This window comes from Cervus canadensis, chromosome 19 (assembly GCF_019320065.1).
Source record: "Cervus canadensis isolate Bull #8, Minnesota chromosome 19, ASM1932006v1, whole genome shotgun sequence".
Taxonomy (NCBI): Eukaryota; Metazoa; Chordata; class Mammalia; order Artiodactyla; family Cervidae; genus Cervus; species Cervus canadensis.
The window spans coordinates 38,540,932-38,613,020 of NC_057404.1; the positions used below are offsets into that span (position 1 = coordinate 38,540,932).

Consider the following 72,089-nt stretch of genomic DNA (forward strand, 5'->3'; position numbering starts at 1 on the left):
TTCATTTGTTTCCTGCTTGTTCTACTTTTTCAATGATTTCTGCTTCCATCCTCTTGTCTCCACTCCAGTACAGGTACTCTATTTAATTATTTATCCCTCAGACTACTATAATAGATTAACAATGTGTCTTGTATTATTGGCCACTTCTCATTCCAATCATCTTTCTCTCTGTTGCCAGTTTAATTTTCTCAAGACATACATTCAATTATATCCTTCTACCACGAGCCTTGTAAGCCCAGCTTCCAACAACATTCTGACATAAAAAGGGGGAAAAGTCCTTCAAGTGATTCCCACTGAATGCATTTATTTATTCATTCTGTTTTTTCTCTTGCTCTTTTAAAAGATGCAATATCCAGTAAATCCCAGGGGTATACATAAAGACTAACGCAATGAACTGAACCATCATATATCTGTTAGTTGGACTAAGAAATGAACTGAAGTTATGACAAATCTAGACAGTGTTTTAGAAAGCAGAGACATCACTTTGCTGACAAAGGTCCATACAGTCAAAGCTATGATCTTTCCAGTAGTCATGTAGGGATGAGAGAGTTGGACCATAAAGAAGAATGAGGGCTGCAGAACTGATGCTTTCAAATTGTGGTACTGGAGAAGATCTGAGAGTCACTTCAGCTTCAAGGAGATCAAACCAGTCAATCCTAAAGGAAATCAACCTGGAATATTCATTGGAAGTTCTGATGCTGAAGCTGAAGTGCCAATATTTTGGCCACATGATGTGAAGGGCCAATTCATTGGAAAAGACCCTGGTGCTGGGAAGAATTGAAGGCAAAAGGAGAAGAGGGCAGCAGAGGATGAGATGGTTAGATAGCATCACTGACTAAATGGACATGAGTTTGAGCAAACACTGGCAGACAGTGAAGGACAGGGAAGCCTGGTGTGCTGCCGTCCATGGGGTTGCAAAAAGTCAGACACAACTTAATTACTGAAGAACAGGAACAACATACCTCATTTCATTGCACTTTGCTTTATTGAGCTTTGCAGATATTGCGTTTTTCACAGATTGAAGGTTTGTGGCAATCTTGTAGCTGAGCTAGATTATAAGTGATATTTTTCCAGCAGCATTTGCTTACTTTATATCTCTGTCACATTTTGGTAATTCTTGCAATATGTCAAAGTTTTTCATTATTATTACAATTGTTATGATAATCTGTGATCAATGATCTTTGATGTTATTATTGCAAAAATGTTAAGACTTGCTGAAGGCTCAGATGATGATTTCCATTTTTTAGCAATAAAGTATTTTTTAAAAAAGGTATTGTACATTTTTTAGCCATATGCTATTATATACTTAATAGACTAAAATATAATGTAAACATAACTTTTATATGTACTTGGAAGCCAAAAAATTTCTGTGATTTACTTTATTAGTATTCTCTGGAACCAGACCTTCAATATCTCTGAAGTATGCTTGTAATTTATTTTTTCTCAGTAAATCATTAATCAGCAAGTGTTTCAAACATGTTTTCATAAAAAATTTACTTTGCATTTTCTTGTAATGGAAAGAAAATGTCTATCTTTGGTTAGTTTTCTTTCTTACTCCTAATCCTGTATGGGTGTAATTTTGTTTTCTCTCTTTTTCTTGATTATGCTTTGCTCAAGGTCACTGAGGGTGGTATAGGCCCTGGTGAAAACTGCTTTTCAGACAATCTAGAAAGAGCAAACTGGCTTGAAATCTTTACATGGGATCTCTGTGGATATTCTATACAGTCAGGCCTGAGGCTCTGGCCTGGTAATTTGTGTAAGTGCCCTTTCCTTATCTCAACCTAGATCTTGCCAGTTTCTTCTATGTTATTATGTAGTCTAAATGTATACCACGCAGGTAGGGAGGAGTATGTGTGGCACTCCTGTGATCCACTTGAGTATCTCCCAATATTCCATTGCCCAGTTGTAACTGCGAAAAGACACATGCAGCAACCATAGCTCAGGAATGCTATGATTCCTCAACCCATTTATGAACCTGCTTGAAAGCATGTGTGCTTTCTTTAGAAAGCCTCATGATGTTAGTAATTAACCTTTTCATACCCTCTTGGCCTCATCGGTGACATGTGACGTGATCAGTGACATATGTGACATCATCAGTGCACATTTGAAGAGATTTTAAGTGAGAGATCCACATTTCTAAAACCAGATTGTTCACTAGGACTTGTAGGACTTTACAAAGAACTTTGCTCTTGCTGCTGCCTATGGCTCTGTCACCAACAAAGATCCTGTTTCTCACTTTTAGGGGAAAATACCTATGGCACATTAAGCCGGGGGTTAGCACTACAGAGCCAGCATTGCTGTAGAGGAGGCCCTAAACCCTGGCAATGCTGATAGGAGAATCTCTGGTGGAAGAAACTAAATACAAATAGAGTAGAGAGGATTTCCTCCAAGTGTGGCTAGTAACTACCCTAAAAATACAACTATTTGACCCAGCTATAAATACAAAACTACTGAAACCTTTATAAAATAGAAAAACAAACAAAAGAAGTTTTTGTGTTTCTATAATGTAGGTTATAAATTAATATCTGCTGAGATACAACAATTGACAAACTTTCATGAACTTAATATTAGGACTCAGGGTATAGTTATAATTGGGGATCCTACTACAAAAAAGCAAGAGAGTTCCAGAAAAACATCTATTTCTGCTTTATTGACTATGCCAAAGCCTTCGACTGCATGGATCACAATAAACTGTGGAAAATTCTGAAAGAGATGGGAATACCAGACCACCTGACCTGCCTCTTGAGAAACTTATATGCAAGTCAGGGAGCAACAGTTAGAACTGGACATGGAACAACAGACTGGTTCCAAATAGGAAAAGGAGTATGTCAAGGCTGCATATTGTCACCCTGCTTATTTAACTTATATGCAGAGTACATCATGAGAAACGCTGGACTGGATGAAACACAAACTGGAATCAAGATTGCTGGGAGAAATATCAATAACCTCAGATATGCAGACAATACCACCCTTATGGCAGAAAGTGAAGAGGAACTAAAAAGCCTCTTGATGAAAGTGAAAGAGGAGAGTGAAAAAGTTGGCTTAAAGCTCAACATTCAGAAAACTAAGATCATGGCAACCGGTCCCATCACCTCATGGGAAATAGATGGGGAGACATGGAAACAGTGTCAGACTTTATTTTTTGGGGGCTCCAAAATCACTGCAGATGGTGACTGCAGCCATGAAATGAAAAGATGCTTACTCCTTGGAAGGAAAGTTATGACCAACCTAGATAGTGTATTAAAAAGCAAAGACATTACTTTGCCAACAAAGGTCCATCTAGTCAAGGTTATGGTTTTTCTAGTGGTCATGTATGGATGTGAGAGTTGGACTGTGAAGAAAGCTGAGCGCCGAAGAATTGATGCTTTTGAACTGTGGTGTTGGAGAAGACTCTTGAGAGTCCCTTGGACTGCAAGGAGATCCAACCAGTCCATCCTAAAGGAGATCAATCCTGGGTGTTCATTGGAAGGACTGATGCTGAAGCTGAAACTCCAATACTTTGTCCACCTCATGCGAAGAGTTGACTTATTGGAAAAGACCCTGATGCTGGGAGGGATTGGGGGCAGGAGGAGAAGGGGACGACAGAGGATGAGATGGGTGGATGGCATCACCGACTTGATGGGCATGAGTTTGAGTAAACTCTGGGAGTTGGTGATGGACAGGGAGGCCTGGCGTGCTGCGATTCATGGGGTCGCAAAGAGTCAGACACGACTGAGCAACTGAACTGAACTGAACTATGTTTAAACCAGGAGATGTGACTAAATTTAAGTAAAAGGCTCTCTATACTCTTAGGGGAGTGACCAAATATGAAACAAAGGAAAATTAGGTATTCCTTATCTTAATGATCAGAACTATTGCCTTGCTTAAATTTCCCATGGTCATATAGCATCCTTGTCCTAAAATATCTCCTAGTGGTTATGCACACTCTGGCCCAACAAGTAATAAGATAAATCTCTGGCACTTAAAATTGGCTTTCAAAAATAACCCCTCACCCCCAGTTAAAATAGTTGATACAGCATAATATAAATTAAAATAGGACTTTTAAGGATTGAAACCCATTATTCACTACCTAATTAAAGAAGGGATGGTTATCTCCACTCTCTCTCCATTTAACAACCCAATTTGGCCTGTTCTCAAATCTGGGAAGAATGATTGGCTCCTAATGATGGCCCACCACAACTTTAATGTTGTGGGTATACTGTTAAGGACCCTGAAAGTGAAAGTATTAGCCACTCAGTCATGTCCAACTCTTTGGGACCCCATGGACTGTAGCCTGCCAGGCTTCTCTTTCCATGGAATTCTCCAGGCAAGAATATTGGAATGGCGTCCCTGACCCAGGGATCAGACCTGAGTCTCAGGCACTGCCGGCAGCTTCCTTACCATTTGAGCCATTAGAGAATCCCCACTGAGGCCCCTATACCAATATTATTGAAATTAATTATTATTTTCTGCAAACAGTTTTTGTAGTTACAGCTCTTATATTTAGGTCCTTGATCCATTTTGATTCAGAATGGATCATATGGGGTGAGATAGGGAACCAACTTTATTTTTTTGCATGTGAGTATCATCATGTCAGCATTATTTGTTGAAAACAAATTCTTTACCAACTGAATGGTCCTGGCACCCTTGTCAAAAATCAATTCATCACAAATGTATGGATCATAGACAATAAACTAGGGCAATTAATTGTAGGGCTCAATTCTTCTGTTTCCTTTCACTCCAAATACCCTTTCATTGCCTAATGTTCTGTGTCTTAAAACCATTGTCATATACAGATGTGAAAGATATATACATTATATACATAATACATGTATATGTATATATTATACACATTTATATTTTATATACAAATATCATACATGCATTTTTTTCAGTTTTTTTCAGATGGGAGGGTAAATCTCATTTTAGTTACTCATTCTTGACTAGAAGTGGAAGTCTAGGATTAATTCATACTTTTTCCAAATGATTATTTTTTTAATATATGGAAAAAATGACATAAGATCTGTCCTCTTAGTAACTGTTGAAGTGTACCACACATTGTTGTTAACAGGCACAATATTGTACAGACTTCTAGATCCTTTTCATCTTTCTTAATTGAAACTTTATACCCATTGAACAGCAACTCCCTGTTTCCCCTTTCCATAGTCCCTGGCAACTGCTATTCCATTTTCTGCTTCTATGAGTTTGACTACCTTAGATACCTCATAAAAGGGGAATCATGCAGTTGTCTGTGACTGACTTATTTCCACTTAGAATAATGTCCTTCAGGTTTATCCAAGTTATCACATATGACAAGATTTCCTTCCTTTATAAGATTTCTTAGTATTCCATTGAATGCATATACCAGATTTCTTTATTTCAAACATTCTAGTGTAACAATGAGGAGGGGATTAATGTTTTTTTCCCTTATATTTTATATGATTGATTGTTGTTGTTGTTGTTTAGCCACTAAGTCACATCTGGCTGTTCTGCAAACCCATGGACTGTAGCCTACCAGGATCCTCTGTCTATGGGCAAGAATACTGGAGTGGGTTGTCATTTCCTCATGCAGGAGATCTTCCTGACCAGAGACTGAACCTGCATCTCCAGTATTGGCAGGTAGATTCTTTACCACTGAGCCACCAGCGAAGACCCATATGACTGATTACTGATGATAAAAAGAAAAATGCTACTCTTAAGTGAAATTTCAGATCTTGTATAGTAGAGGGGAAAATGTAATAAAGGAGAAATAAAAGTTTTGCATTAAAAAACCCATTGGTTGTTAAGGAGTGTGTTTCTAATTTCCATAGATTTGTGCTTTTTCCAGCTTTCCTTGTGTTATTGATTTCTAGTTTCAATACTGTTGTGATTACAAAAGATACTATATATGATTTCAGAAATCTTTTAAAATTTGTTAATATTTGTTTTGTGACAGAGAATATGATATATCCTGGAGAACTTCCATGTGCACTTGACTTGAGAGAAGTGTATATTCTGCTGCCATTTGATGGAAAATTCTGTGTATGTCTACTTGGTCTAAGTTGTTCAAGACCATTATTTCCATATTGATTTTCTATCTGGTTGGTCTGTCTATGGTTCAATGTGAAGTATTGAAATTCCCTATATTGCATTGCTGCCTATTTCTGCTCAGCTCTGTTAAAATTTGCTTAATATATTTAGCATCCTTTGATGTTCAGTTCAGTTCAGTTCAGTCACTCAGTTGTGTCCGACTCTTTGCGACCCCATGAATCGCAGCACGCCAGGCCTCCCTGCCCAACACCAACTCCCGGAGTTTACTCAAACCCATGTCCATCGAGTCGGTGATGCCATCCAGCCCATCTCATCCTCTGTCGTCCCCTTCTCCTCCTGCCTGCAATCCCTCCCAGCATCAGGGTCTTTTCCAATGAGTCAACTCTTCACATAAGGTGGCCAAAGTTTTGGAGTTTCAGCTTCAGCATTAGTCCTTTGATGTTAGGTTCATGTATATTTACAATTGTTATATCCTCTTGATGAATTGACCCCTTCATATAATGATCTTCTTTTTCTCCTGTCACATTTTTTGACTTAAAGTCTATTTCGTCTAATATAGATAGCTACTTTTCTTCTCTTTTGCTTTCTATTTTCATGGAATATCTTTCCCCACACCTGTACTTTCAGCCGCTGTGTGTCCTTGGAGCTAAAGTGAGTCTCTTGTAGACAGCATATAGTTGGGTCTTGCCCTTTTTTTTTTTCCTTTTAAAATCCATTGTCAAGTCTATATCTTTTTGTTGGAGAATATAATCCATTTATATTTAATTATTGATAGGTGAGGATTTACTATAGTCATTGTTTTCTGGCTGTTTTGTAACTCCTAGTTCCTTTCTTTCTGTCTTTTCTTCCTTTCTTATTTGATAATTTTCTGCAGTTATGTGCTTTGATTGTTTTCTCTTGTGTACTTATTATAGGTTTTTGCTTTGTGGTTACCATGAATATTACATAAAATACATTTTGTTTTAAATAAAAGACAACATTTCTACCTCTTTCTTTCCCCTACTGCCATGTTTCATTTTCAATGTCTCTTTTTATATTGCACATTCATTAATAAATTATTATAGCTAGATTCATTTTTAGTGCTTTTTTCTTTTAATCTTTGTATTAAAGTGATTTACACACCACTTTTATGGTATTAGAATATTCTCAACTTGACTATATACTTACCTTTATGAATTTGTTTTATATTTTCAAAAGTTTTTATGTTATTAATTAGCATCATTTCATTTCAGCTTGAAGAACTTTAGTTTTTCTTGTAAGCCTGGTCTAGTGATGATTAAACTCCCTCAGATCTTTTATGTCTTTATCTCTTTATTTCTTCTTCATTTCAGAAGGACAGTTTTTCTAGGCAAAGTATTCTTGGTTGGCCAATTTTTCAGAATTGAGCACTATGAATATACCATTCTATTCTCTCTTGACCTGCAAGGTTTCTGTTGATAGCCTTATAAGGATTTCACATATGAGATGAATTTTTTCTCTCTTTTTTAAAATTTCAAAATTCTTTGATTTTTGATATTTTATTGTAGTGTGTCTCAATGAAATCCTCTTTTTAAAAATTATTTTTTAATTAAAAAATTTTGTTTATATATTTTGGCCACATTGCAAAACATGTGGGATCTTTGTTCCCTGACCAAGCATTGAACCCATGCTCCCTGCTTTGGAAGCACAGAGTCTTAACCACTGGACCTCCAGGGACGTCCAAATGAAATCTTCTTTTGATTGAATTTGTTTGGGGACCTTCAGGTATACGGATGTCCATATCTCTCTTCAGATTTGGGAATTTTTTAGCCATTATTTCTTTAATTATACTTTCTTCCTCTTTCTTTCTCTGTTCTCTTTATGATATTATCATAATGAAATACTATTTTGCCTGATGGTGTCCCATAATTCACATGAGCTTTCTTCACTCTTTTGAGTTGGATTGAATTATCTCTAACTGTGTTCCCTTATAACTCGCTGAGCTTCCTTCAAATAATAAGTTTTTTGTTAGGCAATTTGCATATCTCCATTTCTTTGAGGTTCTCTACTAAAATATTATTGTGCTCCTTTGGTAATGTCATGTTTTCTTGGTTTTTCATGTTCTTCAAAGTCTTGTATTGCTGTTTTCACATTTGAAGAAGCAGTAACCTCCTCCACTCTTTACAAGCAGGTTTTGGATTCACCTGTTAGTCCAGCTAGGGATTCTGAGGCTTTCTCAGACCTCTCTATAGATGCACCTGCTACGCACTTCTTGTTCCCTACTGGGAGAGGGGCATTCTTAAGATTGTATCCCTTCTCTCAATCCTGCAAAACCAGACCAGGTGTGAAGGGCCCCTCATTTGTTTCCCAAGGACAGTGCCCCAAACTGCTCGTGTTTCTGAGCCTCAATCCATCTTGCAGAGTTAGGGCGGCTTTCTGCACTTGCTCATTAGCTGTCTGCAGAGGCTTGCTCTTTCTGGCCATGGATGGACAGAGCAGGGAAAGGGCCTCAGTGAGGAATCTGGAGTGTTGGGGATGACAGTGGGTCAGCTGGGGTTCATAGATGAGGCATCCCGTGGCTCATCAGTAGAATTCCTGACGGAGTCCATGAAACGGTTAGTAGAAAGAACAGTGAAGTGTTTAGTAGAGTTTCTTTGATGACCTCAGCCCTGGCTGCTGTGTTCCATCCTCTCCCAGTCCTTCCACTTTGCAGACTACTTCAGTAATCTGGGTTAGGTGAGAGAGAACTGGGCCTCTTGGGAACTGTCTCACATGTTGGGGAAACTGGACAGACACTCACTCCCACGCTCTCACTTTCCCCTTTAAGAGAAGTTGTCTGTCACAGGGTCTCTCCTAGCAGCAAACCGTGCTGCCTCAAGGGAAGAGTAATGCAGACAAAGTGAAATGTTCTATTTCCCCTCTTCAACGTGTCTGTTCTTAGGATTTTTTGCTCCAAAAATGTGCTGGAACTTCTTTGCTGGACTCAGACTACCACAAAGGTAGTCTCAACCCTGAGTGGCCACCAAAACCAGTGTTCTGTGGGAGGATGATGGTTAAAATGTTCTATTCTAACTGATGTCATCTAACTGATGTCACTCCCAGACAAATCTCTTTTCTGAGCTTAACAGTCCTACTTATTTTTTTAGTAGTTGCCCTAGTGTTCGCAATATACATTTACAGCTAATACAAATCCATTTAAAAATGACATTATACTGATTCATGGGTAGTGAGTACCTTGTAATAACCAAATGATCCTAATTCTTCCCTCGTTTCCCTTGTATCATTGCTGTCATGTATTTCTCTTATACATAAGCATACAATATATATATACAAACACACATAATTGAATACATTTTTTCTACTATTGTTTTGAACAAACTATTATCTGCTATTTCATTTTAGAAAAAGTAAAATGAAAGCTTTTACTTTTCCTTTACTTCTTCATTCTCTTTTGCTGTTTTCTTTATACAGATCTGAGCTAGACCTATATAATTTTCCTTCTTTCAGAAGAATTTCTTTTAGCATGTCCTGCAAGGCAGGTGTCCTGGCAATAAATTCCATCAGTTTTTTGTTTATCTGAGAAAGTTTTTATTTTCCTTCAAGCCTTTTCTGTGGATGTGTTTTCTTTGAACTTGTGTATGTAAAGTGCTAATTAGATGGATTTTCCAGTTTCTTTTTTCAGGAGCTTGTTGTATCTTGTTTCCTCTGTTGTCTGTGTAGCTCTGCAGGTTCTCTGATTCTGCAGTAGCAAGCCACTGTGTTCTCCCTGGTCCACCAGGCAGCTCCCCTATCAGGGCCCTGAATCAGGCCAGAGAGATTACAGTTGTGGACCCTCCTCTGAAATGCCTACTCCTGGATGCACACTCTGTTCCTCACCTTCTCTCTCACTCTGAGTGAGAAGAGACAAAAATTGGTCCATCTGGCAGGCTACTCTCAGAAAAGTTGGTATGAGGGTGGCACACTCCACTCCTTTCCCTTCCTCCTGAGGGAGAAGTTTCTGGTTGAGCACCTTCTCTCCATTGAGCAAAGTTGTGAAATCAAAGTGTTAGTCACTCAATTGTGTCTGACCCTTTGTGACCCTATGGACTGTAGCCCGCCAAGCTCTTCTGTCCATTGAATTCTCCACACAAGAATACTGGAGTGGGTTGTCATTCCCTTCTCCAGGGGATCTTCCCAACCCAGGGACTGAACCTGGGTCTCCTGCATTGCAGGCAGATTCTTTACGATCTAAGCCACCAGGGAAGCCTGAACAAAGTTATACTGATGCTTTAAGCTGCCTGCCACCCAGACCCCTAGATCGACACATTGTGCTGATTCATCTGCCCCCTGATTGAGAGGTGAGGAGAGACAGAAATTAGTCCTTCAGGCAGCTCTCAGAAAATCGAAAATGTAGGAGGCATGTTCCTCTCATCTCTTTCCCTCCCTCCCAGAGAAGTCTCAGGGTGAGATGTTTATCCCAGAGAGGCAAAACTGTACCAACTAGGCCTTCCAATTTTCTGTTGTGCTCAGCTGCCTCTGGGCCTCCAACCTATGGTGGTTCTGCCTACAGCTCTGCCAACAGTGAAAAGTGGGGCAAGACAGAAACCAGGGCTCTGAAAATGTGGTGTTGACTCTGAAAAGAAGGGTTCACTCTCTCTTTTCTACCAAAACAAAAGTTGCAGGTTGGGGCCTTTCTCCCTTGATACTGAGCTATGTTAGCTTGGGGGTGGAGCTGATACAGGTAAAGTGATGTTACTTTTCTTACCATTTTCAGTGCAGCTGTTCTTGGTTTTGTGTTTGCTTGTGGTACTGCAACTTCTTAACTGGAAACTTGAATTCACATAAAGATGTTTGGGTTTATGTGAAAGTGCAAGTGTTAGTTGTGTCCGACCCCAGGGATTATAGCCCAACAGGCTCTTCTGTCCATGGAATTCTCCAGGAAGGAATACTGGAGTGGGTTGCCATTTCCTTCTTCAGGGTATCTTCCCGACCCACGAATTGAACCCAGGTCTCCTGCATTGCAAGCAGATTCTTTACCATCTCAGCTACCAGGTTATATCATTACTAAATTGGTGTTTCTGCAGGGAAAGGAGGACTAAGACTTCCTATTCAGCCATCTTGCTGGTCTTACTCTCTGGGATTAGTTTTTCATTGGTAATCCCAGGGTTTATTTTCAGTTTTATGTTGCAGGTAATATGTAATTAGGTAGAATGATCTTCAGATTTTGCCTTGGTGTCTAATAAGATACTTTTACATAGCTAATATCTGAGATGTTATAGAAAATGTGTTAGTGATTTAAAATACTAGTTTTTAATGTATAAAACTCAATTTTTGCTGTTTGGATGGTTACATAGGAGACATTATAAGAAGCACTTGATAAAGTTCTTATAAATAGTGTTCAAAAAGAGCATTCATATTTTAAAAATATATAGCTACATAAAACTAATTCAATGTGTAGTCACACTTGATATCTGGTACCCTTCCTCTGTTTCTTTTTTTTTTTTTGCAACTTTTTTTCTTTTTCTTTTGCAATTACAGAGTGGTATTCAGTTAACAGAACAACAATTATTCGTATAAGCTGCATCAGAGACAACTGAAGATGAAAAAACTACCATCCCCATATATAACTAATTTGTGCTGTGCACCAACAAGAACCTGCTTTAAATTTCCATGCCAATTTACAACCCCCATACTGTACCAGGCAAGGTTAGTGGCTATTGAAAATACCACCAGGACAGGGCTATCTAAAGACACATTCGGTAGTGTGTTAACTATACAAAAAAAGACACTGTACAGTTTAAAAACAAATCTTACACAGCCTTACATTTCAATTTTTTTTCTTTAAAAGGAGTGAGTTGTGTACAGGGGGGTTAAATGCTTTATAGACAAGAAAAAAAAAAAAAACTGCGCTAGAACCAACTTATTCATCATCATCATCTTCTTCCTCCTCCTCATCCTCTTCATCTTCTTCCTCCTCCTCATCCTCTTCATCTTCCTCGTCTTCCTCCTCTTCCTTCTTTTTCTTGCTTTTTTCGGCCTTAACAACTCCCTTTTTTGCTGCATCAGGCTTCCCTTTAGCTCGGTATGCAGCAATATCCTTTTCATACTTTTCCTTCAGCTTAGCAGCCTTCTTCTCATAAGGCTGCTTGTCATCGGCAGCAGTGTTATTCCACATCTCTCCCAGTTTCTTTGCAACATCACCAATGGACAGGCCAGGATGTTCGCCTTTGATTTTTGGACGATACTCAGAACAAAACAAGAAAAAGGCCGAAGGAGGCCTCTTGGGTGCATTGGGATCCTTGAACTTCTTTTTTGTTTCCCCTTTAGGAGGGATATAAGTTTTCATTTCTCTTTCATAACGGGCCTTGTCCGCCTTTGCCATGTCTTCAAATTTTCCTTTCTCTTTAGCAGACATGGTCTTCCACCTCTCTGAGCACTTCTTAGAAAACTCTGAGAAGTTGACTGAAGCATCCGGGTGCTTCTTCTTGTGCTCCTCCCGGCAAGTTTGCACAAAGAATGCATATGATGACATTTTGCCTCTCGGCTTCTTAGGATCTCCTTTGCCCATGTTTAATTATTTATCCCTTCCCGCCACCGGGGCCCCCCTACTCCCGCTCGCCCGCCAACTTCGGGGCCGCGCGCGGGGAGGCCGCCCCCCCCCCCCCCCCCGAGGGGGGGGGTGGCGACCGGGCCTCCAGGCCCGGCTCCCCGTGCGCGGGGCCCGCCACGTGCGCCCGCGCCCCGCGCAGGCCCGCCGGCCTCTCCTTCCTCTGTTTCTAAAACCAACAGTCAGTAGCATTGAATAGTTTGGTTGCCTGAAATGCAAAACCAGTGCCCAAACTAATCTTCTCCACCAGCCTCTGATGAATGAGAATTTGAAGTTCAGAGGCTTGAGCCAATCCTTCTCCTGGGAAATTTTCTCCTCGTTGATTTCAGGTGCTGATGAGCCCAGTGGAAGCACGAGGTGCTCTGAACTTGAAGATGTTGGCTGGGCACATCCCCCCATGTTCACTGGTGTACACGTGGAACATGTGACCCGAGCACTCAGAAGTTACGTTGTCCAAATTGTTTTGCTGGATGAACCTGTATCATCAGCAAAACCACGACCACTTGGACTGACCTGGCATTGTCAGTTCATTGTATAGAGAATGAAACACTGAAGCACTCAGGCACGCGCAACAATAGCTCTGCAGTGTGCGGACAATTCACCATTTTTATGCCTGTACTTTCCTGTCAGGGAATACATACTGTGAACATTCTTGTGCCTCAAAAATGTTAAAAGTCTTCCTCTGAAAATAAATCAACTACTTCCATCCAATCTATCTACCAAAAGGGAATTTGTTTTTCTGCAATAACATGTAAGCATACAGTAACATACCTGAAAAGAAGGTATACTCTCTCTACCATCAAAGAGGAAGCATGAGAATATTGTTAGTTGAGCAAGAAGAGGAAATGAAAGGTGATTATAAGTTTGAATTGATTCATAAGATTAATAAAATTATTTAAATACCACAATTCCATATAGTCAATCCATCCATTAGCTTTTAAGGTTATAGTGGCACATGATCACACAGCCATCTCTGCTATTTTAAAGTTAATCTTGGCAAATAGATTTCAGTAGAAATAAAATTTGTAAGTATTAAAAAGTTGATCTTTATGTAAATTTTCTTCTTGAAGATCATGGAAGACTATACCCAAGAGTGACACCAGTATCCAAGGCATGGGATAGGCAGCACAGTTTTGTCTGCTCTATCCTCTATATCTATTTGAGTGTGTGTATACACACACACACACACACACACACACATAACACCTATGTGAGCACAGGTGCATGCATGCTCAGTTGCTCAGTCACGTCCAACTCTTTGTGACCCTGTGGACTGGCGCCCACCAGGCTTCTCTGTCCATGGTATTTTCCAGACAAGAATACTGGAGTGGGTATTTAGCACATAGAAGGTGCTGCATTCATATGCTGAATAAATGAATGTATGCTGTAGTGATGTTTTCTATTGGCAATCTAGTTTAATGCTAGAAGCACAGACTTGGGAAGCGGAAAGACCTGAGTTTGCAACCCATTTCTGCTGTTAACTAATTGCTGACCTTGAACAGTATTTAATTTTCCAGAGCTTCTGTTTGTTCACATGTAGAAAAAGGAAAACTTACATAATAAGGCTCTTGTCAGGATAACTGTAGGGGCCTATAAAGCACTTAGCATACTGTCTGAAACCTCAAAGCATCCAATACGGGGAAGCTACTATAAATATTGAATGAAGCTCTTCTGTAGATAGTACATGCTTCTAGAGACTTAGAAATTTATTAAATTTTTTTGTAGAGAAAAGACTTCCTAATCATACAGATTGGAGGTGGGGAAGTAGGATGATTTGAGTTACTGTTATAAGTTCCCTCTATTTTTCAGAGAATAGTAAAGGTAGTTTATAAGTACTTATATTAAAATGTTTAGTATAACTTCTAAACTAGTAGACAAAAGGAAATGGCGTGAGGTATTCAAAAAGAAGAAAGGGAATAGCATAGAGAACACAACAAAGAAAGAAAGCATAGAAATGAGGAAGAAATAAAATCAGGTATATCAGTAATTATAGTAAGTATAGATTTAATTGTCAGTAATTCAGTCAGACCTTTCTTGTAGCTTGCTGTACCAGGCATGTGCGAGGCCCAGTGTGTAGAATGGTAAGTAAAAGCAATGTGATGAGGATGCAACCTCTCTGCATCTCTTGTATTGCCTTTCCTGTGTATTCATTTCATTCTTAGCTCAGTTGTTTTTGCTTCCTGGAGCTGCTCAGAAGTGTTCTACCAACTTAGCAACCCTGGCAGAAATAGCTGAGCTCTCTCTCAGAGCTCCAGTGGAATTCCTCCAACAGAGTCTCAGGAGCCTGGCTAATGCCAGAAATCAGACTGGCATGAAAAAGAATCTAAAAGAGTGGAAAAGAATCTGAAAGAGTGGGTATACGCATATGTATATCTGATTCATCAGATTTGGAGAGGGGCATGTTACTTCAGATGTCCACTGACGGATGAATGGATAGAGAAGATGTGGCACATATAGACAATGGATTGTTACCCAGCCAGAAGAAAGAATGAAATAATGGCATTTGCAGTGACATGGATGGACCTAGAGACTATCATACGGAGTGAAGCGAGTCAGACAGAAACAAATATTGTATGATATCCCTTATATGGAGAATCTAAAAAAAATGGTACAAATGAGTTTATTTAAAAAAACTGAAAAAGAGTCACATATGTAGAAAACAAGCTAATGGTTACCAAGGAGGAAAGGGGGAGAGGGATAAACAGACACACTGCTATACAGAGGGGCTTCCCTGGTGGCTCAGAGGGTAAAGCATCTGCCTGCAATGGGGGAGACTCAGGTTCAATCCCTGGGTCAGGAAGATCCCCTGGAGAAGGAAATGGCAACCCATTCCAGTACTCTTGCCTGAAAAATTCCATGGACAGAGGAGCCTGGTAGGCAACAGTCCATGGGGTTGCAAAGAGTTGGACACAACTGAGCAACTTCACTTTCACTATATATAAAATAGATAACAAGAACCTACTGTGTAGCAGAGGGAACTACTCAATACTCAGTGATGACTCATATGGGAAAAGAATCTGAAACAGTGGGTATACATATATATCCGATTCAATCTAAAAGAGTGGATATATGTATATGTATACCTGATTAACTTTTCTGTATAGTAGAAGCTAGCACAACATTGTAAAAACTATACTCCGATAAAGATTAATTAAAAAATAAAGACCAACTGGTGCTTTTGCCAATTTGAATGATAGGTATATCCCAGATTGGCTCAAACTTCAAACATCTGCAACACTTGCATTCTAATTAATATCTGCTAATATGATAAGTAGTGAAGTAAAATTTGATAATTTCTGTGGTGGTTGCTGTTGTTCAGTCGGTAACTCATGTCTGACTCTTTGTGACCCCATAGACTGTGGCGTGCCAGGCTTCCCTGATAATTTCTAAATTTAACTTCAAAAGAGAAAAAGAGAAGTTAAACATTAGGTATGTACTGTGGACATCTGTAGTGCCTGAATCCTCAGTAATAGGTTCTTTAGCACAGGATCCACTTTCTGGATCTCTAGACCTCTTCCAGACTTCTATACTCTCTCCAATCTTGATATAGCTGGATTTAGAAAATAGGTTCAGAATAGTTTCCATTATAATTTTGAAGTCATTGTTAATATTTTCATATCACTAATGAAGCTGATGAGAGGTATGAAGTCATTCTGATTTAAAATTTTTATTTATTTACTTATGAATTTATTGTCATAATGTGCTTTTTTCTGAAATATTTTTTAAGAAAATCTTTCTGCTTTGATGTTCTGAAATGTCACAATAATTCATTTGTGAGTATTTTTTCATTAATTGTTTTTGGTACTTGATGAGGGATTTTTTTTAGTGTGCAAAGAGAAGTATTCTATATTTCAAGATCTTGGAAATTTTCTATTACTTTCATAATTTCCTATTTGCTTCATCCCTGTTTAAATTTCAAGTAGTCATATGTTTGATATTATGTTTTTCTCCTCCTAGCTTTTTTTCCTGTTATCATTTCTGTGGGGTGTTTTTGTCTTCTCTTTTTTTTTGAAAGCTTTTCTTCTTAATGCCTTAATTATTTTTATTAAAATTTTTTTTAATCTTTGTTATCTTCTAATTACGATAAACCTATTGACTTTCAATAATACTGGATTTTTTTTTAATTTTAAATTTAATACTTAAAAGGAAGTGATAAAAAGAACACAAATATAGGCTTCTAGACATCCAAATGAGATACGTTTGTTGCTGTTTAGTTGCTCAGTCTTGCCCAACTCTTTTGTGACCCCATGGGCTGTAGCCCGCCAGTCTTCTCTGGCCTTGTAATTTCCCAGGCAAGAAAACTGGAGTGGGTTGCCACTTCTTTCCTCAGGGGAATTTTCCTGACCCAGGGATCAAATCTACGTCTCCTGAAATGTCAGGCAAATTCTTTACTACTGAGCCAAATGAAACACATAGAGTTTGTAAAATGTCTAATTTTTACCAATCTATGCATTAGAAAAATTAGTTAGAATAACTGGTTTTCTAGTTTAAAATATTGTCAAGTTGTTCTGAGGGCTAACTACCTACGTACTCAACATGACATTATCTTCTTTGCAAAAAGAGTCAAACTATGTGTGACCTTGGGCAAGTCACCTAATGTCCCTGTGTCTCTTATTTTTCTCATTTGAAAAAGGGAGCTAGTAACACCCTCCTCTTTATGTCCTTATTGTGGTTTAAATATGACCAATTAAGTTGACAGCTGCATCTTTTTGTGTGTGTATGTAACAAAATAAAGAGAAAACCTCACAGATGCAGTGGCTTAAAACAACACCCACTTATTAGTTGACAGCAATGTGGGTCAGAAGTCTAGGCAGGCTCAACTGGGTCCTCGAAGGCCAGCATCAAGGTGATTGGCTGGGCTGGGCTCTTAATCTTTAGACTCTGGGAAAGAATCTTCTTCTAAGCTCATTCTGTTTATTGGCAGAATTAATTTCCTTGTAAATGTAGGACTAAGGCCTCATTTCCTTGATGGCTGCCACCCAGGGTTCACTCTTGGTTCTCAGAGGTTAGCTACAGCCCTTGCACATGGCACCTCCATCTTCAAGCCAGCATCAGTGCATTGAATCCTTATGTTTCAAATCTCTCAGATTTCTCCCTCTGTTTTTAAGTGCTCTTGTAATTAGATCAAGCCAATTTAGATAGTCTCCTTTGGCCAGGTTAACATAAAGAAAGAAAGTGAAGTTTCTCAGTTGTGTCCAACTCTTTGCGACCCCATGGACTGTGTAGCCCACCAGGTTCCTCTGTCCTTGGAATTTTCCAGGCAAGAATACTGGAGTGAGCTGCCATTTCCTTCTCCAGGGGGTCTCCCTGACCCAGGGATAGAACCCGGGACTCCCGCATTGCAGGCAGATGCTTTACCATCTGAGCCACTAGGGAAGCCCCTAGTTATTCATGTAACATAATCATGGAGATAATAGTCATCTAATTCACAGGAAATCTTGGTTGAGTATGGAAGATGTTTTGGAATTCTGCCTGCCACAACTCCATTTACCAGTGTGCCTGGATATATATTACAAATAACTGCTTTCTCCTTACCCCTTCTCCATCCTTGCATTCACAGCACGTCTACCTGATTGACAGTTAAAGCAGCTATATCAAGTCATTTATTGTAGGTAATCCAGTGTGGTTCATCTCACTTTTTCTGTGCCTGTTTTGTGCTAAGTACTTCAAAACCACCAAAAGGAAACTGACAAAAGTAAATTCTTTTTAGGAAGCAGTTCTACAAATGATTTGATTTTTTTCTTTTTTAATATTTGAACATTTTATTTTTCATCTATAGTGTAACTTTATTTATCTTTTCACCTTATTTGCATTTTATAGTGAAGTAGATTTACAATGTTGTGTTAGTTTTAGGTGTACAGCAAAGTGATTCAGTTACACATACACACATATCCATTCTTCTTCAGATTCTTTTCTCATATAGGTTATTACAGAATATTGAGTAGAGTTCTCTGTGCTGTGCACTAGGTCCTTGTTAATTATCTATTTTATGTATAGTAGTGTGTGTATGTTAACTCCAAACTCCTAATTTATCCCTCCCCTAGTCTTTCTCCTTTTGTAACCATTATAAATGCTTCAATTTTAATAAAGAGAATATATTTCTGAACTGGAAGTAAAAAGGTCTGAACTGTGTTGTACAGACTCACTTTGAATTAAATTTTCCTGTTATAAAGGGTTCTTAACTTTCCAGACTTCAGTCTTCTTGTCCTTGAAATGAGGACATTGGACTGTAGTATCTCCTTTAACTTCCAGTTCTAAAAATTCTATGCTTCTATGTGGTTTTTTGGTACAAGATTTTCAGTTATTAGACCCAGAATCCTGAATGTGTTCGTATTCATTCTTCCCACACATACACTGATCACCCAATCAAGAATATTTTTCTCAGATATTCTCTGGTACATCACCCTCTTTTATTTTCTTTATAACTCCCTTCATAACCTGTTCATTTATTTATTCACTTGTTCATTCTGTCACTCCCCATATACCTGGAAAATAAAACTTGGGATCTTATTTTCCTTGTTGATCACCATGTCTCCAGTTCAAGAACAATGTGGCATATGTATTTATTAGGCATATGGCAGATAAAAAAACAGAATAAAAGATAGATTTGGGAAATATCTGAGTTACTAGTATTGGTTTATTGTTTAAAAACCACTTTTTTCTATGAAAATTTATGTTCTGTTTTAATAATTGAAAACATGGTAATAGTTCACCTATGACCGGACTTCAGATATTGTCCCTCCACTTCAGAAAAAGTGGCCTCCTCATGTCCATGGATTTGTTAATTCATTATTGTAAATAACAGTTGATCCTCTACTGTGAACAAGATTCTGAGAGAATCACTCAGATAACTGAGATATCTCAGATAACTGAGATAGTTATTTAAAAGGCAAACAAGATAAGCAAGTTTCCTATTCATTACAGGCACATCCCCAGGTTTTTTAAAATTGGGAACTTGAGCCAATATTAGTATAACATGTTGAACATTGGCTTTAGTTACTTGTATCATTTAAAGCTATGCTTTGTGGGGTATATGAGCTCCACTGGTTAATGAAATCAACGCATGTTCAGGTCCCTTCCATTTAGAATACTTCACAATTTTTATTTTTTAACAAAGCTACATTTGACTATTCAATTTTCTTTTGTTTTATGTCTGAAACTTTCAAAAGTCAATGTTATATTTAGCAGAGTCTCATAACCTAAAGATATTATTTAGCTGTGGTTCAAGGCCAGTTCATGTACTGTTGAAGCCTGGCTTGGAGAATTTTGAGCTTTACTTTGCTAGCATGTGAGATGAGTGCAATTGTGAGGTAGTTTGAGCATTCTTTGGCATTGTCTTTCTTTGGGATTGGAATGCAAACTGACTTTTCCAGTCCTGTGGCCACTGTGGAGTTTCCCAAATTTGCTGGCATATTCAGCGCAGCACTTTCACAGCATCACCTTTCAGGAGTTAGATTTCAAGGCCATGTATATTTTGAAAATCCATGTACTCACTTGTGTTTTTACCTCACTTCTGTATATTTCAGTTATGCATGCTTATACTAAAAATTCATATTAGTACATAAGAAGTAAAGTGAAAGGTAAAATATCTTCATCGTTCTTACAACCCAGATTAGAGGAATGAAAAATAGTTTTGTGAGATATTAGCTAGCTGGGGGGCTTCCCAAGAGGTACTGGTGGTAAAGAATCTGCCTGCCAGTGCCGGAAACTCAGGAGACATGGGTTTGATCCCCATATTGGCAAGATCCCTGGAGAAGAAAATGGCAACCCACTCCAATATTCTTACCTGGGAAATCCCGTGGACAGAGGAATTGGTGGGCTACAGTCCATGGAGTTGCAAAGAGTTGGACACAACTGAGCACACACATAGAGATATTAGACAGCCAGTTTATGGTGCAGCTGAAAACACCAAGAATTAACAGTACTTCACAGGTTTACTATAGTCATAGAATATATTGACAAGGAGAGAGGAGGCAAATCTGATTAAAGTCATATATACTGTTTTCTTTTCACCTCTATTCAATCTCTATATCAATTGTGAGAAGTAAGAAATGAAAGTTAGCTAGTTGGGTCTCACTTGTGGTTTTCTGTCCTGTGAGCTTGGGAAGAATGCCTGGACAGTCAGGAGTCCCATATCCATATACATATCTGCATCTATGTCCATATCCATATGTACTTAGGTTGCATTTTAAAAGCAGAGCTGCTGAAACATCAAGCCTCAGTTCTTTCCTTTTTTTAAACTCACAGCATGAAAAAGAATCCCTGACTGCCTGTTCCTTCCATTCTCTACTGTCCCATTTCCTTCACAGTCTGAAATGAATTCAGTCTATCTTTTCACGGTCTACTCAGTTTTTGGAGCTTTTGTGTCACAAGATCATATCCATTGTGCTTTTCTCATAGCAATTTATTTATACCACAAATATAGAAATAATAATAATAATAATAATAATTGGGCTTCCCTGGTGGCTCAGATGGTAAAGAATCTGCTTGCAATGCAGGACACCAGGTTCCAACCTTGGGTCAGGAAGATCTCCTGGAGAAGGAAATGGCAACCCACTCCAGCATTCTTGCCTGAAAAATCCCATGGACAGAGGACCTGGTGGGCTACAGTCCATGGGGCCACAAAGAGTTGGACACAACTGAGTGACAAACACTTTTACTTTCACAATAATAAATATTAAGTAGCCTTATTATTTATGAACTCCTTGCTAAATGGTAATAAAGAAAAATGACTTAGAGCACAGCCTTTATATTGCTTAGACTTCAGTCTTTGTTTTGTCACATAGCTTTCATAGTGAGCAAATTAATCAGTCTCTCTGTATATTAGTTACTTCATCTGTGAAATGGAGATAATATTCCCGAACACATAGAGCCAAGATGAAGATTATATGATGATCGTGAAGTACTTAGCACAGTGGCTGGTATTTAGTAAGTACTCAGTTATACTCTGGTGGCTTATTTAGGAAGTTTATATAACTCTCTGACCTTCTAGCATCCATTGTATATAGTGGATAAAAATTGAAATCATCAGAAAGGCAGCGGTTAATCTTTACCTTTAAACATAACAGTGGACACAAATTCTCATCCATTTTAGCTTTGTTCTATCATCTCTTCTTCCTACATCTTCATTATTCTGAGGCTTTCTGAATTGGAGGTTCTCAGAGAATTATTCTCCTTTCCTTCTGCTTCTCTGCCTTCTTTATTTCTGAAAATAATCTTTGTTTTAGCCTAAAGCATTGAGCAAAACTTCTTAACTTTTCATGGATTTTTTGTGATTTATTCTTCCAAAAAAATTCATTGAGCACTTACTTTGTACCAGATACAGGGAATACAGATATGATTTGCCCTAAACAGTAAACCAGGAGATACTCTTAATAAAGTGTGATGGTGCTATTGTGATCTCACAAGAGAAATAATGACCCCCTAGCACTCTGACTTCTTGAAATCTGAGAAAGATGCCATGAAATTAATAATTCTTTGTCCATTTTATTTCAAAAGCAAACAAAATATAAAACCCACTCAACTGTCCTGGGGGGATAGAGCATGAGACAACTGGCTACAAAAAAAGCAGAAGTGAATGTGTGAAATAATGTTTTCACAAAAATAACTGGAGACATTTTGAAGACAGTGTCAGAAATAGAAGGAAACACCCTAAAAGCTAGGAGGTAGAAAAGAGATATTATGAAAGCTACAGAAATATGCCTAACTAGGACTCCTTTTATAGAATTGTCCAAAGATCAATCACAGAGGAAAAGACTGGTAAGAGGCAACAAGGACTTTCCTAGTGGTCAGGTGGTTAAGACCTCATGCTCCCAATGCAGAGGACAAGGGTTCCATCCCTGGTTAGGGAACTAAGATCCTGCATGTTGCACCATGCTCCCAACAAAAAGAAACAAAAAAAGAGGCAGCAACAATTTTGATGCAATAGAATCAACATAAGTGTCTCTCTAATAGTGTCTGGGGACAGTGAGGTTCAGGAAAAAGCCTTCCATCTAAGTGCATCTTTCTCCTGGCCCTGCTGTGTGTTTCATGGGGTTTTTGTTTTTGTTTTTCTTTCCAAGCTTCTGTTCAAGTATAGAAGTCTTCCAGCTTGGGGGACAGTTCTTGGTAGCTGGGTATTTCCAACCCCAAGCTTCTGATACAACTCTGGTATCAGCTCTTTTATTTTTCCAGTTGTATTTTGTTAAGAATACATTCTGTTACTAATTTTTTTCCTCATGATTTTAGGTCACATTGATAGCTTTTATCTATGTAACAAAGTAGTTATTTTATTCTTTTGAAACTCAATTTCTCCTAGCCTTGTCTTTCTGTTTTTCAGAATGTTTGAATTCTATAATTTTTATTCTTAAATTCTTGGTTTAAAATTTCTTAATTTCTTTGCCTTATCTTTTCCTTTTTCTTAGATCCCAATTATTCTATTCTTTAAAATTTTATACATGTTTTCATTTTATTTCTTCATTTATACATGTGATCTCCAGTTTTAAAAATCATCTTATAACATTACTCTTCTTTTCCCACTTGACAATGTAGCAGCTGATACTCAGAGAGGGAAGGGTTTGTTAAGGTGACAGAGATAGACTGGCAGGATTATATTTAAAGTATTCACTTAAGAAAAATCTTCATGTGTTTTTTTAAAATTCTTGGACCTTCCCTCATTAAGTCAGCTGGACATTTTGAGCTCAAATCTCAGAAAGCGATATTACAAATGAAACAAGATTATAAAAGAAATTTTCCTTGTGATTTCTTTGTTTCAACAGCAAAAGTTTAAGGAGAATGTAAATGACTGAGGAAACAATTATATTTGTTTAGTGAAGAGAAAAAGACTTGAAAAGGAAGTTATGAGGTCCTAGGTGAGTTTCTCTTAAAGAGTCCTACACATGCTTCCTCGGGGTGCAGGTGGCAAGATTTCCAGATATGCTTGTATGTTTGAAAGCAGATGGGAACTGTGCCTCAGCGTGTCGTGGGCATTGTAGGCATAGGATGGTATGAAGACCCCAGGATAGAAAATGGCTCACTGTGTCCCGAGAGAGCCTTCCAAGAATTTATGAGACCCCATGTGTTGTAGAAACAGCAAAATCATGTAAACCCTGGAGTGGTGTGAAAGATATAGAGAAATCTGTATATTGAGAATAGGAATAAGGGATAACTCAGGGACAGCTTTCGTGGACTAATGACAGAGATCAGTTGGGTTGATGGACATATCACTATTATTATAAATCAAATCCCACCATCCCTTTTTTTAATGTCATAAAATGAATTGTATAACATCTGTTCTCTAAGAGGTTATTTTATTATAATTAAATTCAAGGTGCACTTGTTTCATTTTTACAATCAGACTGCATTTCCATATTTTTGCTGCTCTTTTCACTGCACTGGAACAATCAGGGAGGTGAAACAGGAAAGGAATAAACTCCCAAGGATATCCTTGCACCTTTCATTATTTGGGATCTCAGAACAGCAGAACACAGCGGATCCTGAAACATAAAAGTGTAATAATAAAGCAACTGAATTCCTTGAGAAACAGTGATATCAGCAAAGCAATTATGCACTGTATTGAAAGACTTAGTTGCCTATCCCCACCCCACTCCACCTTCATCTAGTTTACCTATAAGAAATATAGGATGGGGTGAAAGCAGGATCCCAAATCAGCTATAACAGGAAGACCCCAACTTTGAGCACCATTCCTTCTGGCTACTTAATCACAAAGACATCCAAACCCTTTGCTACAGCTTCTGATCAGCTCCCATCAATCTTAGAATCTAATACCATGTCTAAAAGGATCCCTTAGATCCTTTCTGTTTGTAGTGTGTCTACTATCTGCTAGATCCATTCCCCTCCTCTATTATTTGTTTCTAAAATTTTAGATGAGTTTTCTTGGCTCTTCATTCTTGATTTAAATGGGCTGACATGCTAGGTCTAAACCAACAAGGTATATAGCAGGCTAAAATTTAAATTCCTATCTTAAAATAAAAAGAAATCATAAAACAAACAAAAGATATAGGTAGAGAAGTGGGGAGAGAATAGGAAAGAGAGATGTTCTTAAGAACCAGAATTAGAAAGTCAAAGAATTCATCACAGAAGTAATTTCTCATTTACTCCTTGTTACTTGCTCCCCACTGTCCCCAGAACTCAGGACAGTCCTGGCAAAGAGTGTACCATCACTCAACATGCATTGAGTGCATACATGAACACAGTGAGTAAACACTTCATCCCTAAAAGTATGCTAGCTGGAGCAGACTGACATTTGTCAGGAAATTATGTAGAAAGGCTTTGTGCCCTAGGTAGAGTCTGAACCTTTGCCTTGAAGGTCCTTGTAAGATTTTATGATGCCAGTAACATCAGCTTATTTATTCTAGATTATTTCTCTAATCAGAAAAATAATGCATAATTGACTGATGTGGAGTAGACTGCCTCCTCAAACATTTCTTTGAGATAAGTTAATACAGGTCTTTCCCGAAGAGGAACTTGCAGATAAAACCTTTTCTTATCCTTGTGACAACAGGAAATAGGATAGAGTATATGAAAGATATTGAAGGTCTTCAGGTAGTCATCTTTTTTTCACAAAACCACTTAGGAATGTTTGAGAAGTCATTTTTTCTGTGAGTTCAGGGTACAGAAATTCATCAAAGAAAACACTCACGTTTTTCCAGCATGATACACCTCGAAAGCTTTGTGGAGTTGGTCAAAAGGCAACTGATGGGTTATTAATGGATCTATATTAATTTTATTTTGTAGGTAAGCAGTCACTAGTTGGGGAAAACAGTCTCTGGTTTTATAATCTGCAAAATAAAAATAAGTAATAAGATTTGAGAAATATCAAACTAACCAAAAGAAAAATCAGTATGTTGTGGAGATGGGTAAACTATTCTGAAAATTTGCCATTGATGAGTTCATTTGTACATCAGAAGTTGTTGGCTTTTGTTGCTAAGTGTGGCTGCTACAGACAGTTCTGTTACCTAGAACACCTTTGGAAAAAAATTGGGTCAATATTCACATGTTATTGGGTTAAAAACTAATTAAAAATAAAGTAGCAGTCTCCAGCCCACCTCCTGGGTTTAACATTATACAACTATTTCCTCATCTCTCTATTCACACACATTGAGATGGCATGGGAACTTTTGATCAGAGCAATGGATGGAGATGGAAATATTAATTTAGTAAAGCTATTAGTCAGTACTGCTCAGAAATAAGGGCTCCTATGGGAAGACAAATATCAGTGCCAAATACCAAGTTGGTACATGTAATTATTCAGAAAGCCTTGCTGTTAAAATAGCACAACAAACTTTGAGTCCACCAGTGCAGAACTGAACTTAGCTGAATTATTCCAAACACTGGGAAAACCCAGAAACTATTTTGTAGGAGATAAAAAATTTTATTTAAATGTAAAAAAAAAAACCTATTTAATTAAATTGGCTAAAATTGATCTGCAAAATATACCAATTCATTGGAGGGGAAGTCTTTGAAAACTTATACCATTATAGGTCTGTTTCCCCAAGGAGGAAAATTTTGAATTACATGTTTCTACAAAGTTGAAAGTGAAAGAGGAGAGTGAAAAAGTTGGCTTAAAGCTCAACATTCAGAAAACTAAGACCATGGCATCTGGTCCCATCACCTCATGGGAAATAGATAGGGAGACAGTGGAAACCGTGTCAGACTTTATTTTTTGGGGCTCCAAAATCACTGCAGATGGTGACTGCAGCCATGAAATTAAAAGACGCTTACTCCTTGGAAGGAAAGTTATGACCAACCTAGATAGCATATTAAAAAGCAGAGACATTATTTGCCAACAAAGGTCCATCTGGTCAAGGCTATGGTTTTTCCAGTGGTCATGTATGGATGTGAGAGTTGGACTGTGAAGAAAGCTGAGCACTGAAAAATTGATGGTTTTGAACTGTGGTGTTGGAGAAGACTCTTGAGAGTCCCTTGGACTGCAAGGAGATCCAACCAGTCCATCCTAAAGGAGATCAGTCCTGGGTGTTCATTGGAAGGACTGATGCTGAAGCTGAAACTCCAATACTTTGTCCACCTCATGCGAAGAGTTGACTCATTGGAAAAGTCCTTTGATGCTGGGAAGGATTGGGGGCAGGAGGAGAAGGGGACGACAGAGGATGAGATGGCTGGATGGCATCACCGACTTGATGGGCATGAGTTTGAGTAAACTCCGGGAGTTGGTGATGGACAGGGAGGCCTGGCGTGCTGCGATTCATGGGATCGCAAAGAGTTGGACAAGACTGAGTGACTGAACTGAGCTGAACTGACAAAGTTGAAAGAGGTTTCGTGAAAGCAAAAGCAACTGACTTACCTCCTAAACACGCACCCTTCAGTGTCCGTCCAGTGAAAACTGTTTGACCAGAAAGGGAAAACTTTAAATTTGGTGCAGACACCCCAGTGATTATACAGACACCATGGCTCAGGTTGCAGGAGTCCCAAGCAGCAACCTGATAATGAGAATAATGACTGTAAGTAGATGCCCATATGTAAGTAGCAACTATCTGCAGTGTTGGAAGGAATTGTGGATTCCTAGATTTCAGACCTTTTCCTGGGCAGATGCTACTTACTTTGAGCTCAGCTTTCAACACTGCCAGTGATGGAATCTCATTAGAGAACCAGTAGAGTTTAGTGGTAAAGAGTTTAGAGTAAAGTGGCAAAGACCCTGCTGCCGTGTGACTTTAGGCAAGTTACTTAACCTCCCTATGTCTATTTGTAAAAAGAAGAATAATACCACCTATGTCATAGATTTGTTATAAGGCTTAAGTGATTAAAACATTTACAATGTTATCTGGCACAGAGTAAGTACTGTGTGTTTATTTAATAAAATTACCTGCCACTTCAAAGACCACACACACTATTATTCTTTGCCTGACCTTCTCACTTGTATGACACTGTTTAGTTCATTTATATTTAAACAAAACAAATATATACATATGTGTGTGTGAAGCTTCATTAAAAAAAAATCCAGTTTTTTAAGGGTGTAGAGTATACTTCAGGTCAATCTATTTTACTTCTTTTCTGGTTCTTAACCTTCTATCTCTCCCCTTCCTGCATTTTGCCTATGTCTCTTTCCTGTTACATCAGTGCATCTACTTCCTTCACCCTTTGATCATGTACGTTAGATACACTCTGAAATGAATCGAATGCCTAATTCTTTCCTCTATTCTGTCAGTTCCAAGAGTGTAGGGTCTACTTTATTCTCCCTGAACTTAACATACTGGTGCATAGGCTCATTTTTCAAATGATGAATGGTTCTGAAACAGAACACACATGAATATCATATGTGAATTACATAATGTTGATACTTAAATATAAAAACATGTTCGTGGATAAAGAGCTAGGACTACAGGAAAGGAAATAGTGCTTATTTAAACTTCATATATTATAGTGTCATATCTTTAAAGTATATATTGCTTTTATTTTTAAGATGGATATTTTAGAGTGACTATACATTCCATTTTTAGGTTTGGGGTCCACAGGTCCAAAACATGTGTTCAGGGGAGTTTTATACATAGTGTGTTCCCACCCACTAAGCAAGCATCTATAGACAAAATTCATTTTACTGTGTTTTCCATTTTGCAGATATTGCATTTTTCACAGATTGAAGGTTTGTGGCAACCCTGTGTTGAGTAAGTCTATCAGCACATTTTTTCCAACAGCATTTGCTTCTTTTTTGTCTGTGTCACATTTGGTAATTCTCACAGTATTTCAAACATTTTCACTATTATATTTCTTATTATGATATGTAATCAGTGATCTTTGTTACTATTAAAAAAGATAATGACTCTCACTGAAGGCTCAGATGATTAGCATATTTTAGCAATAAACTGTTTTAAAATTAAGGTGTGTACATTGTTTTTTCTTAGACAAAATGCTATTGCATACTAATAGACTACAGTATAGTATAAATGTAATTTTTATGTGTGGTGGAAAACCAGAAAATTACTTGACTCATTTTATTACAATGTTCACTTAATTGTGCTGGTCTAGAACCAAACCTACAGATCTGCTTCTACTCACTGTGACCCGAACCCACACACCATGGTTTCTGTGAGTCCGATGGCCTCAAAGGCAAAGTCAACACCGGTGCCTGTCATCTCCTTGACCACCTCCTGGACGGGCTTCTTGAGATTCGAAGGGTTGAGAAAATCTGTGACCCCTAATGCTTTTGCCCGAGGAAATTTTTCCTCGTTGATATCAACTCCAATGATTCTAGAAGCACCAGAGGCTTTACAGCCCATGACAATAGCTGAGCCAATTCCTCCAAGTCCAAAGACCACACAGGTAGAACCAGGAGTGACCTACAAATTCACAAGTCATGTTTGTGTTAGGAATCACATCTGGACACTTGTATAATTAAGAAAACAAACAAAAACAACCATTGAGGCTTTTGGAACTATAGACCCCAGTTGAAACATTTGGACTGTTTTGGTCTTGTTTTTATGTTTTCTCGGCAGATCACTGTAACATACTAACACACAGCTGTTTTCCTCACCTGGGCAGAGTGAACAGCAGCCCCGTATCCTGTAGGCACCTCACAGCTTATGATACAAATTTTATCCATGGGAGCAGCAGCATCAATTTTTACCACCGAAATCTCAGGCACAACAGTATATTCGGTGAATGTACTTGCGCGGAAACAGTGGTAGATCTTTTCTCCTTTGCAGGTAAACCTGCTTGTACCATCCAGCATTAATCCAGAAGAGGGCAGAAGGCTGTTCAGCCATGACACGGACGGGCACAGCAGCAACCCAGAAACACAGAGTTGTAAGGAGAGAAATGAACACCTTTAGCTCCAGGTCAGTGCTTGCACAATATAAGCGATTTAATAAAAAGTGACAAGATAAACAAAAGATGGGCAAATCTACTAACTCTTGCTTCTCACAGAAGTTTCCCTTGGGATGCAAGCAGGCGCTGCATTCTCTACACTGTGGAAGAGGAAGTGTGAGGACTTTATCTCCTATATATAGGGAAAAAAAATCATTAGTTTCAAATATTATTGAAACACAATAGTGCGGTGATAAAAACTTCATTGAATGATTTGATAACTTGCTGCGGACAGATTATGACAAGTATAACATATCCCATGGCTATTTTGGAGGAAAAATCCTATAACCTGGTTTCAGAAATCCCATTATTATTTTGGACAAATGATGGAAATATGGGGATATTCCTTGCTGGATAGATAATTGTAGGTCTGCTTTTACTCTGGAAATAAACTAATAAAACTGGGAATGACCCTTAGAGATGTCATCTATTCTAACCTTTTGGTTTTCCTTTGAGAGATTTAAGTCCGCAGAGGTCGTTACCTGCCTGAAGCTGGATAACAGCAGAGACCTTTCTATTGAGCCTACCTGCCCCATGATGGCACATAGACCCACAGCAGGTCTATGACATGTTTTCTTTAGGGGGCTGTGGTTCAAGATATTCTCAGTTCAGAGAGTAAAAGGAATAGCTTTCTTTCTGCAGAGAGAGGCTGCTCCTGGAGCGCTTACTACAGAGGGTGGTTTTTTAGGTTGCACAGTTCTAGAGAGCATACTGATTATGTGTAGGTCCAATAATTAACCCTCCTGGGACCCAGGGTTACAGGCTGGGAAGGTGAAGAGAATTAATGAACACAGTCTGAGGAACCAGAGATCAAAATGCCAACATTCGTTGGATCATAGAAAAAGCAAGAGAATTCCAGAAAAACATCTACTTCTGCTTTATTGATTATGCTAAAACTTTTGACTGTGTAGATCACAACAAACTGTGGGAAATTCTTAAAGAGATGGGAATACCAGACTACTTTACCTGCCTCCTGAGACATATGTATGCAGGTCAGGAAGCAACAGTTAGAACTGGACATGGAACAACAGACTGGTTCCAAATCGGGAAAGAAGTACATCAAGGCTGTATATTGTCACCCTGCTTATCTAATTTAAATGCAGAGTACATCATGTGAAATGCCAGGTTGGATGTAGCACAAGCTGGAATCAAGATTGCTGGGAGAAATATCAATAACCTCAGATATGCAGATGATACCACCCTTATGGCAGAAAGTGAAGAGGAACTAAAGAGCCTCTTGATGACAGAGAAAGAGAAAAGTGAAAAAAGCTGGCTTAAAGCTCAGCATTCAAAAATTCAGATCATGGCACCTGGTCCCATCATTTCATGGCAAATAGGTGGAGAAACAATGGAAATAGTGACAGACTTTATTTTCTTGGGCTCCAAAATCACTGCAGATGGTGACTGCAGCCATGAAATTAAAAGATGCTTGCTCCTTGGAAGAAAAGCTATGACCCACCTAGACAGAATATTAAAAAGCAGAGACATTACTTTGTCAACAGAGGTCCATCTAGTCAAAGCTATGGTTTTTCCAGTAGTCACATATGGATGTGATAGTTGGGCTATAAGGAAAGTTGAGTGCCGAAGAATTGATGGTTTTGAACTGTAGTGTTGGAGAAGACTCTTGAGAGTTCCTTGGACTGCAAGGAGATCAAACCAGTCCATCCTAAAGGAAATCAGTCCTGAATATTCATTGGAAGACTGATGCTGAAGCTGTGGCCAATACTTTTGCCACCTGATGCAAAGAACTGACTCATTGGATAAGACCCTGATGATGGGAAAGATTGAAGGCAGGAGGAGAAGGGGACAACAGAAGATGACATGGTTGGATGGCAGAGGATGAGATGGTTGGATGGCATGAATTTGATGGGCTTGAATTTGAGTAAGCTCTGGGAGCTGGAGATGGACAGGGAAGCCTGGCATGCTATAGTCCATGGGGTCCCAAAATATTGGACACAACTGAGTGACTGAATTGAACTGAACTGATACACACATACTTATATGTATTTGTATAGGCTTATAGGATCTTAATTCCCCAATCAGGCATTGAACCCAGGCTGTTGACAGGACAGCATGGAGTCCTAACCACTGGATTGCTAAGAAATTCCTGTAGCATAGTATTGTGTGTGTGTCAACTGTATTTCAATAAAAAAGGAAACTGTGAATTCTGCAGTTATGTCGGAATAAATTAACTTGCCAGATTATAAAATTTCCCTTTCTGCTGACAAATAATTCATTAGAAAAAAGTTTTTACTGACATATATTTGATAAACAAAATTGTGTGTAAGTTTATATTGATTTGATACATTTATATTGCAATATGATTGCCATTTTCATATTAGCTAACACTTCTTTTATTTTTTATTTTTTAGCTAACACTTCTATTGTGTCATGTAATTATAATTTCTTTTAGTTTCAGTAACAATTAAAATCTAGTGACTTAGCAAGCTTAATGTTTATAATATAGTTTTATTGTTTGTTTGGAAATAATACAAGCAGCCTCTGCTCCTAGGAGATTATAATCTATTTAGAAGTACACTGGTCCTATCTCAACTAGTTACTTGGCTCAGGCACTGACACTCTGGATTGCTAGCGCTGACAGTGGAGAAACTGTGTGACCCTTGGAATCACTGGATACATTTACTACCACGATATGTGATTAGGCAAAACAATTTAGAGGCAAACCAACTTATTTCTCCTGTAAATATGCTAATGCATTTTGGTGGTGGGTTGTTTGTGCAGAGGTTTTTGTGGCCCATTTCCTACCTGGTTTCACTGAGCTCACTCCTTCGCCAATACTCTCCACAATTCCAGCTCCTTCATGGCCTGGGATGAAGGGATACTTCACTGTGATTATTCCTTTTATAGTATGATCATCAGAACCACAGATCCCTGTAGATGTCATCTGGGGAGGAATTAAGTGGCCAAGGATAAATTAGTTTGGAATTTTTCTTTTGTCTGAGACTTATTATGAATAATTTTTTTACATGAATGACCTCATTTGATCCCTATAATAATATTCAGAGAAACACAGGGCAGGTCTAATTACTCTGGTGGCTCAGAGGTTAAAGCGTCTGCCTCCAATGAGGGAGACCCGGGTTCGACCCCTGGCTCAGGAGGTTCGATCCCTGAGTCGGGAAGATCCCCTGGAGAAGGAAACGGTAACCCACTCCAGTATTCTTGCCTGGAGAATCCCATGGATGGAGGAGCCTGGTAGGCTACAGTCCACGGGGTCACAAAGAGTCGGAAACGACTGAGCGACTTCACTCACTTAAAGATGTGGAAAAGGAAGATTCGAAGATTTAAAATGACTCGCCCACTCTCATGGTGCACGTTCAGATCTGGAAATAAACTAGGTCTTTTGAAATCGACTCTGTACACCCTATGTCATCAACTAGTTTGCAATATTAGAGTCTATTCTATCCAATGAAGGATTTTTGACCACGTATCCATAGCATCACCATTGAGAAACCAAACATTTTAGCCCAGTATTGTGGAATGTTTTCCCAATCCTCTGGGAAAATTGATTTTAAACTAACATATTGAAAACATTAAGTTAGTAATGTAAAATGAGTTTAACTGCTGCAAGATTTAATTGGCATTGAGAAGTTTTAAAACTTCTCAGTTAATAGCCTAAGTTTTCTTGTCTGTGGATAGACTCAATCCACTCATATTGATCATAGAAATGAAACATTTCCTGTAGCATAGCCACTGTATTACTACTCTGCCTGGAATTCAGCCAGAAAGCATACAGGCAGGGATACTGACTAGCTGTTTCAGTATCAGTAGTGGGAGTGCTGGAACACTGGGAACAACTTTGATACATGAAATAAGATTTCCTTACACTTGCCTTCACAAGTACAAGTTCAAAGATTTAAATTTACCTTAATACGAACTTCCCCAGCCTTTGGTGGCTCAACCTCCACTTTCTCAAGTGAAAGAGAGTTCTTTTTCCAGGCAATGGCTGCCAGGCATGTGATTGTCTGTTGACACAAGGACAATAAGATGACATCATTTAGCGATAACATTTAACTTCTGATCATACAAATGACACTAACTTGCTGTAATTTGTACCAATAAGAAAATCACACAAAAAAGAAAAAAGATCATTGCAATTTCAGACATAAGCTGGTAAAATTTTAGCATATTTCTTTTGAGTCTCTTAAAATAATTTTTATATGGTAGAGATCATGTCTTATGAGCAGTTTCACATTTTAGGGTTGTGTTTTTTGCCAGTGAAAGCCACCATATATTGAACATTTACTGTTTGCTTGTTCTAAAATGTTTTCTCATGATTTCAAAATGCTTTATAATTTTAAATAGCTGTTTTATATTTCATCATTTGAATATATCCAAATATTCTTAATCAGCAACTACCTTAATCAAAAGAATCATTTCCTTTGTTTTGACCATTATAATGTATATTGTTTATAACTTTGACTTGCCTGGTTTCCTTAAGTAAGAATTACTAGGGGAAGGATAGAGACATGGTTAGAGTGAAACTGATTTCTAACTAACTCTCCAGAAAGTTTGAATGATTTGGCACAACTCCTTGAACTATAAAGCAAAATCTATGTCATCATTTTTCCTACTCTCATTAGCATTGACTGTGGTCATTAAAAACAAAGTGACTGTCAGAAAAAGCTAGCTATTTATTTTTATTAGTATTTTTCAATATTAAGAATGTTGAAATTTTTTATGTTTATGTTAGTCATACATATTTTTTGTGTATGTGGAGTGTTTGGTTCCTATATTTTGCATAAGCATCCACTTGCATCTTGGTATTTTTTTTACTAATCATTTGATCTGTTTACACATAAAAGGAGTGACTGGCAGTCTACTAACTTGTCATATATGATTTTTCCGTCTTGATTTTTGACCTTTATTTTTTATGAAGCTATATGTTCATATATACATGCATAACACACACATTTTAAAATTTTGACTCATAAAAATATGTTTTCCTTTATTATTTAATCCATTTCTGTGCTTTGAGAATTCTCTCCATTCTTGTCGTTCAGTCACTCAGTCGTGTTGGTTCTTTGCGACCCTGTGAACACGGCAGCACGCCAGGCTTCCCTGTCCTTCACTTTCTCTCCATATAGAGACCATTTGTCACCCTATTTCTAGATTTTTATAGTTTGATTTTTAAATATTTAACTCTTAAATCTACCTCAAATTATTTTGGGTAATATAAATTTATAGAATCTAAATGAATTGTCTCAGCATGAACTCCTGATGAATTTTTCTTTCATTTATACTTAAATTAGCACCTTTACTATATAAGTTCTTCAATTTACAAGTTTCTTTTTGGAAACATAAATCTATCTTACTGTCTATTCTTGCACTGACACCTCAGTGAATAGCTTTTTGATATTTTTAATATCTGGTGGTACTAGAGTCCTTCATAATTTTATTGGTGTTTCATTGGCAAGTTTAGTGCACTAGTAACTGTAAGACATTATGAGCTGAGTAAATTACGTCTTCGAGAAACTTAGAAATCAATCGAGGAGATAATACATGTCTTGTAACACAAAGAAAAGGGGAAAATGCCACAAAAGAAGTTCAAATAAAAGCAAGTAAAATTATATACTTTATGGAAAACTTCTCCTATTTCAGAAGCGATACACACTCAAGGCAAAAACTTGGAAAACTCAGATAAGTGTAAAGGAGGGGAAACTTCAAGCCCAGTACCCAACTATCAGCATTTTTAAGATTTTATAAACAGATTAACTGAAGCATTTTTTTAAAAAAATTTTATTGGAGAATAATTGCTTTACAACATTTGCTGGCTTCTGTCGAACACCAGCAGGACTCAGCCTCAAGTATACACATGTCCCTCCCTGTGGGACTTCCCTCTTGTCTCCCACCCCATCTCATACCGGTCAGAACGGCCGTAATAAGAAACCTACAAACAATAAATGCTGTTGAGGATGTGGAGAAAATGAAGCATTGTTTTTAAGAGTATGACACTGGAAGGAACATAACATCTAATACTAGGAAACCGACTAAATAAATAACTAAAAGCAGCATAATTATCTCCTTGGAATGAATTGCTTTGTTAAATGATAGGCGCATTTTTAAGGCATTTAATACATTATCAAACTATCACCCAGTAAGTTTCTTTCAATTTATTTTCCTAACAGTAGTGCATGAGTTTTCATAGATGGGAAAACATTGAGTAGTATCCACGAAAATCTTTGACAACCTGTTTGGAGAAAACGTCTTAATTTTGTTTCAAAGTGTACTTTTTGGATAAGTAATAAAGATGATATAGACCTATTTGAAAAGTAGTACTTACCTTTCCCAAGGTGTCCATGATGAGTTTTCTGTTTTCCTCGGTGTCTTATAATGTGCCAAAGAATATCAGCTCTTTGACTCTGCTCCTGGGGAAACTGGACTATTTATGAGCTGAGAGTAATTAAAAATAATGACATAACGACACAACAACATGGGGAAACCAGAGAGGTAAGTGGTTGGCAAATATGTGAAATTGTAGGACAGCAAGGAATATGAGAATGATTCAGGAGGGCGTCAACAAGGATGCTCTACTGGGGAGAAGCAGTTTGAAGAGAAGCTTTAGGTGAAAAGGCAATGAAGTGATTATAAAAAAGTGAATAAACTAAGAGAATGATCAGCTCATAATTAGTTAATAAGAATTTCTGGAGTATCAATTAATACCAGGTATTGCTAGACACAGGTGATACCAGTATAACACTGGGTCTCCAAGAGTCAAAGAGATGGAAAAGCACAGGTAATAATACAATATATGTTTAAAAGTTGAGAGATAAGTGATGACAAAGACATGACAAAGACAAAGAGATGACAAAAAAAAGATGACAAAGACAATGTGAGGTCATCATGAATGATGAGAGATGAGATTCAGATGAGACTTGCCGTCCTTGTTACCATCATGGTGAGTATCCCTGCCTGTCACTTGGGAGACTGAGGTTCCCTGGTGGGAAGGCAACAGGCTCTTTTGGGCTTCCCTGATGGCTCAGATGGTAAAGAGTCTACATGCAATGCAGGAGACCTGGGTTCGATACTTGGGTTGGGAAGACCCCCTGGAGGAGGGCGTGGTAACCCACTCCAGTATTCTTGCCTAGAGAATTCCATGAACAGAGGAACCTGGTGGGGTTGCATTGAGTTGGACATGGCTGAGCCTCAAATACTTTTTCATTTTAGCTGCATTTTGAAGAAGAAATTTATGTAAAGTAAACGAGTAGGTAACATATTCCAAATAAGTGGTAGAGCTCAATCAAGGTAAAATGAAACTGTGTAATGTGGGCTTCGAGTGATGCTGATGATGATGGCAAAGCTGCTGCTCCTGTTAATAAGGATGATATTTGGCTTGATATTTGACTTCTGCTAGATCTGATAGACAGACTGCCTGATGAACTATGGATGGAGGTTCGTGACACTGTACAGGAGACAGGGATTAATACCATCCGCATGGAAAAGAAATGCAAAAAGGCACAATGGTTGTCTGAGAAGGCCTTACAAATAGCTGTGAAATGAAGAGAAGTAAAAAGCAAGGGAGAAAAGGAAAGATATTCCCATTTGAATGCAGAGTTCCAAAGAATAGCAAGGAGAGATAAGAAAGTCTTCCTTAGCGATCAATGCAAAGAAATAGAGGAAAACAACAGAATGGGAAAGATTAGAGATCTCTTCAAGAAAATTAGAGATGCCAAGGGAATATTTCATGCAAAGATGGGCTCGAAAAAGGACAGAAATGGTATGGACCTAGTAGAAGCAGAAGATATTAAGAAGAGGTGGCAAGAATACACAGAAGAACTGTACAAAAAGGATCTTCATGACCCAGATAATCACGATGGTGTGATCACTCACCTAGAGCCAGACATCCTGGAATGTGAAGTCAAGTGTGCTTTAGAAAGCATCACTAAGAACAAAGCTAGTGGAGGTGATGGAATTCCAGTTGAGCTCTTTCAAATCCTGAAAGATGATGCTGTAAAAGTGCTGCACTCAATATGCCAGCAAATTTGGAAAACTCAGCAGTGGCCCAGGACTGGAAAAGGTCCGTTTTCATTCCAGTCCCAAAGAAAGGCAATGCCAAAGAATGCTCAAACTACCACACAATTGCACTTGTCTCACACACTAGTAAAGTAATGCTCAAAATTCTCCACGCCAGTCTTCAGCAATATGTGAACTAAGAACTTCCAGATGTTCAAGCTGGTTTTAGAAAAGGCAGAGAAACCAGAGATCAAATTGCCAACATCCGCTGGATCATGGAAAAAGCAAGAGAGTTCCAGAAAAACATCTATTTCTGCTTTATTGACTATGCCAAAGCCTTTGACTGTGTGGATCACAATACCTGTGGGAAATTCTGAAAGAGATGGGCATACCAGACCACCTGACCTGCCTCTTCCAGTAGGTCAGGAAGCAACAGTTAGAACTGGACATGGAACAACAGACTGGTTCCAAATAGGAAAAGAAATACACCATGGCTGTATATTGTCACCCTGCTTATTTAACTTATATGCAGAGTACATCATGAGAAACGCTGGGCTGGAAGAAGCACAAGCTGGAATCAGGATTGCCGCGAGGAATATCAATAACCTCAGATATGCAGATGACACCACCCTTATGGCAGAAAGTGAAGAGGAGCTAAAAAGCCTCTTGATGAAAGTGAAAGAGGAGAGTGAAAAAGTTGGCTTAAAGCTCAACATTCAGAAAACTAAGATCATGGCATCTGGTCCCATCACTTCATGGCAAACAGATGGGGAATCACTGGAAACTGTAGCTGACTTTATTTTTCTGGGGTCCAAAATCACTGCAGATGGTGATTGCAGCCATGAAATTAAAAGACACTTACTCCTTGGAATGAAAGTTATGACCAACCTAGATAGCATATTAAAAAGCAGAGACATTACTTTGTCAACAAAGGTCCGTCTAGTCAAGGCTATGGTTTTTCCAGTTGTCATGTATGGATGTGAGAGTTGGACTGTGAAGAAAGATGAGCGCTGAAGAATTGATGGTTTTGAACTGTGGTGTTGGAGACGACTCTTGAGAGTCCCTTGAACTGCAAAGAGATCCAACCAGTCCATCCTGAAGGAGATCAGTCCTGGGTGTTCATTGGAAGGACTGATGCTGAAGCTGAAACTCCAATACTTTGGCCACCTCATGCGAAGAGTTGACTCATTGGAAAAGACCCTGATGCTGGGAGGGATTAGGGGCAGGAGGAGAAGGGGACGACAGAGGATGAGATGGCTGGATGGCATCACCGACTTGATGGGCATGAGTCTGAGTAAACTCTGGGAGTTGGTGATGGACAGGGAGGCCTGGCGTGCTGCGATTCATGGGGTCGCAAAGAGTCGGACATGACTGAGTGACTGAACTGAACTGAACTGAACTGAGAGATAGATAATAAGGCAAATATTAGATATGAAAACACCAAGGGCACTATTTATTAACTTGCAGAGTAAGAATGTGATTTCTTGGCTGATCACTCTGGCTGCCCTGATTCACATCACTTAGACATGATTTATTCACTGTCCTTCAAAGCTTCCCTCGAGGAAGTCAGTGAAACAGCTTCTTTGATGAAAACCTTTATAGTTCGCAGGTGCCATGAGCTGTGAGTAATTTAGGTATCAGTAGGTGTGAGAGAATAGTTTGAAACTAGATTGAGTAATTGCATGTCTCTAGGCTTGGAGCGTTTCTAGCTAAAGAACTATCTTAACCCCCTAATCACTTGTTCATAACTTTTTGTTTTCTTTCATAAAAGTTTCATAACTGCCCTTTAATTTTCTCAGGGTCTTGCCCTAACAATGCTTCTCTCTTGTCATAAAACCTAGGGACCTGCATTCTCCTAGGAATTATTGAAGCTCTTATCTCAAGACTTGGGTGAGAAACTGGGCTAGGGCAGAGAGGGCTGGCTTATAAGCTCAGGAGAATGCTCTTAGGAGACATTCCAGGTGACCATGCTTTATTTAGGGAGCTATCACCCATATAGGCAAGAAGGTATGAGAGTGGAGGTGTCTGAACAGGATTGAAGGGACTTAGTCTTGTTCATTTCTCTCTTTTTATATAATACCCTGATCTCTAAGTTTTCTGCACCCATGCATCTACTCTTAGAATGTATACATTATTCCTATTCTGCAATGCTTGGGCTGACAGACGTGAAATGAAGTCTGGCATGAACGATCAGAAGGTCCAGTTTGGGCTCGTCTCTCAAATAGAATCTTGCTAAAGACCAAAACAATAGTAATTTGTTTCCTACCCTGTTGCCTAAATCTAGACCTTTATTGGGTGTATATTCTGAGCCCCAAGCAATCAGCCAAAGAAGGTCAAGGGTAGGACTGCGATTGGGAGCAGAAACTCGGATCAATTCAACTTCAGTAGGATTTTCCGTCTGTTACATGGGGCAGTAAAGTGCAGTGGTTAGAAGCCTGGATACTAACACTAACAGACTTGCATTCCAATCTTAGTTCCATGTCTTACATGCTTTATGTAAGTAAGAAATCCAACTTCTCTGTCCTTCAGTTTCCCCATAAATAAAATGAAAATGATCATAGTAGCTCCTACTTCATAGGTTTCCTTTAAAGATTAAGAGAGTCAACATGCAAGAAATGTTTAGAACTGTGGTGGGCTCACAGCACTGCCTTTCTATAAGTGTTATCCATTATTTTGCATTCCAGTCCCCTATAATGAAAAGGACATCTTTTTTGGGTGTTAGTTCTAAAAGGTCTTGTAGGTCTTCATAGAAACATTCAACTTCAGCTTCTTCAGTGTTACTGGTTGGGGCATAGGCTTGGATCTGTGTGAGATTGAATAGTTTGCCTTGGAAATGAACAGAGATCATTCTGTTGTTTTTGAGATTGCATCCAAGTACTGCATTTCGGACTCTTGTTGACCATGATTGCTGGGGTACAGCCTCGGCAGGATCCAGGGGTTACCCTCAGGATGAACGGCGTCGGCAGGAGAGAGAGAGAGAGGACACGTGAAACCAGCCTTGATAGGGCCAAGTCTGTGTTTTACTTTTTGACAACCGGTTTTATACACTTTCACAGAACGTTTTCAAGGTACAAGATGCTTACTTATGATTACACAGGATTAGTATTACATAATTTTGTTTTTTAGGAAAAGCAGGATGTTTTTTGCTTTCTAATTTTATAGTAATTCTTAGCACATGATCTTCTGGCCTTGGGGCTATTAACATTTTATGCAGGTCAGGTGAATGTAAACCTATTTTCCGTTTTTATGGTGACCTTAACTGAAAGGTAACAGTCTCATAGGGAAATAGTACAGAGTAGAATTATATTCTTGTTAATACAAAAATTAATCCTTCTGCAAAAGTTGTCAATTGCATTTATCTAAGAAGTTTACCCCATACTGACTCTGCAACTTTGGTGAGGCAGCTTCTGCCTAGCACTCCTGGCTGACAATTAACAACCATCTCATTGTTACCACACTAGGGCTAAGTACTTATTTCTCTAGATCTTTAACTATATTAACAATGGTTTCTATAACACAGCCTTAGCACATTAAAAGCAAAAACACAGCAAGCAAAACACAGCAAGCAAAACACAGCAAGCAAATCTCAACCCAATAACCACCTATAGAATAATTTTTCTTATGTTTTCTAATAGGACTCCTTTACCCCTTAAAAAGGCTCTATGTCTATTAGGGCTTTTATATAATCAGGTTCTTTATGCTATTTTATGATTAAGATATTATAAGCAATCATGCATATTAGTACCAAGGGCATAAATGCATTTGGCTAACAAACTACCAGCAAAGGAGTTTAAAGTAAAACACTCCTTTCACCCTGAATAATCTCATAAAATACCACCACCTGGGAAACTTATTGATTAATGTTCTAAATTGATTCTTATTTGGGAAGAGATCAGGGAAGGCCTTCTGCCTGTGTCACAGAAATTAGGGAGTAGTCCATTGAGGCAGGCATCAGAAAGATACCATCTTTAAGGTGAGTGCCAGGGGCAGCTTTTCGAAATCCCTGAAAACCTGATCTGCCTTGCCTGCCAGGCTTTCTCCTCGTGACCTTGTCATGGGTGGGATCTCGTGAGCTGGCTTTTTCGAAACCCCTGAAAACCTGATCCTCCTTGCCCGTCAGGTTTTCTCCCTCATGGCCTTGTTAGGGGTAGGGTCTTGTGTGTTGGTTCCCGGCACATGATGGCTACTCCATTTCTTCTAAGGGATTCCTGCCCACAGTAGTAGATACAATGGTCGTCTGAGTTAAATTCACCCATTCCAGTCCATTTTAGTTCACTGATTCCTAGAATGTCGACATTCACTCTTGCCATCTCCTGTTTGACCACTTCCAATTTGCCTTGATTCATGGACCTAACATTCCAGATTCCTTTGCAATATTGCTCTTTACAGCATCAGACCTTGCTTCTATCACCAGTCACAACCACCACTGGGTATTGTTTTTACTTTGTCTCCATCCCTTCATTTTTTCTGGAGTTATTTCTCCACTGATCTCCAGTAGCATATTGGGCAACTGCTGACCTGGGGAGTTCCCAGTATGAAAAGGCAAAATGATAGGATACTGAAAGAGGAACTGTCTAGTCAAGGCTGTGGTTTTTCCAGTGGTCATGTGTGGATGTGAGAGTTGGACTGTGAAGAAAGATGAGCACCAAAAAAATTGATGCTTTTGAACCGTGGTGTTGGAGAAGACTCTTGAGAGTCCCTTGGACTGCAAGGAGATCCAACCAGTCCATCCTAAAGGAGATCAGTCCTGGGTGTTCATTGGAAGGACTGATGTTGAAGCTGAAACTCCTATACTTTGTCCACCTCATGCAAAGAGTTGACTCATTGGAAAAGACCCTGATGCTGGGAGGGGTTGGGGGCAGGAGGAGAAGGGGATGACAGAGGATGAGATGGCTGAATGGCATCACTGGCTCGATGGACATGAGTTTGAGTAAACTCAGGGAGTTGGTGATGGACAGGGAGGCCTGATGTGCTGTGCTTCATGGGGTTGCAAAGAGTTGGACACGAATGAGTGACTGAACTGAACTGAACTATCCATTATTATTACAGTATTTAGGATATTATTTCATTTTCTCACCACTGCCTTGCTTTTGGATAATATGCCACAAAAAAGCCACACATGATTATGAAATCTAACAACTGCAATGAGAGAGTTCATATTTCTCTCCTAAGTCCAAAAATGAAAGAAAGGTTGTTTTTCCTTAGCTTGGGTCAGGTGTTCACTCCTAGACCAAAGAAAACTGGCCAGAGTTGTAGGTTGGAAAAGAGTTTGGTAGCTATGACCGCAGCCATGCTGACATTCCTGAGCAGCTGAGGGTGAACAGAGAAGATCACCAGGGAAAATCACAGGGCAGATTGGTTCCATTGTGAAGTATGATCACCAAGACAAATGAGATGTCAGCATTGCTGGGCAATCCAGCTTTTCCCTAACCAACTTGTTGTCCAGTTTCCTGAGATAACTGCCTCTCTTTCAATACTTGTACCAAACATCTGACCATCACCCCCCACATCCCTGCCCATTTTCCTCCACCCCATTTCTCTCGTGAGAAAGCTTACAATATCCTGAAAAGTCACCCAGTTGCTTCAGGCAAAAACCTTTCCCTCCTTATACCCAATCTACTAAAGCTCTGCCAGCTCTGTCTCTGATGTATTTCCCTCATTTGTGAGTGTCTAACGTCTATATCCCTACAGTTCCTAGAAGAACAGAGGCTTTGAATCTCTTGTTATTTTTCTCTACCCCAAGTATCTGGAATGGTGCCTGATACATAAGTATTGATTAAATGAATTAAAGTGGATGTTATCAGAGGGGACCTCCCTTGTAGGGAGAGTTACTAGTCATGGAACTAGTGTTACTAGTTACTAGTCATGTGTCTGCATCTCCACCCATCCCATTCTCCTCCCTCGTCTCCTGTCTCCACTTATGAAGCGTGATGTTATCCATGTCTTCTCTCAGTGTGGCTTGTCAGCTTTTTAACACACTCTACCACTGAAAAGCAAAGCAGAAACAAACTTTCCATTGCCCGGAATCTCTTTCCAGCTGCCACTGGGAATCAAGATGGCTGTGTATGTGGCTCTCTGAAGTGAGGGTGAAGAATTCTAGGCCAAGCACTACTACTCTGGGCTTCTGTTGACTGGCCTTGAGAAAGTACAATTGTAGCAATTGGAACTTCTCAATCTGACTAAATAGTGGATTGACTTTTAAATTTGAATAACTTGAATTTGATTTATAAAAGGATGCCCATGTATAACTTGACTTTGGAATTTGGACTTTGCAGCTTTGAGGAGTTTCTATAGTGGTGCCAGGCAGTTACTTTATGGTCAGCAATATACCAGGGTCATATTGTCTAGGAAAAGACACAATTTTTTTTTTTTTTTTGCAATTCAAGTTCTATTTTTAATATTTTTTATTTTTATTTTTTTCATTTATTTTAATTAGTTGGAGGCTAATTACTTTACAATATTGTAGTGGTTTTTGCAATACATTGACATGAATCAGCCATGGATTTACAGGTGTTTCCCATCCCGATACCACCTCCCGCCTCCCTCTCCATCCCATCCCTCTGGGTCTTCCCAGTGCACCAGCCCTGAGCACTTGTCTCATGCATCCAACCTGGGCTGGTGATCTGTTTCACCCTTGATAGTATAGTTGTTTCAATGCTATTCTCTCAGAACATCCCACCCTCGCCTTCTCCCACAGAGTCCAAAAGTCTATTCTATACATCATGTGTCTCTTTTTCTGTTTTGCATATAGGGTTATCATTACCATCTTTTAAAATTTCATATATATATGCGTTATTATACTGTATTGGTCTTTATCTTTCTGGCTTACTTCACTCTGTATAATGGGCTCAAGTTTCATCCATCTTATTAGATCTGATTCAAATGAATTCTTTTTAAGGGCTGAGTAATATTCTGTTGTATATATGTACCATAGTGAGAGGGTAACAGGCAGGAAGGCCAGAGGTCTCCAAACGGAGGAAATAGGCTGCAAGTGCCAGACATTTTTATCTGTTTTAAGCGGCAGGAGGAAACAAACTAGCGATATTTTTTTTTTTCTTCTCTATACAGATTTGAAACGAGGTTTCTCTTAAAATGCTGTGTTGCCATGACACCTTGTTTCACCTGAAGCTAACTATTCTCAAACCTTGAGTTAACCAATACATTTTTTTTTTCTTATGGAAATGTTTATCTTAAGATATGTTAATTTACCCCAGACTCTCTAAGTTCCACCAAATGGCCCAACCTACTTACTCGGATATTGTTCCCCTAATCTATGTAAATGAAACTATTTGTTTGGTAATCTGCCCTTCTACAAGATTCAAGTCAATCGTTTATGGCCGGGGATGAATTATCTGGTGCCATTCTAAATTTTAAGACTCCTTTCTTTTCATTAACAGACTGCGAGTGACTATATAACATACAGCTGAAGACTAGAAGGGGGGTAATCTTTCTGACCCCTTCTGATGCCTATGTCAGAAGCTTTCTCTATCTCCTTTATACTTTAATAAAACTTTATTACACAAAAGCTCTGAGTGATCCAGCCTGGTCTCTGGCTCTGGATTGAATTCGTCTCCTCCGGAGGCCAAGAATCCTGGCATCTTATCATTCAGCAGCAACCTTTCAATAGCTTCCTTATCCATTCGTCTGCTGATGGGCATCTAGGTTGCTTCCATGTCCTGGCAATTATAAACAGTGCTGCCATGAACGTTGGGGTCCACATGTCTCTTTCAGATCAGGTTTCCTTGGTGTGTATGCCTGGGAGTGGGATTGCTGGGTCATGTGGCAGTTCTATTTCCAGTTTTTTAAGAAATCTCCACACTGTTCTCCATAGTGGTTGTACTAGTTTGCACTCCCACCAACAGTGTAAGAGGGTTCCCTTTTCTCCACACCCTCTCCAGCATTTATTGCTTGTAGACTTTTGGATAGCAGCCATCCTGACTGGCGTGTAATGGTACCTCACTGAGGTTTTGATGTGCATTTCTCTGATAATGAGTGATGTTGAGCATTTTTTCATGTGTTTGTTAGCCATCTGTATGTCTTCTTTGGAGAAATGTCTGTTTAGTTCTTTGGCCCATTTTTTGATTGTGTCACTTATTTTTCTGGAATTGAGCTGCAGGAGTTGCTTGTATATTTTTGAGATTAATCCTTTGTCTGTTGCTTCATTTGCTATTATTTTTATCCCATTCTGAAGGCTGTCAAAAAGACACAATTTAAGAAAAAGACCCTTTACATTCATTGTCTCCTTTTCTTCACCTTCCTCTCAGTCCTTCAAAAGTGCCTCTTTGTTTTATATCCCTAACACTCCCCTGAAAGAGCCATTATTTACTCTTGTTAGTGCTGTCCATTTTACTGAAGCCAAGGAACTTTTTCAGCAGTCATCCTGACAGTTCAGTACAACTGATCACTCCTTGAAACTCTTCCTTTGAATTCTTGCCTCAACACTCTCCTGAATTTTTTCCATCTTATTTGACTATCTCTTTTTAAACTTTTTTTTTTAATGTTTCATCCTTCTCTTCTTAGCCATTAAGTGTTACCATCAAGTTTTCTGACTTGACAGAGCAGCCTTGCTAAGGTTGAGAATTCATCATTCTCTGGAGCTGCAGTACCTCTATGACTAACTCCTAGACCTGAATCTCAGCTATGGTCTGCCCTCCAACTTAAGGAGATTAGAAATGAAATGTTTCCCTTGGGATTGTACTTTCATACTTTCTCTAACCCATTATCTTTTCTATATGTAAATAACTTTTAAAAAAATGCTTATTATTTCTCTTTTTTAAAGTAATACTTTTTCTTATTATAAGTGATATATGTTTACCTTAGAATATTTATAAAATATAGGAAGCATAAAGAAAAAAATAACATTCTGATAATCTCATCACTTATTAATCACTATAAATATTTTATAACTTTTTATACACATATATAAATTTTATTTTTTCAAAGTTGACTATCTTATACATATATAGTTGACTGTGTGGTACGTTGCTTCAGTCATGTCTTACTCTTTGCAACCCCATAGATTGTAGCCTGCCAGTCTCCTCTGTACATGAATTTCTCCAGGCAAGAATACTGGAGTAGGTTGCCATTCCTTTCTCCAGGGGATCTTCCCAACCCAGTGATCAAACCCAGGTCTCCTGCATTGCAGGTGGATTTTTTACTGTCTGAATCACCAGGGAAGCCTATATATATGTGTGTGTGTGTATATATGTATATGTATATATATGTATTTGTGTTCTACATCTTAGAAATCTAAAATTACCTTTTGACTATTTCCCATGTTTAAAAACATGGGAATACTTAAAATACTTAAAAGTATTCTTCTAAAGGTTAACTTTTAATGGCTTTATTGTGTTTTATCCATAATTATATTTCTTCTACAATTTCTCTAGTTTTGGCAAGTAGGAACTACTCTCTAGTTGCAGTGCTCAGGCTTCTCATTGTGGTGGCTTCTCTTATTTTAGAGCATGGACTCTAGAGTGTGTGGGCTTCAGTAGTTGTGGTGCACATACTTAGTTGCCCCCACCATGTGGAATCTTTCAGTACCAGGAATTGAATCTGTGTTCCATGCTTTGGCAGGTGGATTCTTAACTATTGCATCATCAGGGAAGTCACCATTTGTACTTCATCCTTGTTTCTCTCTCTATTGACATAACTAATGAGAGGGTAACAGGCAGGAAGGCCAGGGATGTTCAAACGGAGGAAATAGGCTGCAAGTGTCAGACATATTTTATATCTCTCTTAAGCAGCAGGAGTAAATAAACTAATGATATATTTTTATTCCTTTTCTCTATAAAAATTTAAAAAGAGGTTTCTCTTAAAATACTGTGTTGCCATGACACCTGGTTCCACCTGAACTTAACAATTCTCAAAGCTTGAGCTAACCAATGAAGTTTTCTTATGGAAATGGTTGTCTTAAGCTATGGTAATGTACTGTGCCTTTACCCCAGACTCTGTCTTCAAGTCGGTTCTGCCTAATGGCTCAGAACCAACTTGACAAACCAGTATGTTATACTCAGACATTGTTCCCCTAATCTACATAAACAAAACTATTTGTATGGTAATCTGCACTTCTACAAGATTCAAGTCAATCATTTTATGGCATGGGATGACTGTCTGGTGCCAAGATTATCCCAAAATACATCTTGTGGATGAGGGGCCTGGTGCCATTCTCTGAGTTTTAAAACATTCCTTTGTTTCATTAACAGACTGCTGGTAATTATATAACATCCAGCTAAAGACTAGTAGGCAGGTATTCTTTCTGCTCCCTTCTGATGTCTAGGTCAGAAGCTTTCTCTATCTCTTTTATACTTTAGTAAAACTTTATTACACAAAGCTCTGAGTGATCAAGCCTTGTCTCTGGCCCCGGATTGAATTTTTCTCCTCTGGAGGCCATGAATCCCAGCGTCTTTTGTGGTTCAGCAACAACCTTTCATCTTTGGGGCTTGTCCAGGATTCTTCAGGACAAGGTTAGGATGCTTGGAGTTCTATTTCTTTGTTCTCCTAGCAAACATGTTTTCTACTGTACTTTACTAACTCTATGGTGTGCTTGTGTGAATGAATGACATGCCCTGCGTGAAGCAAGTGAGAAGCCATGCTCTGTGGTTCAACAGCGACCTCATACGGCTTATGGCAGAAACCTGTTGGGGGTTTATACCGACCTGCCAAAGCCAAGAGGCACCCAACGTCTCCTTTGGGGACCAACCAGAAATGGGCAAAGTGTGTGGACCGAACTCTCCTTTCTTGGTCAAACTTTCTGGTCTCTTTGACAATTTTATCACTTCTTGGGCATTAGAACTACTAACCTATCTGTCAGATCATAGACTTTCAAGGGACTTGTGATCTATGCTTTTACTGTGTATTATTACTTAGGTCCCAAACTTGGCTTGGTAGTCAGGAAGTGCCTAACCTCGCTATGAATCGAAAGTTCGGAAGCTAGATGGAGTTCTAGCTCCAAGAGCATCTCTGAGGTTAAAGGGTACTCAGATTGGAGCTTCAGTGGGTTTTTTCCTTTAGTAGTGCTGGCTCTTAGTGGACCAGAGGAGGGTCTTATTCTGGTACAGCAAGACTTGGAAAGAACATCTCAGTTTTATGTTCGTATTGGTCTTATTGTGGTCAGGAATATACTCAGGGTCGTGCACAGGCACTCAGGTAATGAATGTTTTCCCCCAGCAGTCCTAGCTTGGGAGGCATTCCGGAAGGTTACTCTGATTGGCAGATGCCTGGGTGGCATCAGAAGCAAACAAGGTTTTAATGGTGAGGAACTGGACATCAGTCAGGGATGCCATCAGGTCTACCCCTGGTTCATCACCCTGTCTTGGTGGTAGAACTGGGAGGGATGATTACAGCACCCGTGTCAGTAAGGGACAGACTAAGAATGACCAGGGAAGAAGGAAAGCTTTGGTGTAAAGTCTGTCTACACCCCATGTAGAGCAGGGAGGTATGCCTCTGGTAGAAAGATGGTGCTGGTCGCTTTTTTTTCTCTTACAGATGGGAGCTAACAATTCCAGCCTCACTTCTTTGAACAGTATCCTGAAAAACTGGAGTAGATTTGATCCCCAGAGCTTAAAGAAGACACAACTGGTCTTCCTATGTGATACTGCATGGCCATGGTATCCATTGGAGGATGGCGAATGGTGGCCGGTTGGAGGGTCTCTTAATTATAATACTGTTTTACAGTTAGACAGGTTCTGTAGAAAACAGGGGAAATGGGTAGAAGTAGCATATGTGTTGCCCATTTTCTCTCTGTGAAATATGCCAGACTTATGTCCTAAGGGTATATATTTGGGTGTGAAAACCTTCAGCTCCCTCCTGTCCTCCTACTTTGCCCCTGTACCTGGGGCTCCAAATTGAGCAAACTGAAAGTCAGAGAACCACACCCCCCCTGCCCCCAAGAAGGATCACCGTGGTCTTAGTAAAAATCCAAACTGAGATTCAAACTGCCCAAGTAGAGGTCCAAACAACACGACCTCAGACTACTCTGGTTTCAATAGAAACGTAGACCGTCAATGTAAGAGATGAGATGGAGGACAGGAGATAAAGAGATAAAGAAAAGCAGGTTTCTCCCGTCTATCCCTGGGATCATATGCACAAAGCAACCGCAGAGGTTGAGGAACAGCCACACAAGCTGTTGCCTCTTCATGAAGCACCCACCAGGAGGAATAATCAGTATATGAAAATTAATAAGCCCTTTTCTTATCAAGAAACACAAAGAATCAAGGAGGATCTGGGAGACTATTTAGAGGACCCAGACAAATATATTAGAGCTTTTAAAGGTGTTATTCTGCTTTATGACCTTACTTGGAAGGATATGATGTATATCTTGGGACAAACAATGACTCCTGACTCAAAAAGTCGAGTTTTGGGGAAAGCGGTTGCTTATGGAGATGAATGGCTTGGTAATGAATCAGTAGGGAAGAGGGAGGATGGGATAACTGCCCTCCCCACTGGGAATCAGGTGGTCCTGACTATAGTACCAGACTGGGACTATAATTAGGGTAAGGAAGATGGGATCAGAGTCATTTTGTCAGATATATTCTTGATGGACTCAGGCAAGTGCAAGCTAAGACTTTAAACTATGCCAAATTGGCAGACATAGAACAGGAAGAGAAGGAAGCTCCTGATAAATTCCTAGACAAACTGAGAGAAGCCCTTTGCAGATTCACTGAGATTGATCCTGAAAGTGAAGAGGGAAGAGTGATCTTAAAAGATAGATTTCTCACTCAATTGGCTCCAGATATCCGCCATAAGCTATTGAAACAGGTGTATGGACCAATCAGTCTTAGATAATCTGTTGCAGCTGCTTCAAACAGTCTATTATGGTAGGGAACATGAGGAAAAGAAAGAAAGGCAGAAAAAGGCAAAGGAACAGGTAGAAACCCTCATAATGACAGTAAGAACCGTTCTTAAATAGCCTGAGAAAAATGCCCAGAGGGAACCAGGTGAAGAGGGGTGGGCTTGCTATTACTGTGGAAAGGGGGGTCACCTCAAGCGGGATTGCCCTCAGGCCTCTAGGATGCCCCCGGCTCCATGTCTGGTCTGCAAGGGACCACGCTGGAGGAAAGACTTCCCCCAGAGGTGTAGGTTTCAGGGTAGGACTCTCAAGAAAATCAGGACTGAAGGTGCCCAGGGGTCCCCACACAAGCTCCCATCTAATTACATCTTAGGAACCCTGAGTATTAATAACTGTGGGGGGCCAATCCATCGATTTCCTTTTAGACACTGCTGCAACTTACTCTTGCTTAATGAAGCCCCTGGCCCACTTTCTTCCTGACCCGAATCCGTAATGGTACTGTCTGGATGAGCCAAAAGATATTATTTCAGTTGTTTTGTAAGTTGTAACTGGGACTCTGTGCTATTTTCACACGAGTTTCTGATCGTGCCAGTCTCCCTCACCCCTTTTGAGGAGGGCTATACTAAGCAAGGTCCATGTCTCTGTTTTCATAAATATGGAGCCCTCATTTTCTCTCCCTTTAATTGAACAAAAAGTAAATCCTAGAGTATGGGCTGATGGAAAATCTGTGGGTCGAGCACAAAATGCTATTCCTGTAGTTGTCAAGCTCAAAGACCCACACTTATTTCCACATAAGAAACAGTATCCACTGAAACCTGAGGTGAAGGAAGGGGTAAAACCCATCATCCAGAAGTTCAAGGAGCAGGGACTATTAATTCCCTGTAACAGTCCATGCAACACTCCTATTTTGGGTATAAAGAAATCAAATGATAAATGGAGACTAGTTCAAGATGTATGATTAATAAATGAGGCTGTAGTTCCTTCACACCGTGTGGTGCCTATTCCTTATACTCTATTGTCTGAATTTCCTGAATGAGCCAAATGTTTCTCAGTAATTGATTTGAAAGATGCCTTCTATTCCACCAAGTGCCTTTGGTGAAGGAAAATCAATTTGTCTCCTGTACAATGTCACAAACCTCTGTCCATAGTTCATCAGGCACTCTGGATATCAGATCTAGTCCCTTAAATCTATTTCTCACTTCCACTGTATAATCATAAGGGATTTGATTTAGGTCATACCTGAATGGTCAAGTGGTTTCCCCCACTTTCTTTAGTTTAAGTCTGAATTTGGCAATAAGGAGTTCATGATCTGAGCCACAGTGAGCACCCAGTCTTATTTTTGCTGACTGTATAGAGATTCTTCATCTTTGGCTGCAAAGAATATAATCAATCTGATTTCGGTGTTGGCCATCTGGTGATGTCCACGTGTAGAGTCTTCTCTTGTGTTGTTGGAAGAGGGTGTTTGCTATGACCAGTGCATTCTCTTGGCAAAACTCTATTAACCTTTGCCCTGCTTCATTCTGTACTCCAAGGCCAAATTTGCCTGTTACTCCAGGTGTTTCTTGACCTCCTACTTTTGCATTCCAGTCCCCTATAATGAAAAAGACATCTTTTTTGGGTGTTAGTTCTAGAAGGTCTTGTAGGTCTTCATAGAACCATTCAACTTCAGCTTCTTCAGCATTACTGGTCAGGGCATAGACTTGGATTACCGTGATATTGAATGGTTTGCCTTGGAAATGAACAGAGATCATTCTGTTGTTTTGGAGATTGCATCCAAGTACTGCACTTTGGACTTCGGTTGACTATGATGGCTACTCCATTTTTTCTAAGGGATTCCTGCCTACAGTAGTAGATATAATGGTCATCTGAGTTAAATTCACCCATTCCAGTCCATTTCAGTTTGCTGACTTCTAGACTGTTGATGTTCATTCTTGCCAACTCCTGTTTGACCACTTCCAATTTGCCTTGATTCATGGACCTAACATTCCAGATTCCTTTGCAATATTGCTCTTTACAGCATCGGACCTTGCTTCTATCACCAGTCACATCCACAACTGGGTGTTGTTTTTGCTTTGTCTCCATTCCTTCATTCTTTTTGGAGTTATTTCTTTGCTGATCTCCAGTAGCATATTGGGCACCTACTGACCTGGGGAGTTCACCTTTCAGTGTCCTATCTTTTTGCCTTTTCATACTGTTGATGGGGTTCTCAAGGCAAGAATACTGAAGTGGTTTGCCATTCCCTTCTCCAGTGGACCACATTCTGTCAGACCTCTCCAGCATGACCCTTCCATCTTGTGTGGCCCCACATGGCATGACTCATGGTTTCATTGAGGTAGACAAGGCTGTGGTCCATGTGATCAGATTGGCTAGCTTTCTGTGATTGTGATTTCAATCTGTCTGCCCTCTGATGATCTCTCTTAGTGTCTACGGTCTTACTTGGGTTTCTTCTACCTTGGACGTGAGGTGTCACTTCAGGACTGCTCCAGCAAAGTGCAGCCACCGTTCCTTACCTTGGACATCGGGTATGTCCTCACAGTCACTGCTTCTGACCTTGGATGTGGGGTATCTCCTCTTGGCTACTCCTTGTACTGTGCATCTGCTGCTCCTGCTATCAGTGGAAAGAAATAGAGGAAAACAATAGAATGGGAAAAACTAGAGATCTCTTCAAGAAAATTAGAGGTACCAAGGCAACATTTCATGCCAAGATGGGCTCAATAAAGGACAGAAATGGTATAGACTTAACAGCAGCAGAAGATTAAGAAGTGGCAAGAATACACAGAAGAACTGTACAAAAAAAGATCTTCATGACCCAGATAATCACAATGGTGTGATCACTCACCTAGAGCCAGACATCCAGGAATATGAAGTCAAGTGGGTTTTAGGAACCATCACTACGAACAAAGCTAGTGGAGGTGATGGAATTCCAGTTGAGCTATATCAAATCCTAAAAGATAATGCTGTGACAGTGCTTTACTCAATATGCCAGCAAATTTGGAAAACTCAGCAGTGGCCACAGGACTGGAAAAGGTCAGTTTTCATTCTAATCCCAAAGAAAGGCAATACCAAAGAATGCTCAAACTACTACACAAATGCACTTGTCTCACACACTGTAAAGTAATGCTCAAAATTCTGCAAGCCAGGCTTCAGCAATACATGAACTGTGAACTTCCAGATGTTCAAGCTGGTTTTAGAAAGGGCAGAGGAACCAGAGGTCAAATTGCCAACATCCGCTGGATCATTGAAAAAGCAAGAGAGTTCCAGAAAAACATCTATTTCTGCTTTATTGACTATGCCAAAACCTTTGACAGTGTGGATTACAACTAACTGTGGAAAATTCTGAAAGAGATGGGAATACCAGACCACCTGACCTGTCTCTTGAGAAACCTGTATTCAGGTCAGGAAACAACAGTTAGAACTGGACATGGAACAACAGACTGGTTCCAAATAGGAAAAGAAGTACATCAAGGCAATATATTGTCACCCTGCTTATTTAACTACTTTGCAGAGTACATCATGAGAAACGCTGGGCTGGAAGAAGCACAAGCTGGAATCAAGATTGCCAGGAGAAATATCAATAACCTCAGATATGCATGTGACACCACCCTTATGGCAGAAAGTGAAGAAGAACTAAAGAGCCTTTTGATGAAAGTGAAAGTGGAGAGTGAAAAAGTTGGCTTAAAGCTCAACATTCAGAAAACTAAGATCATGGCATCTGGTCCCATCACTTCATGGCAAATAGACGGGGAAACAGTGGAAACAGTGGCTGACTTTATTTTTTGGGACTCCAAAATCACTGCAGATGGTGATTGTAGCCATGAAATGGAAAGACACTTACTCCTTGGAAGCAAAGTTATGGCCAACCCAGACAATTTATTAAAAAGCAGAGACATTACTTTGTCAACAAAGGTCTGTCTAGTTGAGGATATGGTTTTTCCAGTAGTCATGTATGGATGTGAGGTTTGGACTATAAAGAAAGCTGAGTGCTGAAGAATTGATCCTTTTGAACTATGGTGTTGGAGAAGACTTGAGAGTCCCTTGGACTGCAAGGAGATCCACCAGTCCATCCTAAAGGAGATCAGTCCTCGGTGTTTATTGGAAGGACTGATGTTGAAGCTGAAACTCCAATACTTTGGCCACCTGATGCGAAGAGCTGACTCATTTAAAAGACCCTGCCTGATGCTGGGAAAGATTGAAGGCGGGAGGAGAAGGGGACAACAGAGGATGAGATGGTTGGATGGCATCACTGACTCAATGGACACGAGTTTGGGTGAACTCCGGGAGTTGGTGATGGACAGGGAGGCCTGATGTGCTGCTGTTCATGGGGTCACAAAGAGTCAGACATGACTGAGTGACTGAACTGAACTGAACGTATGACTTTAAGAGAATTGAGAGGATTTTGGGGAATCACAGGCTACAGCTGCATTTGTATTCCGGGTTATCGGAAACGTCCCTGGCCTTTAAACTTATAGCTGAGACTCAGCAGGCCCAAACCGACAAACTGGTTTGGTCTCCAGATACTCACAAAGCTTTTTTTTTTTTTTTTTTTTTTTACTTGGAGGCTAATTACTTCACAAGATTTCAGTGGGTTTTGTCATACATTGATATGAATCAGCCATAGAGTTACACGTATTCCCCATCCTGATCCCCCCTCCCACCTCCCTCTCCACCCTATTCCTCTGGGTCTTCCCAGTGCACCAGGCCCGAGCACTTGTCTCATGCATCCCACCTGGGCTGGTGATCTGTTTCACCATAGATAGTATACATGCTGTTCTTTTGAAATATCCCACCCTCACATTCTCCCACAGAGTTCAATAGTCTGTTCTGTATTTCTGTGTCTCTTTTTCTGTTTTGCATATAGGGTTATCGTTACCATCTTTCTAAATTCCATATATATGTGTTAGTATGCTGTAATGTTCTTTATCTTCTGGCTTACTTCACTCTGTATAAGGGGCTCCAGTTTCATCCATCTCATTAGGACTAGTTCAAATGAATTCTTTTTGACGGCTGAGTAAAATTCCATGGGTAGTATATGTCCACAGCTCCTAATCCATTCTCTGCTGATGGGCATTCTAGTTGCTTCCATGCCTGGCTATTATACAGTGGCTGCGAGAACATTGGGGTGCATTGTCTGCTTCAGATCTGGTTTCCTCAGTGTGTAGCCAGAATGGGATTGCTGGTCATATGCAGTATTTCCAGTTTTTTAAGAAATCTCCACCTGTTCTCCATAGTGGCTGTACTAGTTTGCATTCCCACCAACAGTGTAAGAGGGTTCCCTTTTCTCCACACCCTCTCCAGCATTTATTGCTTGTAGACTTTTGGATAGCAGCCATCCTGACTGGCGTGTAACTCACAAGGCTTTTAAGGTTCTTCAGACTGCTCTCCTGCAAGCTGCAGCTTTGAGCTTGCCCTCAGGGTCAGAATTTAATTTGTTTGTCACTGAAAGAAAAGGTGTGGCCTTGGGAGTTTTGACACAACCCAGAGGGCCTCACCAGCAATGTATTGCTTATCTAAGCAGAGAATTAGATGTAATTTCACGTGGGTGGCCCCATTGTCTAACAGTAATTGGGGAAACCGTTTTATTAACACATGAAGCTTTCAAAATAATTAATGGGTGAAATCTTACTGTACTGATTTCTTTTGATGTTAGTGGAATCTTAAATTCTAAGGTTAATATTTGGATGACACACAGTATGCTTCTTCAATATCAGTCATTGTTATTAGAAGGACCAGAAATTAAGCTTAAAGTTTGTGGAAACTTAAATCCTGCCACTTTCCTTCCTGAGAAGGAAAATGAAACACCTAATCACGATTGTTCCCAATTTCTAACTTTAAACTATGCGGCTCAGGAAGATCTAATGGGTACCCCATTAGACAATCCTGACATGGAAATATTTACAGATGGCAGTTCTTTTGTTCAAGGTGGAAAGTGTAAAGCAGGTTATGCCGTGGTGACTGCTGAACAGGTTTTAGAAGCAAAATCTCTCCCCCAGGGAACCAGTGCTCAGTTAGCGGAGCTTGTGGCTCTGACCCGAGCTCTGGGGTTCAGCAAAGGGCAGTGGGTAAATATCTACACTGATTCTAAGTATGCTTATTTGACTTTACATGCTCACGCTGCAATATGGAAAGAAAGACAGTTTAAAACAGCAACAGGAGAACCTATTAAGCATTTTAGAGAGATTGAGAGACTTTTAATTGCTATATGTTGTCCTAAAGAAGCAGCTGTTATGCATTGCATAGGGCACAGCAGGGATGGGAGTAAAGTAGCCAAAGGTAATCAGTTGGCTGGCTGTCAAGCCAGAAAAGTGGCACTTTACGAAACCCCTTCACTGCGGATGCCTTTGATCTAGACAGGTCCCGTGGAACACGAAAAACTACAATACACTGAGGAAGAATTAGAGATATGAGAAGAAATGAGCAAAGATTATTGATAAAGGATGGTTACAGTCTGAGGATGGATGATTAATAATTCCTGAAAATGCTCAATGGAAAATTCTTAAGGGTTTACACCAGAGTTTTCATTTAGGTGTAGAGGGTACTTACCAGTGGGCTTCTCATTTGTTTGAAGGTAAAAATGTAATGAAAACTTTAAAAAATATTATAAAAAAAGATGTGAGGTTTGTCAGAAAAATAACCCAAAGACTGAAAAACTAGCAAAATCTGGATTACAACGAAGTGGAAAGTATCCTGGAGAGGACTGGGAAATTGATTTTACTTATATGCCAAAAGCTAACGGATATTCTTGCTTACAAGTTTGGGTGGATACTTTTACTGGATGGATTGAGGCTTTTCCCTGTCGTAGGGGCTAGGCTAAATAGGTTATAAAGATTTTAACCCATGAAATTATCCCTAGGTTTCGGGCTGCCACAGAACCTTCAGAGTGAAAATGGCTCTGCCTTTAAAGCTGCTGTAACTCAGGGGATCTAAAGCTCTAGGAATAGAATATCACTTACACTGTTCCTGGAGACCTCAATCCTCAGTTCAGTTCAGTTCAGTCACTCAGTCGTGTCTGACTGTTTGCGACCCCATGAACCTCAGCACACCAGGCCTCCCTGTCCATCACCAACTCCCGGAGTCCACCCAAACTCATGTCCATCGAGTCGGTGATGCCATCCAACCATTCTCATCTTCTGTCGTCCCCTTCTTCTCCCTCAATCTTTCCCAGCATCAGCGTCTTTTCAAATGAGCCAGCTTTTCACATCAGGTGGCCAAAGTATTGGAGTTTCAGCTTCAATATCAGTCCTTCCAATGAACACCCAGGACTGATCTCCTTTAGGATGGATTGGGTGGATCTCCTTGCAGTCCAAGGGACTCTCAAGAGTCTTCTCCAACACCACAGTTCAAAAGCATCTGTTCTTCAGTGCTCAGCTTTCTTTATAGTCCAACTCTCACATCCATACATAACTACTGGAAAAACCATAGCCTTGACTAGACGGACCTTTCTTGGTGCAGTAATGTCTCTGCTTTTTAATATGCTATCTAGGTTGGTCATAACTTTCCTTCTAAGGAGAAAGCATCTTTTAATTTAATGGCTGCAAGGAAATGGCAACCCACTCCAGTTTTCTTGCCTGGAGAATCCGAGGGACAGGGGAGCCTGGTGGGCTGCCGTCTACGGGGTCACACAGAGTCAGACACGACTGAAGTGACTTAGCAGCAGCAGCAGCAGTGATTTTTGAGCCCAGAAAAATAAAGCCAGCCACTGTTTCCACTGTTTCCCCATCTATTTGCCATGAAGTGATGGGACCGGATGCCATGATCTTAGTTTTCGGAATGTTGAGCTTTTCCAATCCTCAGGAAAGGTTGAAAAAGCTAATGACCTTATCAAAAGACATCTGCACAAATTAATTCAAGAGATGCAGGACAATTGGATTAGTATTCTACCCATAGCTTTAATGAGGCTCGGACTGCCCCCCAAAAGGAGGGACTGTCCCCTTTTGAATGTATTTATGGAAGGCCTTTCTTACGCACAGACATTATTATAGACCCTGAAGCCTTGGAATTAGCTAATTATGTAACTCACTTCTCAGCTTTTCAACAGGCGTTAACGGAACTCTGGGAGATGACTCCTGAACCAGCCTCTGTGTCAAGCAAGCCTCTATTTGAGCCAGAAAACTAGATCCTGGTAAAAGCACTGGGATCTTGGGGCCAATCCCTTGAGCCCCTCTGGTAAGGCCCTTACCACAATATTCTTTCTTCTCCCACAGCAGTCAAAGTGCCAGGAATTGATTCGTGGGTACATCACACTCGAGGTAAGAGGTGACACCCTGACCAGAACTAAGTGATGTCATTTTATGTCTTTACTTTCTATGCTCTGACTTTGTACTTTTCAGATGGGCCTGATAATCTATGTGAGCCTACCTTTGCTGACTCCAAAAATCCTGAGTCTGCCATTTGATCCTCAAGACAATGCCTTCCTGTCCTGGGCTCACTCCTACGCTGCATTCCACAATTGGTCTAACTGTTGGGTCTGCAGAGCGCTCCCTTCTTCATCAGTAGAAGGCTTCCCATGATGGGCATCTCCACTTCAAGAAAAAGACTTTCTCTAAGTCTGCGAATACCTCCAACAACAATCATATGTGATGCCTCTTTTTAATCTGATGACATCTAACAATCCTAAAATGGGCTGGTGCAACACTTTGTACCTTAACTATGGATATAATGTGATTTTTAACTTTGCTTATTGTTCTATTTTTGCTGTTTGCTCCCTACATCTGTAACTATGTAACAGGATTTGTTTCTAGTCACATGAAGACTTTTAAGTTACAAACTCCTGCAACTGCCACAGCTTCCTCCATCTACTACCTGGGGTCCCTGGATCAGAAACCCTGAATATGAGGGTCAGGAGAATATGTTGCCTCGCCAATTTAAGGACAACGCCCCTTATCAGCTCCGAAGCAGTTACGGAATGAAAACGACGCCCCTTTCCTTTCTTTTCTCCTAAAAGAAAAGGGGGGAATGAGAGGGTAACAGGCAGGAAGGCCAGGGATGTCCAAACAGAGGAAATAGGCTTCAAGTGGCTGCAAGTGTCAGACATATTTTATCTTTCTCTTAAGTGGCAGGAGGAAACAAACTAATGATATATTTTTATTCCTCTTCTCTATACAAATTTAAAAAGAGGTTTCTTTTAAAATACTGTGTTGCCATGGCACCAGGTTCCACCTGAACTTAACAATTCTCAAAGCTTGAGCTAACCAATGAAGTTTTCTTATGGAAACGGTTGTCTTAAGCTATGGTAATGTACTGTGCCTTTACCCCAGACTCTGTCTTCAAGTCGGTTCTGCCTAATGGCTCAGAACCAACTTGACAAACCAGTATGTTATACTCAGACATTGTTCCCCTAATCTACATAAACAAAACTATCTGTATGGTAATCTGCACTTCTACAAGATTCAAGTCAATCGTTTTATGGCCTGGGATGACTCGTCTGGTGCCAAGATTATCCCAAAATACATCTTGTGGATGAGGGGCCTGGTGCCATTCTCTGAGTTTTAAAACATTCCTTTCTCTCATTAACAGACTGCTAGTAACTATATAACATCCAGCTAAAGACTAGCAGGCAGGTATTCTTTCTGCTCCCTTCTGATGTCTAGGTCAGAAGCTTTCTCTATCTCTTTTATACTTTAGTAAAACTTTATTACACAAAGCTCTGAGCGATCAAGCCTCGTCTCTGGCCCCAGATTGAATTTTTCTCCTCCGGAGGCCAAAAATCCCAGCGTCTTTCGTGGTTCAGCAACAACCTTTCACTAACAAGGATTTTTGTTTGTATAATTCATTTGGAACTTAGCACATACACTCTTTTTTGTTGTCTGTTTTATGGGTGGAGACTACTCTCTGCATTAGATTTCAGTCAAGAAATTCAGAAATCAAAACTATAGAGTAAAACTTTTCTATTTCTCCTTCCCCTTTTCTTCCTCCTCTTCCTCTTCTCTATAGGAGAACTGGGTTTGAATCTTTATCCAGGGCAGTTTAACAATGGTTATTTTTAGGGATTAAATTTGCTTAGATATTTTTAATCTTGAACATAAGTATTGAGTGAAGTTGATTTCTATCCAATTCTATCTTTATCAATCTTTCTTTCATATCAATCTCTATTTCATCTTGTAGAGCTGCTATCTGTCAAAACATTTCTGTAGAGAGACTGGCGTTTGTTCCAGCACTCTCCTCCTCTTCACAGCACAGCAGTCAGACACCAATCAGTCAGCAAAGATGCTCACCTTCCCCAGTATTTCATTCATTTTTTAAAATATTAATTAATTAATTAGGCTGCATTGGGTCTTAGTTGTGGCACTGGGGATCTTCACTGTGTCATGCGAGATCTTTTGTTGCAGCATGCACTCTCTAGTTGTGGTACCTGGGCTTCGTAGTTGCTCTGGAACATGTGGGATCTTAGACCAGGGATTGAACCCATGTCCTCTGCATTGCAAGCTGTGTTCTTAACCACTGAACCACCAGGGAGGTCCCACCATCCCTGGCATTTCTCCTCCACCCAATACCAATCAGCATTGATTGAGCACCTCCTCATTCCAGGCACTCAGGTGGGTTCAGTAGAGTGACAATGATGGATAACAGTTGACCTCTACCTGTGCCAGGAGTCAGCATGGGGCAGTGGTTGTAACACGGATATAGACTTGGGGAGATCCTATCCTTACTATCTATGTGAACTTGGAAGTATTAACTATCTTTGTCCGTTTTTAATCTACAAAAAGAGGGGTGAACAAATGAGGTAATCCTTTTAAAGCACTTATCAGGGAGGCTGACAGATAGGACAACCCTCAATAAACATTAGCTACAGTGATTATCCATAAAAATAAGCTTATAATCTATGGGAGGGAAGACAGACAGACAATCAAGTCTTGTATGTATCAGGCTATGTGGGAAGTGCTATATCATGGGTATAAACTAGGGTTTTGGAAGCAGAGAAGGAGGTGGCATTCTGAGTGGAGGGCTCAGGAAGGTTGGTAGAGGAGACGATGTTTGAGGTAGACTTTAAATAATCTTGGAGAACTGAGAAGAATGCTCACTGGGTCATTTCTATTGCTCTTGGTTCAGTGTAAGCAGTATGTGTATGGTTTCCAGAGAATAGGACTTTGATTTTTCTTCTGTCCACGTTTGGAGGCCTCATACAATCCATCTTACAGTCAACTATTTAATTCAAGGTAGTCTGTCAATGTGGATAAAACACCAAAAAGGACATATTTCCCTAGAATTGTTGAGGGGACTTCCTTGGTGGCTCAGACAGTAAAGAATCGCCTGCAATACTGGAGACCTGGATTCAATCCCTGGGTTTGGAAGATCCCCTAGAGAAGGGCATGGCAACCCACTCCAGTATTCTTGCTTGGAGAATCCACACGGACAGAGGAGCCTGGCGGGCTACAGTCTATGGGGTCGCAAAGATTTGGACACAACTGAGTGACTCAGCACAGCACAGTCTGTCAATGTGGATAAATCAACAAAAAGAACACATTCCCCTAGAATCACTAAGGGAATAATGTCATGACTAGTTCTTCGCCATGTCAATAAGCTTTAATTATGTAGTTGCTAAGAAAAAACTGAGGACTGAGGAACATTCATCCACCAGAAAGGCAGGGTGGTCGTACAGTTTCAAGTTGCTTCCAGTTTGGAAGGGTCTGAAGGAAAGAAGAAAGCCCAGATCTTGTGTTCGGCATCCAAAGTCCTTCATAATCTGATGCTAATCTTCTCATCCACCTTACCCCTTCCTACTCTCCAATACAGCACCTATGTTCTTTATAAAGCTTTTATTATTGTACCCCAAACAGAAACTCATTCCTCATTTAACCCTTACCCATCATTTTCCTTATTCTCTTTTCTGTCCTCTTGGTCATTCAAAGTAAAAGTTACTCAGTCATGTCTGACTCTTTGTGACCCCATGGACTGTAGCCCCCCAGGCTCTTCTGTCCATGGGGATTCTCCAGGCAAGAATACTGGAATGGGTTACCATGCCCTCCTCCAGGGGATCTTCCCAACCCAGGATTCGAATCCAGGTCTCCTGCATTGCAGGCAGATTCTTTACCAATTGAGCCACCATGGAAACCATTCAAATCCTACCCAAATCTTGAGACTGAGGTCAAAGCAGCCTTCTATGAAGATTTGTTAGCTGTGTTTCATAGTCATCTTGTCAGCACCAGCAATACTCTTGTGTCACACAGGACACATTTTTTGTTTTGAACTTTTAATTTTGTGTTGGGGTATAGCCGATTAACACAGGTTCGATCTCTGGTTCAGGAAGATCCCCTAGAGAAGGAAATAGCAACTCACGCCTATATTCTTGCCTGGAGAATCCCATGGACAGTGAGCCGGGTAGGCTACAATCCACAGGGTCACAAAGAGTCAGTCAAAGAGATTGAAGTGACTTAGCATGCATAGCCAATTAACAATGTTGTGATATTTTTAGGTGAACATCTAAGCGACTCAGCCATACATATGTATGTATCCATTCTCCCCCAAACCCTGCTCCTATCCAGAATGCCACATAAGAGCAGAGCTCCTGTGCTATACAGGGGACCTATTTTTTGTTGTTGTTGCTTTCTATATTTGATATAGAGATCAATTACTTATTCTACTGGAAATTTCTGGTCTGGGGCCTTCTTAAATTTCATTTATGTTCTCAATGACATTTAGTAGCATGTATGCAATAAGTGTTTAATAAATATTTATTGAGTTCTTGTGCTTAGTTACCTTAAAGCAAGCTTGTGCTAACCATGAGATATCCAAGGAAGTCACTACTACCTGGCCTTAGACATTTCCCAGTGTGAAGTTTGTAGGTTAGCAATACTATTAAATGCTTACATGACTGAAAATGCTTACATTCTGCTCTTTAATGCTGTACCGTCTGTCTGGGAAGTCAAGTTTTCCTTCTGCCAAACTCTTCTGCCCATTTTTGGATTGGGTAATTTTTTTTTTTTTTTTTTTAGTTGTATGAGCTCTTTGTATATTTTGGAATAAGCCCTTCTTGGTTGTATCATTTGCAAATATTTTCTCCCAGTCAGTGGGCTGTCTTTTTGTTTTGTTATGGTTTCCTTTGCTGCTCAAAAGACTAAAGTTTGATTAGGTCCCATTTGTTTATTTTTGGTTTTTGTCTTGGGAGGCTGAAGAAAGAAAACATTGGTATGATTTGTGTCAGAGAATGTTTCACCTATGTTCTATTTTAGCAGTTTGTGGGCTCTTGTCTTATATTCAGATATCTTTTAAGCCATTTTGAGTTTATTTTTGTGTATGATGTGAAGATGTGCATGCATCTGTCCAGCTTTGCCAACACCACTTGCTGAAGAGACTGTCTTTCCCCATTGTATATTCTTGCCTCCTTTGTCAAAGGTTAATTGTCCATAGGTGTGTGGATTTATTTCTGGGCTCTCTGTTCTGTTCCATTGATTTGTATGTCTATTTTTGTACCAATACCATGCTATTTTGATTACTGTAGCCTTGTGGTATTGTCTGAAGTCTGGAAGGGTTATACCTCCCGCTCTGCTCTTTTTCCTCAGGATTGTTTTGGTAATTCCAGCTCTTTTTATGGGTACAAATAAATTTTAGTATTATTTGTTCTATTTCTGTGAAAAATGTCATGGGTAATTTAATAGAGATCACATTTACTTTGTAGATTGCTTTGGGAAGTATGGCCATTTTAACAACATTAATTCTTCCAACCCAAGAGCTTAGGATAGCTTTCCATTTCTTTGAATCATCTTTAATTTTCTTTATTGATGTTTTGTAGTTCTCAGCATATAATTCTTTCATCTCCCTTGGTGAGGTTTATTCCTAAATATTTTATTTTCAGGGGTGCAATTTTAAAAGACTGCTTACATTCCTTTCTGATATTTCATCGTTAGCATAAATAAATACAACTGATTTCTGTATGTTAATTGTGTATCCTGCTATTTTGCTGAGTTTATCAGTTCTAGTAGTTTCTGTGTGGAGTCTTTAGGGTTTTCTATATATATTATCATGTCATCTGGTGATGATAACAACTTTACCTCTTCTCTACTAATTTGAATACCTTTTAGATCTTTTTCTTGTCTGATTGCTGTGGTTAGGACTTCCAATACTATGTTGAAGAGAAGTGGTGAAAGTAGGCATCCTTGTCTTGTTCCAGATTTTATCAGGAAGGCTTTCAGCTTTTCACTGTTGAGTATTGTATTGGCTGTGGGTTTGTCAAATAAATTTTATTATGTTGAGATATGTTCCATCTACCCACTTTCATAATGGTTTTTATCACAAATGAATGTTTAGTTTGGTCAAATGCTTTTTTCTGTATCTATTGAGATGATCATGTGGTTTTTGTCATGTTTTTGTTTATGTAGTGTATCACATTGATTGATTTGCATATGTTGAGCCATTTTTTGTGACCCTGGGATGAATTCAACTTGGTCATGGTGTATGACCTTACTTATGTGTTATTGGATTTGGTTGCTAATATTTTGTTGAGAATTTTTGCACCTATATTCATCAAAGATGTTGGCCTGTAGTTTTCTTTTTGGTAGTGTCTTTGTCTAGTTTTAGTATCAGAGTGATGGTGGCTTTGTAAAATGTCTTTGGGAATATTCCTTCCTCTTCAATCTTTTGGAAGAGTTTGAGAAGGATTGGTGTAAGTTCCTCTTTGACATTTGGTAGAATTTCCCAGTGAAGCTATCAGGTCCTGGTCTTTAGTTTGTAAGGAGTTTTAAAATTACAATCTTGTTTCACTTCTACTGATGAGGCTGTTCAAATTGCCTATTTCTTCTTTATTTAGTTTTGGTGGGCCATGTTTCCAGGAGGTTGTCCATTTCTTTGAGGTTGCCAAATTTGTTAGCATATAATTGTAATAGTTGTTCATAGTATTCTCTTATGATTTTTTTGTATTTCTACAGTATCTATTATTATTTCTCCTCTTTGTTTCTTATTTTGTTTAATTGGGTCTTCTCTTTCTTAACCTTGGTGAGTCTGGCCAGAAGGTTGTCAATTTTTTTTTATTCTTTCAAAGAACCAGTTCTTGGTTTTATTGATTATTTCCATTTTTAAAAATCTCTATTTTATTTATTTATTAATTACCTCTCTGACCTTTTGTATCTCCTTCTTTCTGCTGAATTTAGGTTTTGTTTGTTCTTTTTTTCTAATTCTTTTAGGTACTGGGTTAGGTTGTTATTTGAGACTCTTCTTGTTTGTTTTAAAGATACCTGAATCAATATGAATGTCTTTCTAAGAACTACTTTTGCTGCATTCTGTAGATTTTGTGTGATTGTGTTTTCATTGTCATTTGCCTCAAGGTATTCTTTAATTTCTTCTTTGAGTTAATCTTTGACCCATTGATTATTTTTAGTCTCCATGTAATTGTTTTTCTCATTTCTTTTTCTGTGTTTGATTTTCTGTGGCATATAGTTTCATGCCATTGTAGTCAGAAAAGATGCTTGAAATAATTTCTATACTCTTAAATTTGTCAAGGCCTGTTTTGTGCCCTACTGTGTGGTTAATACTAGAGAATGTTCCATATGCACTTGAAATGAATCTCTATCTGGCAAGAGTTGGTACTTTGAGAAGATAAACAAAATTGACAAACCTTTAGCCAGACTGAACAAGAAAACAAGAAAGAGCTCAAGTAAATAAAATAATAAATAAAAGAAGAGAAGTTACAACCAATACCATAGAAATACAAAGGACAATGAGAGACTGCTAGGAATATTCATATACCAACCAAAAAGAAATGGGTAAATTTTAGGAAACATACTATCTCTCAGGACTAAATCAGGAAGAAATAGAAAATCTGAACAGACTGATTACTAGTAAAGAGGTTGAATCAATAATCACAAGCCTCCTAGAGTCTGGGGAGAATGGATACATGTATATGTATGGTTGAGCACCTTTGCTGTCTACCTGAAACTATCATAGCACTGTTGATTGGCTATACTCCAATATAAAATAAAAAGTAAAAAAAACTGATGAGGAGGAAACACTTTCAAGCTCATTTTATGAGTCCAGCATTACCCTGATACCAAAACCAGATAAAGACACTACAAGGAAAAAAAAAAAAAAAAGAATACAGGCCAATATTCCTGATTAAAAAAAATATAAAAATTCTCAACAGAATATTAGCAAACCGAATTGAACCATACATTAAAAGAATCATATACCATGAAAAAAGAAATAATCACAAACCTCCCTATGAGAAAAGTCCAGGACCAGACAACTACACTGATGAATTCTACCAAACATTCAAGCATTAATACCAATCCTTCTCAAACTCTCCCTAAAAATAGAAGGGAACACTTCCAAGCTCATTTTTTGAGGCCAGCATTACTCTGATACCAAAATCAGGCAAGGATACCACAAGAAAAGGGAATTACAGGCCAATATCCCTGATAAACATAGATGTAAAAATCCTCAGCAAAATATTCATAAACTGAATTCAACAATATATAAAAGGATCATATACCACAATCAAATAAAATTCATTCCAGAGGTGCAAGGATGGTTCAACATTAGAAAAATCAATCAATGTGACGTACTACATTAACAAAATGAAAGATAAAAATTATATAAACATCTTAACAGATGCAGAAAAGGCATTTGATAAATTTTGATATCTGTTTATGATAAAAAAAAAACTTTCAACAGAGTGGGTATAGAGGGAATGTACCTCAATAAAAGCCACAAATGACAAACCCAGTGACACAATACTCAACAGTGAAAATCTGAAAACATTTCCTTGGAGTTCAGAAACAGGACAAGGATGCCCACTCCTGCAACTTTTATTCAACATAGAATTGGAAGACCTAGCCACAGCAATTAGGCAAGAAAAAGAAAAGTCATCTAAATTATAAAGGGAGGAGTAAAACTGTCACTATTTGCAAATGAGATGATAGTCTATAGAGAAAACCCTAATGAGTCCATCATAAAACTGTTAGAATAAATATAGTAAATTTGCAGGATATAATATCAGTATACCGAAATCTGTTACATACAGTTATAATGAACTAACAGAAAGAAAAAAACAAACAACAAAAAACAAAAAACATTATCCTTTACCTGAAACCATAAAAATAGAAGAAAACATAGGCAGTAATCTCCTTGACATTGAACTTGGTGATGATTTGTATGTGTGTGTTTGACACCAAAAGCAAAAGTAATAAAATTAAAAATAAACAAGTGAGACTACATCAAACTAAAAACCCTCCACAACAAAGAGACTAATAATAAAATGAAAAAACAACTTGCTGTATGGAAGGAAATATTTGCAAATCTATCTAATAAGGCTTTACTATCCAAGTAAAGATATAAAGAACTCATACAACTCAATAGCAAAAAACCAAACAACTGGATTAAAAATGTTCAGAGAACCTAAAGAAATATTTTTACAAAGAAGACATTCAAATGCCCAACAGACACATGCAAAGGAGCTTGATATTACTAATCATCAGGTAAATGCAAATCAAAACTACAGTAAGATATCACCTCACACTTGTTAGAATGACTATTATAAAAAAGACAAGAAATAAAAGAGCAGGCTTAAGATCCAACTTTCAAAAAACTAATATCATCACATCTGGTCCTTTCACTTCATGGCAAATAGATGGGGAAAAAAATGGAAACAGTGACAGACTTTATTTTCTTGAGCTCCAAAATCATGATGGACAGTGACTGCAGTCATAAAATTAAAAGACTCTTGCTCATTGGAAGAAAAGCTATGACAAAACTAGACAGTATTAAAAAGCAGAGACATCACTTTGCTGGTAAAGTTCCATATAGTCAAAGCTATGGTTTTTCCAGTAGTCATGTACAGATATGAGAGTTGGACCATAAAGAAGATGGAGCACCAAAGAATTGATGAGTTTGAACTGTGGTGTTGGAGAAGAGTCTAGAGAGTCCCTTGGACAGCAAGGAGATCAAACCAGTCAATCCTAAAGGAAATCAACCCTGAAGAGTCATTGGAAGGCCTGATGCTGAAGCTGAAGGTCTAATACTTTGGACAACTGGTGCAAAGAGCCGATTCATTGGAAAAGGCCCTGATGATGGAAAAGACTGAGGGCAGGAGGAGAAGGGGAAAACAGAGGATGGCATCACCAACTCAATAGACAAGAGTTTGAGCACGCTCTGGGAAATGGTGAAGGACAGGGAAACCTGGCATGCTGCAGTCCTTGGGACTGGAAAGAGTCAGATGCAACTGAGTGACTGAACAACAACTGCAAAAAGTATTGGCAAGGATGTGGAGAAAAGAGAATGCTTGTACAATGTTGGTGGGAATACAGAAATTGATGCAGCCACTATGAAAATAGTATGGAGGTTATTCAAAAATTTAAAATAGAACTATCATATGATCCAGTAATTCTACTTCTAGGTATTTATCTGAAGAAAACAAAAGCACTAACTGGAAAAGATACATCCACATACATGTTCATTGCAGTACTATTTATAACAGCCAAGCATAAAGAAAACCTAAGTGTCCAGATGAATGGATAATATATACTCTACTATGTATATATAGTGGAATTTTATTCAGCTATAAAGAAACTATAAAGAAGGATGAATACTTGCCACTTGTGACAGCATAGATGGACCACAAGGACGTTAACCTAGGTGAAATAAGTCAGACAGAGAAAGGCAGATACTAAATAGTCAAATCTCTGATGATTATACAGTGGAAGTAACAAATAGATTCAAGGGATTAGATCTGATAGAGTGCCTGAGAACTATGGATGGCGGTTCATGACATTGTATAGGAGGAAGTGGTCAAGACCATCTACAAGAAAAAGAAATGCAAAAAAGGAAAAATGGCTGTCTGAGGAAGTCTTACAAATAGCTGAAAAAAGAAGAGAAGCTAAAGGCAAAGGAGAAGAGGAAGGACATACCCATTTGAATGCAGAGTTCCAAAGAAGAGCAAGGAGAGATAAGAAAGCCTTCCTCAGCGATCAATGCAAAGAAATAGAGGGAAAAAATTATAATGGGAAGACTAGAGATCTCTTCAAGAAAATTAGAGATACCAAGGGAATATTTCATGCAAAGATGAGCACAACAAAGGACAAAAATGGCATGGACCTGACAGAAGCAGAAGATATTAAGAAGAGGTGGCAAGAACACACAGAAAAACTATACAAAAAAAATCTTCATGACCCAGATAACCACAATGGTGTGATTATTCACCTAGAGCCAGACATCCTGGAATATGAAGTCAAGTGGTCCTTAGGAAGCATCACTACGAGCAAGGCTAGTGGGGGTTACGGAATCCAGTTGAGCTATTTCAAATCCTAAAAGATGATGCTGTAAAAGTGCAGCACTCAATATGCCAGCAAATTTGGAAAACTCAGCAGTGGCCACAGGACTGGAAAAGGTCAGTTTTCATTTCAATCCCAAAGAAGGGCAATGCCAAAGAATGTTCAAACTACCACACAATTTACACTCATCTTACATGCTAGCAAAGTAATTCTCAAAATTCACCAAGTCAGGCTTCAACAGTCCATGAACCTCCAGATGAACCTCAGGAACTTCCAGATGGTCAAGCTGGATTTAGAAAAGGCAGAAGGACCAAAGATCAAATTGTTAACACCCACTGGATCATTGAAAAAGCAAGAGATTTCCAGAAAAACATCTATTTCTGCTTTATTGATTATGCTAAAGCCTTGGACTGTGTAGATCACAACAAACTGGAAAATTCTGAAAGAGATGGGAACACCAGACCACCTTACCTGCCTCTTGAGAAATCTGTATGCAGGTCAAGAAGCAATAGTTAGAACCGGACGTGAAACAACAGGCTGCTTCCAAATTGGGAAAGGAGTACATCAAAGCTGTATAATGTCATCCTGCTTGTTTAACTTATATGCAGAGTACATCACACAAAATGCTGGGTTGGATGAAGCACAAGCTGGAATCAAGATTTCTGGGAGAAATATCAATAACCTCAGATATGCAGATGACACCACTCTGATGGCAGAAAGTGAAGAGGAACTCAAGAGACTCCTGATGAAAGTAAAAGAGGACAGTGAAAAAGTTGGCTTAAAATTCAACATTCAATTCAACATTCAAAAAACGAAGATCATGGCATCCAGTCCTATCACTTCATGGCAAATAGATGGGAAAACAATGGAAATAGTGACAAACTTTGTTTTGAGGGGCTCCAAAATCACTGCAGTTGATGACTGCAGCCATGAAATTAAAAGATGCTTGCACCTTGGAAGAAAAGCTATGACTAATCTCGACAGCATATTAAAAAGCAGAGACATTACTTTGCCAACAGAGTTCCGTCTAGTCAAAGCTATGGTTTTTCCAGTAGTCATGTATGGATGTGAGAGTTGTACCATAAAGAAAGCTGATCCCTGAAGAATTGATGCTTTTGAACTGTGGTATTGGAGAAGACTCTTGAGAGCGTCAGGCTGCAACAGCACAGGAGCGGCGGCCGAGAGGAGCTTCCCCACTTCCGAGGACAGGGGCGGTGGCCTAGAGGAGCTACCACGCCCAGGTCAGGGGCGGTGGCCGAAGGAGCAACCCCACCTCCAAGGAGCTGCTGCTGTGGGGCGCAGGAGGGCTGAGAGGAGCTACTGCACGTTCAAGGTCAGGAGGGGCGGCTGTGAGAAGATACCCCTCGTCCAAGGTAAGGAGCAGCGGCTGTGCTTTACTGGAGCAGCTGTGAAGAGATACCCCACGTCACAGGTGACAGAAACCCAAGTAAGACGGTAGGTGTTGTGAGAGGGCATCAGAGGGCAGACACACTAATACCATAATCATAGAAAACTAGCCAATCTGATCACAGGACCACAGTCTTGTCTAACTCAATGAAACTAAGCCATGCCGTGTGGGGCCACCCAAGACGGTAGGGTCATGGTGGAGAGGTCTGACAGAATGTGGTCCACTGGAGAAGGGAATGGCAAACCACTTCAGTATTCTTGCCTTGAGAACCCCATCAACAGTATGAGAAGGCAAAATGATAGGATACTGAAAGAGGAACTCCCCAGGTTGGTAGGTGCCAAATATGCTACTGGAGATCAGCAGAGAAATAACTCCAGAAAGAATGAAGGGATGGGGCCAAAGCAAAAACCATGTCCAGTTGTGAATGTGACTGGTAATAGAAGCAAGGTCCGATGCTGTAAAGAGCAATACTGCATAGGAACCTGGAATGTTAGGTCTATGAATCAAGGCAAATTGGAAGTGGTCAAACAGGAGATGGCAAGAGTGAATGTCGACATTCTAGGAGTCAGCGAACTAAAATGGACTGGAATGGGTGAATTTAACTCAGATGACCATTATATCTACTACTGTGGTCAGGAATCCCTTAGAAGAAATGGAGTAGCCATCATGGTAAACAAAAGAGTCCAAAATGCAGTACTTGGATACAATCTCAAAAACGACAGAATGATCTCTGTTCGTTTCCAAGGCAAACCATTCAATATCACAGTAATCCAAGCCTATGCCCCAACCAGTAACGCTGAAGAAGCTGAAGTTGAACGGTTCTATGAAGACCTACAAGACCTTCTAGAACTAACACCCAAAAATGAGGTCCTTTTTGTTATAGGGGACTGGAATGCAAAAGTAGGAAGTCAAGAAACACCTGGAGTAACAGGCAAATTTGGCCTTGGAGTATGGAATGAAGCAGGGCAAAGGCTAATAGAGTTTTGCCAAAAGAACGCACTGGTCATAGCAAACACCCTCTTCCAACAACACAAGAGAAGGCTCTACACATGGACATCACCAGATGGTCAACACCGAAATCAGATTGATTATATTCTTTGCATCCAAAGATGGAGAAGCTCTATACAGTCAGCAAAAACAAGACCAGGATCCGACTGTGGCTCAGATCAACTCTTTATTGCCAAATTCAGACCTAAACTGAAGAAGGTTTAACTACTAGACCATTCAGGTATGACCTAAATCAAATCCCTTATGAATATACAGTGGAAGTGAGATATAGATTTAAGGGACTAGATCTGATAGACAGACAGCCTGATGAACTATGGATGGAGGTTCATGACACTGTACAGGAGACAG

At 39.4% G+C, this 72,089-nt stretch overlaps 2 protein-coding genes across 2 annotated transcripts; both read right to left on the reverse strand.

The window, feature by feature from the left end:
• Positions 1-11,713: 11,713 nt before the first annotated feature.
• Positions 11,714-12,549, reverse strand: LOC122422122 (high mobility group protein B1). Its single transcript, XM_043438386.1, has one exon. It carries the CDS (start codon positions 12,512-12,514, stop codon positions 11,867-11,869), a length of 648 nt encoding a protein of 215 aa, XP_043294321.1. The 5' UTR covers positions 12,515-12,549; the 3' UTR covers positions 11,714-11,866.
• An 11,275-nt stretch (positions 12,550-23,824) lies between these two features.
• On the reverse strand, positions 23,825-35,761 carry LOC122422248 (alcohol dehydrogenase 1-like). The gene is made up of 9 exons (XM_043438601.1): positions 35,673-35,761; positions 33,256-33,354; positions 32,138-32,276; positions 29,417-29,504; positions 29,040-29,259; positions 28,585-28,845; positions 26,856-26,991; positions 25,194-25,332; positions 23,825-24,027 (listed from the first exon to the last, which is right to left on the reverse strand). The coding sequence occupies exons 1-9, from the start codon at positions 35,688-35,690 to the stop codon at positions 24,003-24,005; spliced, it is 1,125 nt and encodes a 374-aa protein (XP_043294536.1). The 5' UTR covers positions 35,691-35,761; the 3' UTR covers positions 23,825-24,002.
• Positions 35,762-72,089: the final 36,328 nt, after the last annotated feature.

What these genes read in the sequence shown, in the direction of transcription:
- LOC122422122 (XM_043438386.1), bottom strand. Translation starts at nt 12,514, where the DNA reads ATGGGCAAAGGAGATCCTAAGAAGCCGAGAGGCAAAATGTCATCATAT.
- LOC122422248 (XM_043438601.1), bottom strand. An exon ending in GAAGGGTGCGTGTTTAGGAG is followed by an intron (nt 25,333 to 26,855) that starts GTAAGTCAGTTG and finishes TTTATTTTGCAG; the next exon opens with ATTATAAAACCAGAGACTGT. An exon ending in GTGTATCATGCTGGAAAAAC is followed by an intron (nt 24,028 to 25,193) that starts GTGAGTGTTTTC and finishes TTTATGTTTCAG; the next exon opens with GATCCGCTGTGTTCTGCTGT.